The sequence below is a fragment of the Nicotiana sylvestris genome, chromosome 3 (assembly GCF_000393655.2).
Source record: "Nicotiana sylvestris chromosome 3, ASM39365v2, whole genome shotgun sequence".
In the NCBI taxonomy this organism is placed as follows: domain Eukaryota; kingdom Viridiplantae; phylum Streptophyta; class Magnoliopsida; order Solanales; family Solanaceae; genus Nicotiana; species Nicotiana sylvestris.
The window spans coordinates 119,296,191-119,368,279 of record NC_091059.1 but is presented as its reverse complement, the minus strand read 5'-3'; the positions used below and the strand labels follow the sequence as shown (position 1 = coordinate 119,368,279).

The window sequence follows — 72,089 nt, the reverse complement described above, 5'->3', positions numbered from 1 at the left end:
AAGGTCTATTTGGGCATTTCCCGACTTTTGCTCGTTGAGCAGTTTGATTTTCAGGTTCTCGACTTCCGCCCTGAGGTTAGCATTTTCTTGAGTCAAACGGATCACCTCATCATTCGACATGGGAACCGCTCGAGCTTACTGACCTTCTAGGATGGCATTCCTGGCCTTCAGTTGACGTATCTCTTCAGCTGCACTGTTTTGGGCATTGATGAGCTGAAACACAATTGAAGTGCTTCCTACACCCCTATACTTCTCAATACACTCGCACTCTTCCAAGGTTGTCTATGAGAATGTCTGCTTATATGGGTCCTTACTTTGCCGTTCCCAGCGGAACCTCAAAGTATTTGAACACTTGCGTGAGCAAGAATCCATAGGGAAGCCCGCGATTGCCATCCTTGAAATCAGCCACTTTCTGCATATGCTCAATCATTATGGCAGGCAAACTCACAGGGTTGAAACCGTCCAATTGCTCCATTAAGAATAAATCAAATTTGGAAGTGATAGATCTCCTTTCTGCTCGAGGCAGCAGGACTTTGTTCACCAGTTCAAACAACAACTGGTAGATGGAAAGCAGTGCTTTCTTATGAACCTGGTCCCCCTTCTTATTAGAGTTATCTTTCACGACTGCATTTTGGAAGTTGTATTGACAAACATCTCTTACACTAGACACCCCAATAGTAGGAACCTGCAGAATTTCCCCAAGTAATTTCACGTCAAAGACAATATCCACCCTATTTACTAAAGCACACACATGGTCAGTATCCACTGGAAAGAGACTGGCGAAGAAGCTCTTGACCTCCTCCTCATACACTTTAGGAGCGTCAATGTAGAACAGATGTGTCCATTTCTGAAACTCCACCATTTCTAGAAGCTGACGAATTCTTGCCATCTCAGAGATTGTTGGGTCAAACATGCTACCCAGCAAAACCTTTTGATGCCTTAGTCGCTCAGATCTAAGGCAGACGTCACTTCTAGATTTCTTACCAGAACTGGGTTCTTCAACTGTTTCCCATTTACGTTTCCTATGTTTTTCTCCACTAACTTTACCTTTCCCCTTGGACTTGACAAGAATATCTTCATCACTCACTGCCTCCTTTATCTTGGACTTGGAAGTAGATCCTTTTGTTATGGAGACAGACTTAACCTTTTTCGAGGACCTCCTAACAAGGGAACCAGGTTCCTCAGGGGTTCCTTCCTCCACCACAACGACAGGGATAGCTTCATCACTTATAGGGACACCATTTTTTACCAACTTTCTCCTTTTCTTTTTACTACTTTTCTTGCTCTTTTGAAGTGCAGAATCGTAGGTTGCTTTGACTTGAAGCCTGGTTGTAGGCCGCTTACTTTCAGACTCAGGAGTGGTGACAACCTTGCGCTGACTCAAGAATGCATCTAGGGTCATATTGTTCAGGTCTTCTTCATCGCTAGACCTCATTTCTGATGCTTGAATTTTCAGGGGCACAACATTGAAAGTAGGTACAGCACTATCCTGGGGTTGAGAGTCCTGACCTGGGTCCTCCGGAGAGGGATCAAGTTCCTCACGAGATGCCCCAGTAGTGTATATTGTTGTATTCCCTTCAACAGCCAGAAGGGTCCCTTCTACCCACACGCTTTGTGACTCTTTTCTCTGAGAAATAACTTCATGCAGTATGCCATCCCCGGATATGAAAAACACAGTCTTTTCTTCCTCAACGGGTGCTTCCACGACCATGGAGTCAACAGTAACGATGGCGGAGCCTTTTGTGAAGTCAGTATTTTCACCTTGTTTTCCAATTAGGGTTTTACTGGTATGGGCATCAGATGACATTGATGACGGAATAGTGGTTTCAGGAGTTTCAGAGTAGGAAGGAGGTTGAGAAACTAGGGAAGTAGTGATTGTAGCAGTGGAGGTGATAGAGGGTGACACGGACTCAGTGAAGAGGAGAGGTCCCATGGATGGGTAAGAGGTTTTCTCAGCCATTGGAAGAGGAGGTCTGATGATCCTTACTTTTTGGTGAATCTAGAATAGGTCTTATGGTTATGAAGAGCAGACGAGAGGGGTTTTTAAACGGAGAGGACAATTATAAAGTAAGAAGAATAGGTACTGGTTCTGAAACGGCGGTTGGGTGAGGAGAATCGTGACATTTCAGAGGGAGATGGAACGTTTTGAATTGAAGAGACGTGACAGCCGGATCTGAAAAGTTGATGACATGGCAGTTGTATTTTGTTCCTTTTAAGACGTGTATTAAAGGATGTACAGAACTACTAACCTTTAGTACAAGAACCTGGTTCTTGCGAAACATTTTCTTCAAGTCCTCCTTCCCCTTTTTTTGAAAAGAATTAATCCTCTTTTATCAGTCATGTGCTGCATCTACTGCTTCTATGCTCATCATGCGTGTTTACTTGTAACGGTATTAAAGTGAGTTAGGCAGGGCTAGAAAACACTTTGAACCTATTATTTCTTAATTACTCTAGCCAACTCAAAAAGGGATCAGGTACTTAGTTTGACCTCAACAGTCCCAACTTTACCCTGTTTCTTTCGAACTGTTCCCTACTTAGTGCCTTGGTAAAAATGTCTGTAATTTGATCTTCAGTGTTGCAGAACTTCGTGCGTATCAACCCTTTCTCCATATTATCTCTCAGAAAATGATGCCTCACATCAATATGTTTGGTCCTTTTATGTTGGACTGGATTCTTTGCCATGTTGAGTTCACTGATATTGTCACATAGGAGCGGCACACTCTCAGTGAGAACTCTAAAATCATCTAGTTGCTGCTTGATCCACAGAAGCTAAGCACAGCAGGATGCTGCAGCCACATATTCAGCTTCAGCTATTGAAAGAGCCACTGAATTTTGCTTCCTTGTACCCCAAGAGATAAGACATGATCCTAAGAAGTGAGCCATCCCAGAAGTACTTTTTTTGTCCACAAGATAACCTGCATAGTCTGCATCAGCATACCCAATTAGATTAAAATTGTCACCTGATGGATAATATAGCACCAGGTCCTACGTGCCTTTGAGATATCTCAGTATTCTTTTTGCAACCTTCAAGTGAGATTCCTTGGGGTTAGATTGAAACCTCGCACACAAACCCATGCTAAAAACAACATCAGGTCGACTAGCAGTGAGATAGAGAAGAGACCCAATGATGCCTCTATACATTGTTTGATTCACAGGAGATCATATTTCATCCATGTCCAGTCGGGTGGCAGTTGCAATGGGAGTGTCTATCACCTTTGATGCTTCCATGTCAAACCTCTTCAAGAGTTCCCTAATGTATTTTTGCTGACAGATGGAAGTACATTTTGGGGACTGTTTTACTTGAATACCCAAGAAGAAATTTAATTCCCTCATCATGCTCATTTCAAATTCACTCCCCATAAGTTTTGCAAATTCTTCACATAGGGAGTCAGTTGTTGCTCCAAAGATGATATCATCAATATAGACCTGAACAATGAGCAGGTTCCTTTCTCGTTTCTTTAAGAAAAGAGTGTTGTCAATCTTTCCTCTCTTAAAGCCATTTTCTAAGAGAAATTTTGACAATCTTTCATACCACGCTCGAGGATGCTACTTTAGCCCATACAGGGCTTTGCCCAATTTGAACACATACTCAGGGTGCTCATGACTTTCAAACCCAGGTGGTTGCTTTACATAGACTTCTTCCTTAAGTAGTCCATTCAAGAATGCACTTTTGACATCCATTTGGAACAGAGTGAATTCCATATGAGAAGCAAAGGCGATCAGAATTCTGATGGCTTCCATGCGAGCCACTAGAGCAAAAGTTTCATCATAGTCAATCCTTTCCTCCTGATTGTAACCTTGAACTACTAGCCTGGCCTTATTCCTTGTGCTAATTCCATGCTCATCGAGCTTGTTTCTGAATACCCACCTAGTTCCTATAATGGTTCTATCTGGGGGTCTGGGTACCAGGTGCCACACATTGTTTCTCTCAAGCTGATACAGCTCGTCTTGCATGGTTGTAATCCAATCTGTATCTTTTAGGGCTTCCTTGATTTTTTTGGGTTCTATTTAGGAGAGAAAAGCAGAGAAGGCAAGTGAATTTCTAGCTCTTGACCTGGTTTGGACTCCTGAATCTAGAGGAGTGATTATATTGTCTATGGGGTGAGAACTTTGATGTCTCTAGTTAGATGATTGGGGTTCATTCTGAGAAGAAGAAGGTATGTTTGGGTGATTTTCCTCTATCCTTCTCTCAGATGCAAGTGGAGTTCCCTGAACTGCATCAACCACTCTTTCTTCAGCTTCAGCGGTTGTAATTGAAGTGCTTGGTTCTGTAGATAATGAGGCAGCGTTGTCTTCATTTGCCTCCTTCATTTGACTCATCATATCTGCCTTTCTGTTTGTCATGTTAATGACTTCGCCAGGAACAAGTAAGGGTTCTCCATCTTGATCTTCCTCAGCGTTCTTCTCAAATGATGGGTGAGATTCATCAAAGATAACATGGATGTTTTCTTCAACATATTGAGTCCGCTTGTTATATATCTTGTAAGCCTTGCTTTGAGAAGAGTGGCCAAGAAATATCCCTTCATCACTTTTGGCATCGAACATACCAAGCTGATCTTTTCCATTATTGAGAACATAGCATTTGCATCCAAACGTTCCTAGGTAGGTCAGCTTGGGTTTTCTTCAATTTAACAGTTCATATGGTGTCTTGTTCAGAATTGATCTGATCATGCACCTGTTCACTATGTTGTAGGCAGTGTTGACAGCTTCAGCCCAAAAGTTCTTTACAAGTCCACTGTCAATCAGCATTGTTCTTGCAATTTCTTCTAGAGTTCTGTTCTTTCTTTCTACTTCACCATTTTGCTGAGGAGTTCTAGGAGCTGAGAAGTTGTGAGAGATATCATTTTCATTGCAGAAATCATCGAATTTGACATTGTCAAATTCTGTCCCATGATCTAATCTAATGCATACAACTCTAGACTCCATTTTTACTTGAATTTTCTTCACAAAGGCCACAAATACTTCAGCCATTTCATATTTTGTTCTAAGAAACAAAGTCAATGTGAATCTGGAGTAGTCATCCACGATCACAAAAATGTATCTCTTTCCTCCTCTGCTTTGCACCCTCATAGGTCCACACAGATCCATATGCAAGAGCTCAAGTGGTTTTGAGGTGCTCACATCTCTTTTTGACTTAAAGGAGGACTTTACATGTTTTCCTCTAGCACAGGCATCGCAGACGACAGAGGCAAACCATGGACCAGGTTCTTCTGAATTAGTTTGTTCAGAAGAGAGAAGCTTGCATGGCCCAGTCTTCTGTGTCATAGTTCAGCATCATCGTCAACCGCCTTCAGACAACTCAGATCACCACTCTGTAAAGATTCGAAATTAACAACATAGATGTTCTTGTATCTTTTGGCCACAGGACTATTTCACCAGTCACAAGGTTAGTGACTGTACATATTTTGGACAAGAACTCCACCTTGTTTCCCTTATCGCAAATTTAAGAGACAGTCAGGAGACTACACTTAAGTCCATTGACATAGTACACATTTTCAATAGAGCAAGTGAGTGACTTCCTAACTTTTCCAACTCCAAGATTGTACCCCTTTTTGCCATTGCCAAAGGATACACTCCCTCCTTGTAGGGATTTTAGCGAAAGAAGATTTATGGTGTTCCCAGTCATGTGTTTCGAACATTCGATATCCATGAACCATTGTTGACCACTTCCCTTCACTGTCCCCTGCACAAGAATTTTAGGAGTTATTATTTTAGGAGTTATTTTTAGGAACCCAAACAAGTTTGGGTACCTTGTAGTAACCAAGAGGATGAATAAGAGCTCTTTTAGTCCATGCAGGTAATGTGCATTTTTTATGAGTGAAACCTGGTCCCTCTTTATGATCACACTTTCAACAACCACTTTATCTTTTGGTACTGATTGATTTTTGGCCTGGACACCTTCCTAGGAGCGCCTAGTGTTCCCATATTGGGTCCGAGGCCAGTTATCAGATGCAGTGGCGCTCTTACTGTGAGGGTTGTAAGGATCCCTTTTCCTTGAAAACCCTACTCCCCGCCCTTTTTCACTATCATTAGTGAACAAGGCAGTGGTAGCCTCTACGGACCATGTCCACTTTAGAGACTTTTCAAGGTCATTCATTACTTTTTCTATATTGGCTTGGAGGAGCTCATTTTTCTCAATTTCAGCGCTCATCCTACATTTCAAGGCCTTAACCTCATCTTCAAGCCTAACATATTCTTCACTAACTATCTCCTTTCCTCTTTCAGGGTTTTCAGGTTTTGACTTAGTCAAGGGCTCTACTATTTGTTCCCTTTGGTCAACAGCTTCTGCCAAGAGATCACTCTTTTCTTTTCTAAGAGTTTCAATGGCATTCTTTCGATCAGTAATTACAGCCACTAAGTCTTTCCTAGTATGTTCAGATTCTTCTAGTTCTAAGAACAAGGAATCCATATCCTCCGCAAGACTACAAAATGCAGTAATTAAAACATCAGCTAAACACATGAGTTTTTTTTGGAGAGTAGGATTTTAGATTTTTCTGAACATCCCTGAAGTTTACCTTTTCGTTGCCATTGTCTTCATCATTGTCTGATTGCCCCATCAAAGCAAGCGTTGAGTCATATCCAGTCTCCTCGCCTTCAACTGCCATCGTAGAACTATCGTCAGTATTAGATTTATTTTGTTTTACTTATGTAGTTTCATCATAAGCTATTTTCAAAGCCTCCCATATTTTCTTGGCAGTGTCGCATGTAGAGATTCTGTCGTACTCATTAGGTTCCAAACCATAAACTAGAATTTTCTTGGCACGAGCATTCTTCTTCAATGCTTTCTTATATGCTTCAGTGTATTCTTCGATGGTCTTGATTGGAACAAACGGACCATCGCAGATAATATCCCAAAGCTCACAATCCTCAGCCATGATAAAATCATGCATTCTAGCTTTCCACCACCAATAGCATTTTCCATCAAACTTGGGTGGGTGGTATATGGATTGACCTTCTTCAAGATTTAGTGGAGCCATCATGAGGATCCTTCCTATGTGTTAACCTGATAGGAGGAACCCGCTCTGATACCAATTGATAGTTTGTATGGGTCTACCAAGTCTTAGAGTACCTGGTCCTCTACAAGTTTCTGCTGAGAGCACTTAGTAAAGCAGTAAGTAAATGAGGCAGAGGATTTTTACGTGGAAAAATCCCGCACAAGGGGATCAAAAAATCATGACCTACACCTGTAGGCTTTTAACTTTACTAACTTGTAATCTTACCTATTACAAGCCACTTTACAATACTTCCGATTGTAAAGGATTTACTCAACTAACGTGTGGTACCTTTACCACAAGCTACTTTGTGACTATCCTAGTTACAAAGGTTTTTTCTAACTTGTGGTGCTATCACCCCAAGCCACTTTGCAATTATACAATTACAAAGACTTTTCTTTATGGCTAAATCTAGTCACAACCTAAACTCAGCGAGTTTGAGGATTTACAAGAGGACTCCTAATCAGTATGCTTCTAAGTAAGCAATTTTAGGAGATATAGTAAGTACAGTAACAAGGTTACAACTCAACTAGGACATCAACAATCGATCTTTTAGGAACTGGTCTATAGTGGCGTTCAAACTTGTTCTTCAAGCTTGAGAGGATGATGAGTTTTCTATTTTTTGCAAAAAGCTTAAATGAGAAACAGAAACCTTCCAGTGATGTCTTTGTATGAAGCTTCATCGGGTACATCTTGATCACATCACTTGAGGTGATGTGAGTGCTTTGTTTGATTAGAGAGTGAGTGGGCTGACAGTGTATTGCAGTGCGGCAGAAACAGTGCCGTCAGTCACTTTAGCTCCACTTGTCCACATGACTTTGTACTGCTACATAGGAACCACAGGAGCACCAGGTCCTTGATTGGTTCCTAACTCCTGAATCTGTAGCAGTTCATCCTTAGCTGGAATCCGTTTAAGTTTGCAGCAATCCAAGTAGGTCAGGTTCCCTATCTGGTTCTTATCAGTAAGTTTGTTAGATCATCAAAATAATAGGCAAGAGTATTTAATATCTATCATAAAGCCAACATGTAGAGACCAAATTTCACCCCCAGCACCCCAACCACTCTATGAGGGACAATCTCAACACAAACAACTCCTTCTTTTAACTCTCTCTCCTGATCATGCAGGGCCCTCAGCAACCACTACCAATGACACCACTGATATACACATCCCAACCGGAATTAATGGATTACCCACTCCAATCATGGTTGGAGATGGAACTCCAAGGTTATGCTCTAATTTTCACACTACAATTTAACAATCAAGAAGTGATACTACTAGTTCAAAATCCAACTCATCTAGCTAAAATAGTAACGCAGGGGATGCGCTTTGGGATGGAAGCGTATGCACAAAGTCAGTGGTACACCACTCACACACCACTAATGGTGGACCACCATCCATCGAGCTCACACACACCTCAATGGAACTACCCGATACATCCTCCATCACAGCTGGCAACCCCCACCATGAATCTTCTCCCATTATATCCTCCACACTATTGGGCCAAATCTATGCACCTTGGTTCCAACCCATAAATTCGTTCAATCCCCTAGCTCCCTATGCAACACCTAGCAGCTCCATACGACCCTTTTCCACCCACTGGACAACCTTCCCCAAACCCCCCCCCCCTCCATCTCCAAACGAATAAGAACTTCAAGCCAGGCAGGAGCTTGCAGAGATACTAGCAGAAATGAGGGAAACAATGACGGAATTTATATGGTTAAAGGGAATCTATCTCTACACCCTCAAAGAGCAGCACGAAAAAAATTTCATTCTCAAATGCCCGCCCGAACTCGAAACATGCAGCATCAACTTTCGAGTGACGACAAATCGAGACTCGCGGAAATATGCCATGGTCATAATTCTGAAGCTGCGTCAGACTCGGACAAGGATGGAGTAGGAGGAGAGGACAAGCATGGAACAGGAGGAGAGGGTGCCACCAACTGCCACACTCCAACTTCTTGACCCAATAGAGCCGGTTATCTCTCCCCGTTTAGCTATGAACTTGTTAATTTGGAATTGTAGGGGCTCGCATAACCCGGATTTTAGGCGTCATTTTAGGTCTCTTTTCGATAATCATAGGAGAACTTTAGGTATATTATTGGAAACTCACATGCAGGACCACTCACGCCTCCGAGATGATTTCCAATTCACACACATGTCTCAAGTGGCAGCAAATGGCCTTGTTAGAGGACTAGTAGTTCTTTGGAACAACAATCTAATTACTGTGGAGGAATTACGGATGACTGATCAGGAAATTCATTGTGTTGTCCAGGTATGCCCTAATCCTTTTAAATGGCTATTCTCTTTGTTAGCAATAGTTATAACAAACGTAATATATTATGGGAAAACCTAATGCCTATCTATGACACTTATAGAGGACCTTGGTTAGTTGGGGGAATTTTAATGAGCTCCTCACATCTAATGAAAAATTTGGAGGCAGACCGTTAAGCAACAATAGAGCGGACACATTTGGACATTGCCTCAACTATTGCAACCTAATAGACTTAGGGTTTAAAGGTAGTCGATTTACTTGGACTATGTCGTCACGGTCACACCATTTTAGAAAGGCTTGATCGTATGTTAGCAAATTATGATTGAATAAATCATTATCCAGAGGCAACAGTCCAACATTTACCACACACATATTCGGATCACTGTCCACTCTTGCTTTCACTAGAAAATAGGTGCCCCAATATTCCTAGAATATTTAGATTTGAAACAATCTGGACCTCGCACCCAAAATTCTAGAATTTAGATCGTACGGCATGGAAAACAAATGCCTCTCTTCTTCAAATTACCCATAATTTTCAAAATGTTGCAATGAACTGGAATAAAAATACGTTTGACAACATCTTCAAAAATAAGTTTAAAATTCTAGCTATATTGGTAGGTATTCAAGCTTCCATACATTACCCTACTGGTTTATTCCTACAAACACTAGAGCAACAACGTACAAAAGATTATAGTAATATTCTTCAATTAGAAGAAAACTTTTGGAAGCTAAAATCGCGTATCACTTGGCTAAATAATGGTGATGCTAATATTAAATTCTTTCATATGTCAACTCTACAAAGACGTAGGAGAAATAGGATAACTTCCCTAAAAGATATGGGTGACAACTGGTACTTTAATCCTATTGATATTCATAATTCCATTCAAGCCTATTACCAAACATTGTTCACCACAGAACATTCCCATTCTGCTTATATACATCAAGATTCTAATGCACATGCACTTAGTCATGAGGATTATCAATCTTTAGTAGCACCATTACATGATTCGAAAATTATTAAATCACTTCTCTCTTTTAAGACTCTGAAGGCACCAGGACCGAATGGTTTGCATCCCTATTTTTACCAAAAATATTGGAATGAGATGGGCCCTAAAGTGAAGTCATTTTGTCATCAAGTATTTAGAAACATGTCTATCCCACAGGAGATCAATACAAACTATGTCTGCCTAATTCCTAAGGTCAAAAATGTACATGAAATTCATCAATATAGGCCAATCAGCCTGTGTAATACAGTATACAAAATTATCACAAAAATCCTCGTCAATAGGATTAAGCCCATTATCTCCAAAATCATAGGACCCACACAAACTAATTTTCAACAGGGTAAGAGAGCTTCTGATAATGATATCTTGGTTCAAGAATTCTCAGTCACTTTCGGCAAAAACGAGGTAAAATTAGTCGCATGCTTTTAAAATTAGATCTTGAAAAAGCATGTGACTGCTTAGAATGGCCATTTGTGAGGATAACATTACTCTTCTTCAATTTTCCCACTCCTATAATTAAGCTAATTATGTCATGTATTACAACATCGTCAACCTCTATTTTAATAAATGGTACATGTACACCCTAATTTTGTCCCTCTAGAGGAATCCGTCAAGGTGACCCTTTTGTCACCCTATCTATTCATCATGTGTATGAAAATGCTATCATGCATAATCTATTTATCCGTGGACTACCTTCAGTGGCAACCAATCAAGTTGTCCAAATCGGTTCCGCTTCTATCCCATCTATTCTTCGCTGACGACATCATTTTGTTAGCCAAAGTCAGCACCAAAAGTTGTCACGCCATCATAGATACCCTAAACCATTTCACCAACTACTCTGGACAAAAGATTAACTTCCAAAAATCAAAGAACCTTTTTTTGAAAAACTGCTCCCAAGCAAACAAGATTTTTATTCTGGATTCTTTTCAAATGTCAGAAGGAACTATAATTGGGAAATACTTGGGTTTCCCTATGTTTAACGGACATCCCAAACACATTGGTTTTCAATTCCTTCTCGATAACTTTAAATGTAGGTTAGCTGGATAGAAAACAAACTTTATGACCATGGCGGGTCGCACTACTCTCATCAAATCCACCTTAAATGCCCTACCAAATCATGTTATACAATATATAGCCATCCCACAATCCATTATTAATAAAATGGAATAATACCAATGCAATTTCCTATGGGTAAGTACCACAACCAGGAAAAAATTGCATCTCCTTAAATGGGAAAAAGTTACAACCTCCAAAGAATTGGGAGGGCTAGGTATTCATAAGTTATGCCCAAAGAACAATGCTTTACTTGCAACCCTCTCATGGAGACTTTTTCAATACCTCCAAAGTCTTTGGACTAAAACTCTCATTAGTAAGTATTTAACTATGTCTTCACCATTAAAACACTCGCTAATCTGGCACAATATTCTCAGGGGTTGGCAACACTACTAGCTTGGTTTACAATGGAGAATAGGGACCGGTGATCACATCAATTTCTGGCACGATCCATGGGTTAAAGGTGGCACAACACTTCGCTCTCTCCTACATGACCCTTTACCCCAAATACACCATAGATCAAAATTGCATCCCTCTACGAACAATACAAATGGGATTGGGCTAATATCCATTTTGATTTACCTTTAGACATAAGAGAACAAATTCAAAAAACCTACATCTCATGTTTCCACAAAGGTCATGATCGTACATTTTGGGCTTTAACGCCTTCCGGGCATTTTTCAGTCCAATCAGTGTACAATGCACTCACACATACTGCCTTTGAAACTCATCCCACTATAAATACTTTCAAATGGATATGGGCCTTACCTATTTATCCTAAGGTCAAAACATTCATTTGGCTCCTCAATCACAATCGACTACCATCGTGCCACTTTCTTAACTCCATCAATATTATCACAAATGCAACCTGCCATTACTGCCAAGATGGAGATGAGACTCTACAACATATCTTCCTAAAATGCCCCAATGCCAAAACATACGGGCATCAATAGGACTTTAAAACCATATAATGTCACTCACTCAGATGAACCATCCACAACAATGGCTCCATAACTTAATCAATCTGAAAATATTAAACTTACCATATGAGATTAATCTCCGTACTTTTCTACCACTGAGTATGTGGAACATTTGGCTCGTTCGTAATAGAAACCTTTACGAACAAGGCCATGCCACTGTCAGCAAAAGTCATACAATTCAACAAAGTATCGAGTATGCCTACATGGCAGCCCCACAACATACATGACCTAGGAGAATTAAACTTTCCCTTAAATGGATTCCTCCGGCACCAAATATTTACAAGTTAAATACGAATGAGGCCCATTCACTAACTTCTAATATGGATGGCATCGGAGGTGTAATTCGTAATCACCTAGGAGACCGGATTGTGGGATTTTCAGGAAATATTCCACAATCAACTTCTATTGTAGCAGAACTTCAAGCACTAATCCAGGGACTTCAACTAGCTCGTCAACTAAATCTAATACCACCGCAAGTGGAAATAGATGCAAGGGAGATAATCACTATGCTAGCTAACGATAATTTATTATACACTAACATGCTTATTGACTGTAGGTACCTCCTCCTCCAGCTACATAATCCAAGAGTACAACATGCGTACAGAGAATAAAATAGAGTAGCGGATCAACTAGCAAAAGAGGGTAGCAGGCAAGTAATCGTACGCTACAAATTTTTGCAATACCACCACTTTTTGTGATCCAACATTTTGAAGGAGATAAGCAAGGAACAACTATTACAAGATCAGTTCCATTTACAGCAACCATGGCAGTTGAAGACCATGCAGCAATACCTATTTTGTGGAGCAACCTGGAGTCAAATGCTGAAAACTATGTTGTAGCGGAGATAGTTTCTACCAACTTTGGGTGTTGTGATGATAGTTCCGTTGGGAATACCACAAACACTATAACTACTACTAGTGATACTACAACTTGTAATATGGTGCAACCCGACCACCAGCTTCTCTGTACGCTCAACTTTTAATTTAATGCATATTATTTCTTTGAACCAAAAAAAGGTAGAATTTTTCGGACGATTTATTTCATGGGCTACAAGCCTACACCCATTATACTTGTTGGAAGAATTCGTGCTTCACAATGAAAACACTTATCTATCTATCTATATTAAAAACACGAAACTCTTTAACGAAATGTCATTCGCTTTTTTTACCTTTTAAAAATAGATTTCACATTTGATAAAACAGTCATTTAATTAATTTCCTAATATTTAAAACTTTAAAATTGACTAAAAGTTTAATTATTAAATCATTTCTTATTTGAGGTAGGTAAGAAGTTCTAAATTTTAGAGCTTTAAATCAATTGATATTTTACCATACATAAATTCTTTCCTTGTTTAAAAACACTTTCTCTCTCTCTCTCTCTCTCTCTCTCTCTCTCTCTCTCTCTCTCTCTCTATATATATATATATATATAAAATTCTTTCATATTACTTTTAGTAGATGTTGATTCTATAGAAAAGAAAAAAAAAGTAAATTAACGTGCGTGTTTAACGAAATTAAAGTAACTAATAGATCATGCAACTTTGCCTAATATTTAAAAGGTCACTTATTTAGGACTTTACATAACTAATATAATTTTTCCATGTTTAGTTCTTGTAGAAGTTAAAACATATCAACCACGAAACATGAGTTAAAATACTGTTTTGCAAATTTTGTTCTTGTAAAAGTTGTAAAAATATCAACCACGAGATTTTGATATATACCAAAAAACTTTATCATGGATAAAAAGAAATGGTTAATACTTTAGAAGTTATTTCTTTCTTGCACCTAATTTATTTTTGTTAAATCTCTATATTGGACTTTAAAACCAAGTATTTTATTATCTTACATAAATTATTTTTTTATTTGAATGATGTTATATAATTGTAATTCTTTTCATGTTATTATGTGTGAACTATAGTAGTTCATATTATATTTGAATTACTTTTCTCTCCAAACAATATTTTTGTATTTAGTAAACTCTTATGTATAATATCTTTAAGATTTGCACTCAATAGTTAAAACAAATGACAGCTAATATTTTGAAAATATAAAAGAGAGGGGGAGGGGGGAGAGAGATACTAGAAAAGTAGTATTTGATAACATTCATGATTCTACAAACACAAATATCCAAAAATAAAAAATAACAAAATAAACCTTATTGAGATGATGACCTAATATCAAGAATTTGAATCAATAAAATATAAATTATTTCCTTATTGAGAACAAGAGTTTTTGAATTAACTAATTAACAAAATACTAGGCTCTCGGTGCACGTTATGCTAACGTAAGTCATACGAGAATCAGCCATTGCAAGAAAGCGAGGCCGGCCAAAACGAGACCCACTCGTGGTCGAAGAACTAATAAGCGCAACAGTAATAGCATATACATTAGCTAAAAGTAATACACAACAAATAACTACTCCGATTGGCAGTCAATTTTAACCTAGCTTGCAGAAATTGGGATCTTCAAGCACAACAACAGAATCGGCGAAATGGCTAAACCTAAGTGCAATCCAGATGAATGTGGCATCGTCATCCTGTGAAGGTACACCAGTGAACAAAGTAGTGGAAAATACAGAGGCCAGTGGGGAAATTTTAGAGACAAAGCCAAAAACCAATGTAACTGTACCAGCAGAGGAGGCTACCGGACCACAACCGGTACATGCAGAGCCACCACCACCGGAAAAATCATGGGTCAATCTGTTTACGGGTAATAGATCTTCAGAAAATTGTATGGCACTCTCTTATATCCCGCTCGAGATTATTGATGGTAATATTGTGGTGAAACTGGATAAAGATGAAATTGACAATCAAACTAAGAAGTGGCAGTGTGCCCTAATTGTCTATGTAATTGGGGTTACACCTGGTTATAAATTCGTGCAAAGATACATAGCTCAAAATTGGAGTCAAGTGACTACTCCAGATCTATTTCTTCATGAGGAAGGGTGTTACGTTGCTAAATTTCATACACTTGATGATTTGAAGGATATTCTATATGGATGTCCATACAAAATCAATGGTAGACCAATGATCCTAAAACAGTGGTCTCCTGAATTTGACCTTACAACTGAATTTTTGACTAAAATTTCATTGTGAATCACACTACCAAGTTGCCAATGAGTTGCTTGGGAAATAAGGCTCTAAGTAAAATGGCAAGTGCCATAGGAAAGCCACTCTTTGCGGATGAATGCACTACAAAGCAAATGCAGATATCCTATGTAAGAATTCTGGTGGAGGCAAACGTCACTAAAAAGCTTCATACAGAGTTGACACTATAAGATCCATCTGGAATAATATTCCAACAACAGATGGTATATGAATGGAAGCCACACTATTGTGTAAAGTGTATGAAGATTGGCCATGATTGTGAACTGACTAAATGAGAAAACAAAGAAGATCAGCCTACAGAAAGGAAAAGATAGGGTAAAGTCAGTACAAGGTGAAAAGTTAAAGGGCAGGGACAACAACTTTTAGTTGAGCAGAATAATGCATCAATCAAAGCACATGCACAGGATCAAACTACTGTGATAACAACTAACGAGCCTAGTGTGAAATCTACAACAACAAAGGACAAAGGGAAAACAAAAGAAAGCCAACATCAAGGAATGAATACAGAATGGCATGTACTGACCACTAATAGGAAAATTATACCTGGGAAAACTTTAATATCAACTCATAATGGATTCCAAATCGTGCAAAGAGAATATGAGAGAATTTAGAATCATATGCCTCCTAATAGGGGAGGTAAAGATTCTCTACAACAATAACTTGGTTGATTTGGAACATCAGGGATTTTAATAAGGGATATAAGCAAAAAGAAATAAAGCAGTACATAAAGAAAAAATACATAAAGCTATCTGGTCTGGTAGAAACAAAGGTGAAAGAAACTAAAGTAGAAAGGGCGATTAGTAGAATTAACCCTGGATGGAAAAAGATTACTAATTATGAGCATGCTGCTAATGGTAGGCTGTGGATTATATGAGATGACCAAATGTATGAAGCGCGGCCAATTGATAAACAAGATCAATTTATCCATTGCCAAGTTACAGGAAAACATAATGGAATGCAATGCTATCTCACAGTGGTGTATGGACAAAATGTAGTTAAACAAAGGAAGAACCTATGGCAACATCTTCAAAGGATAGCACAAACAACTACAGGACCATGGATAATTGGGGGAGATTTTAATGCACTACTTACTCCTCAAGACAGAATGTCTAAGGTGCATGTGACCAATACAGACATTAGAGATTTTTTAAAACTTTGCCACAACATCTGCATTACAGAGCTTCCTTAGAGAGGGGACTATTTCACATGGACTAACAAACAACAAGGAGATGCCAGAGTGTGGAGTCACATAAATTGGTTATTTGGAAATGATGTATGGATGATGAATAATGGCCATATAGTCACAGAGTATGGAGAGCCTTATATTTCAAATCATAACCCTATGATTATTAATATAAGGCAGCCTAAGACTCAAACCAAATGTCCATTCAGGTTCTTCAATGTTTGGGAAAATCATGCATCTTTCCAGTCGATGATAGCTGAAGGATGGAGAAAGAACAAAGCATCAGGGAAAATCAAGAGCGTCTGGTTCAAACTTAAAGAGCTGAAAAGTCAATTTAGGCACCGAAATGCAACAGAATTTAAAGGAGTAACAGTCAAGATAGAACAAGCTCGGATAGCACTCTCTCAAGTCCAAAGTCAAATACAAACACACTACTCTAATCCATTACTAGAACAGGAAAGGGAATGGCTACACAAACTGGAGACATGGTCACTTGTGGAAGAAGGGATTATATAGCAAAAGTCTCGAGCAACTTGGATCAATTTGGGAGATTACAATAATAAATTCTTTTCAGTTGTCATAAAGAGAGAACAAAAGAAATAACCATCTTTCACCAGCTTTCTCCTTTGCTTATTACTACTTTTTCTGCTCTTTTGAAGGGCAGAGTCGTAGGCCACCTTAGCTTGCAACCTGGTAGTAGGTCGTTTGGTGGAAGACTCAGGAGTGTACACCACCCTCCACTTAACTATGAACGCATCCAGAGCCAGGTTATCTAGGTCCTCCTCATCACTGGACCTCATCTCAGGTAGCTGTATGTCCAAAGGCACAACAGCGAATGTAGGAACAAAACTGTCCTGGGAATGAGAACCCTAGCCTGGGTCCTCCGGAGAGGGATCAAGTTCCTCATATAAGGGCCTAATAGCTTCTGCTAGTGCATTGTCTTCAACAGTTACAATGGCCCCTTCATTCCCCATACCCTGCACCGTGTTTTTCTGAGAGATGATCTCCTGCAGTACACCATCAGCAGAACCACAAGGACGGTTACAACCTTTTCTTCTTCAATCGGCACTACTGCCACCACAGAATCTATAGCAACAATGGTTAAACCCTATGTGACCTCAGGGTTTTGACCTTGTTCTCCACTTGTTCTTTGATTAGTGAGAACCTCAGAAGATGAAGAGGATGGATCAATAATTTTAGGGGTTTCTGAAATGGAGAGAGACGAAGAATCTGGATGAGGTGTGATTTTAGCGAGAAGGGTAAGAGTGGTTAAAGAGGGCTCAGTAGGGGCAGAGGACTCCATAGGTTTTTTTAGTAACAGGTATGACTGAGGCAGGGAGGTTGGAGTTTGTATCAGCCATTGGAAAGATGGAGCGAAGGTTATTTAGGAAGTTCTAATAGAGGACTTATGGTTTGTGGAGAACAAAGGGGGTTTTTATTAAGAATGGATAATTATGAAGAGAGAGATAGGTATCGGTTCTGAAACGGCGGTTGGGCGTGGAGATGTGCAACATTTCAGAGGGAGATGGAACGATTTGAAGTAAAGAGACGTGACAGCAGAGTCTGAAAAGTTGGACGACATGGCAGTTGTGTTTTGTACCCTTTTAAGACGTGTATTAAAGAATGCACAGGACTATTAACCTTTGGTATAAGAACCAGGTTCTTGACCTGTTATTTGAAAGTATCAATCCTCTTTTATCATCCATGCACTGCATCTACAGCTTCTATACTCATCATGCGTGTTTACCTGCAACGGTATTGAAGTGAGTTAGACATAGCCAGAAAACACTTTTAGCCAATTTTTCTTAAAGGTGATTTTCATAGCCAAATAATGAGGAATCAGGTTCTCAATTGGGCTTTAAAAGCCCCAACTTCGCTATGTTTCTTTCAAAATATTCCCTACTTAATGTCTTGGTGAAGATGTCTGCAATTTGATCTTTTGTACTACAGAACTTCATACATATCAACCCTTTCTCCACATTGTCCCTCAGAAAGTGATGCCTCAAATCAATATGCTTGGTCCTTTTGTGTTTAATTGGATTCTTGGCCATGTTGAGTGCACTGGTGTTATCACTTAGAAGGGGCACACTCTCAGTGTGTACCCCAAAGTCCTCCAGTTGTTGCTTGATCCATAAAGGTTGTGCACAGCAGGATGCTGCGGCTACATATTCTGCTTCAGTTGTTGAAAGAGACACTGAGTTTTGCTTCCTTGTGCCCTAAGAGATGAGACATGAACCTAGTAAGTGAGCCATTCCAGAAGTGCTTTTCATGTCCATAAGATATCCTGCATAGTCTGCATCAGCATATCCAATGAGATTAAAGTTGTCACTTGAGGGATAATAAAGGACCAGGTCATGTGTTCCTTTAAGATATCTTAGAATTCTTTTGGCTGCCTTCAAATGAGATTCCTTGGGATTTGATTGAAACCTTGCACATAACCCTACACTGAAGACAATATTAGGTCTACTAACAGTAAGATAGAGAAGAGACATAATAATGCCTCTATACATGGTTTGATTCACAGGAGGCCCAGTTTCATCCATGTCCAGTCGAGTGGTTGTAGCAATAGGAGTGCCTATCACCTTTGATGCTTCCATGTCAAACCTCTTCAAAAGCTCCTTGATGTATTTTTGCTGACAAATAAATGTACCCTTTGGGGACTATTTTACTTGAAGACCCAAGAAGAAGTTCAGTTCCCCCATCATACTCATTTCAAACTCACTTCCCATGAGTTTTGCAAATTCTTCACATAGAGAATCAGCTGTTGCCCCAAAAATGATATCATCAACATAGACCTGAACAATGAGCAGGTTCCTTTCCCATTTCTTTAGGAATAAGGTGTTGTCAATTTTCCCTCTTTTAAGCCATTTTCCAAGAGGAACTTTGACAGTCTTTCATACCAAGCTCGAGGAGCCTGTTTCAGCCTATATAATGTTTTGTCCAATTTAAACACGTATTCAGGGTGCTCATGACATTCAAACCCTGGAGGTTGATTCAGCTAGACTTCTTCCTTAAGAAGTCCATTCAAAAATGCACTTTTGACATCAATTTGGAACAAGGTGAATTCCATATGAGATGCAAAAGTGATTAGAATTCTAATAGCTTCCATGCGAGCAACCGGAGCAAACGTTTTATCATAGTCAATCCCTTCCTCCTGATTGTAGCCTTGAACCACTAGCATGGCCTTGTTCCTTGTGGTATTCTCATGTTCATCAAGCTTATTCCTGAATACCCACCTGGTTCCTATAATGATTCGATCAGAGGGTCTGGGTACCAGGTGCCAGACATTGTTCCTTTCAAACTGATGTAACTCCTCTTGCATGGTTGTAATCCGATCTGCATCTTTCAAGGCTTCCTTGATATTCTTAGGTTCTATTTAGGAGAGAAAGGCTGAGAAGGCAAGTGAATTTCTGGCTTTTAACCTGGTTTGTACTCCGGAATCTAGAGGGGTAATTATGTTGTCAAGAGGATGAGAGCTTTTGTGTCTCCAGTTAGACGTATGAGGTTCATTTAGAGAGAATATGGGTACATTTGACTGGTTTTTCTGTGTTCTTCTCTCAGGTGCTAGTGGAGTACCCTGAACTACATCAACCACTCTTTCTTCAGCTTCAGTGGTTGTAATTGAAGTACCTGGTTCCATTGAAGATGAGGCAGTATTGTCTTCACTCAGCTCTTTTACTTGACTCATCATATCTGCCTTTTCATTTGTCATATCAATGACTTTACCAGGGACTAGTAAGGGTTCTCCATCTTGATCTTCTTCAGCATTCTTCTCACAGGATGGATAAGACTCATCAAAAATAACATGAACACTTTCCTCAACACATTGAGTCCGCTTATTATATATCTTGTACGTTTTGCTTTGAGAAGAGTAGCCCAGAAATATTCCTTCATCACTCTTAGCATCGAATTTACCAAGCTGATCCTTTCCATTATTGAGAACATAGCATTTGCACCCAAATGTTCTTAGGTGAGTCAGCTTGGGTTTCCTTCCATTCAGCAGCTCATATGGAGTTTTGTTCAGGAGGGATCTGATCATGCACCTGTTCACCAAGTAGCAGGCAGTGTTGACTGCTTCAGCCCATAAGTTCTTTGCAATTCCACTATCGATTAGCATTGTTCTTGCCATCTCTTTCAGAGTTCTGTTCTTCCTTTCCACTACTACATTTTGCTGAGGAGTTCTGGGAGCTGAGAAGTTGTGGGTGATGCCATTTCATTGCAGAACTCATCAAATTTGGCATTGTCAAATTCTATTCCATGATCTGACCTAATGCATGTGACTCTTGACTCCATCTTCACCTGGATTTTCTTCACAAAGGCCACAAACACCTCAAAGGTTTCATCTTTAGTTCTAAGAAACAGAGTCCATGTGAATCTGGAGTAGTCATCCACTATCACAAAAATGTATCTTTTTCCTCCTCTACTTTGCACTCTCATAGGACCACATAGGTCCATATGCAAAAGCTCTAGTGACTTTGAGGTGCTCACATCCCTTTTAGACTTAAAAGAGGACTTCACATGTTTTCCTCTAGCACAGACATCACAGATTTTTTGCACCTTGAACTTTGACATGGGTAGACCATGGACCAGGTCCTTCTGAATTAGTTTGTTCAGAAGAGAAAAGCTTGTGTGCCCCGGTCTTCTGTTCCACAGTTTAGCATCATTATCAACAGCTTTCAGACAACTCAGATCACCACTTTGTAAGGACTCGAAATCAGCAACATAGATGTTCATGTATCTTTTGGCCACAAGTAACACTTCATCGGTTACTAGATCAGTAACTATACATATCTTGGACAAGAATTCCACCTTGTTTCCTTTATCATAGATCTGAGAGACACTCAAGAGAATGTACTTAAGGCCATTGACATAGTACACATCTTCAATAGAATGAGTGAGTGACTTTCCGACTTTTCCAAGAATGTACCCTTTTTTCCCATTGCCAAAGGATATACTCCCTCCTTGCAGGGCGTTTAGTGAAAGAAAGTCCATGGTGTTCCCAGTCATGTGCTTTGAACACCCACTATCCATAAACCATTATTGACCGCTTCCTTTCATTGTTCCCTGTACAAGAGGATCAAGAGTTAGTTTTAGGAACCCAAGCAAGTTTAGGTCACTTGTAGTAGGCAAGAGGATGAATAAGAGCTCTCTTAGTCCATGCAGGTAATGTGCGCTTTTTGTGAGTGGAACCTGGTCCCTCTTTTATTGTCACTTTTTCAGCAAACACTTTATTTTTCTGAACAGATTGAACCCTGGCCTGGCAATTTTCTTTGAAATGCCCATTTTTCCTACAGTGGGTACAAAGCAAGTTATCAGAAATAGTAATGTACTTGTTATGAGGGTTGTAAGGAGTTTTCTTCCTTTGGAACCCTATTCCTTGCCTATTCTACCATTATTAGTGTACATGCCAGAGATAGCTTTTGAGGACCAGGTCCACTTTAGGAACTTTTCAAGATCATTTTTTACTCTTTACAGATCAGTTTGGAGGTTCTTGTTTTTCTCAGTTTCAAAACACATCCTAGTTCTCACAGCTTTCAACTCATTTTCAAGCCTAATGTGTTTCTCATTGGCTGTCTCTTTTCTTTTTCCAGAATTTCCAGGTTTTGAATTAGTCTTTAATCTCTCTATTATTTCCCTTAGGTCTGCGATTACTGCCAAGAGATCATTTATTTCTTCTTTGAAGTTTTCAATAGTTCCTTATGGTCAATAACTACAGCCACTAAGTCATCTATAGTTTGTTCAGCTTCTCCTAGTTCTAAGGTCAAGGAATCCTTATCCTCTACAAGACTATGATAGGCATCAATTAATACACTAGCTAAAGACATGAGTTTCCTAGGAGATTAGGATTTCAGATTTCTCTGAACATCCCTGAAATTTACCTCCTTGTTGTCATCGTCTTCATCATTGTCTGATTGGTCCATCAAAGCAAAAGTTGAGTCATATTCATTTTCCTAGCCTTCAACTGTTATCATGGAACTATCACCAGCATCGGTTTCATCTTCAGACTCACCATTGGAATCTCCCCATGCTGCAAGAGCCTGTTTCATCACATTATCAGCAGATCTCTTTATTTTGAAGTCCTTGAAAGAAACCGGGTTCCTCTTAGCTGCTTTTTTAGGGTTATTCTTGGAGAATTCTTACTTAAAGAGAGGACAGTCTTTGATGAAGTGTCCAAGCTTTCCACACTAATGACAGAGATCATAGTTTTTTGGTTTGCTAGAGCTGCCCCTTTTTAGCATTTCTCCATTTCTTCTGACCATCTTCTGAAATATTTTGGTTAAGTAAGCCATGTCACTGTCTTCCTCACTTGAGTCATTGCTATCAGCTTTGAGTACCGGGTTCTTTTCTTTCTTTGGTTTTCTTTTTTCACTATATATCTTCCTCTTCATCTCGTAGGTCTTCAGATTTCCAACCAGCTCTTCTATGGTCAGCTCCTGCAAGTCTTTTGATTCAGTAATAGCATTCACCTTGCTTTCCCAAGGACTAGGCAAAATACTGAGGATTTTCCTCACTAGCTTGTTTCTAGGAATGGTTTCACCAAGTGAGTGTAACTCATTTATGATGGAAGTGAATCTTGTGTGCATATCTTGAATAGATTCATCGTCCTTCATCTTGAAGAGTTCATACTCGGTAGTGAGCATATCGATCTTAGACTGTTTTACTTGGGTGGTTCCGTCATGAGCTATTTGCAAAGCTTCCCATATCTCCTTAGCAGTGTCACAATCGGAGATTCTATTATATTCTTCAGGTCCTATTCCACATACCAGAATCTTCTTGGTACAAAAATTCTTCTCCACGACTTTCCTATCTGCGTCGGTGTATTCTTTACTGATTTTTTAACATTGAAAATGGAAGTTCTTCCAGTACCTTTGTTGGAACATAAAGACCATCACATATGACATCCCATAACTCAGAATACTCAACCATGATAAAATCATGCATTATTATTTTCCACCACCCATAGTATTGTCCTTTGAACCTGGGTGGTCGGTATATAGATTGACCTTCTTCAAAATTTGGTAGAGCAGCCATAAAGATCCTTCCTAGGTGTTAGCCTGATTGGAGGAACCTGCTCTGATAACAATTGTTAGTTTGTATGAATCCACCAAATAGTAGAGTACCTGGTCCTCTATGAGGTTATGTTGAGAATGCTAGTAAAACTGTAAGTAAATGAGACACAGGATTTTTACGTGGAAAAATCCCAACTCAAGGGGACAAAAACCACGACCTACACTATAGGCTTTCAACTTCACCAACTTGTAAACACATATTATAAGGCACTTTGTAATAACTCTATTACAAAGGATTCAACTCAACTAACTTGTGATACTCTCACCACAAGCCACTTTGTCACTCTCTAGTTACAAAGACTTTAACTTATGACTAAACCTAGTCACAACATAAACTCAGAGAGTTTACGGATTTTACAAGAGGGTTCCTAATCAAACGCTTCTAGCTAAGCAGTTTAAAAGATATAATAAGAACAATCACGAAGTTACAACTCAACTAAGGACAACAAAATACTAACTTTAGGAACTGGTCCGTAGTAGCGTTTAACTTTGTTCTTCAAGCTCGTGAGAATTGATTTCTCTATTTTGCAAAAGGATTGAATGAGAAACAGAAATGTTCAAGTGATGTTTTGATATAAACTCATTGTTGATACACCTTGATGACATCACTTGAAATGATGTAAGCACTTTAGTTGGTCAAGGAATAAGTGGGCACTGGAAATAGTGCAGTGCAAGCAAAAACTATGTAGGCGGTCACGTCGCTTCCAGCTGTGTTCCAATTGACTTTGTACTGCTATGAGGGAACCACAAAGGTATCAGGTCCTTGTTTGGTTTCCTATCTCTTGAAGCTATAGCAGTTCACATTTAGCTGGAATCCGTTAATCTTGCAGCATAGTCCAAGTGTGTCAGGTTCCTTATCTGGTCATTGACAGTAAGTTTGTTAGATCATCAAAACATAAGGCAAAGACATTTACAACCTATCAGCTTTTTTCTTGGAATAGTTTCACCAAGGGAGTAAAGCTCATTAATGATAAAGGTAAACTGGGTATGCATTTCTTGGACAGATTCATCATCTTGCATCCTGAAGAGCTCGTATTCAGTTGTGAGCATGTTAATTTTGGATTGCTTGACCTATGTTGTTCCTTTGTGAGCTATCTGAAGAGCTTCCCAGATTTATTTGGCTGACTGACATGTTGATATCTTAGTGTATCATCAGGACCAATACCACACACCAGAATTTTCTTTGCACGAAAGTTCTTCTCTATGGCCTTTCTATCCGTATCATTGAATTCTTTCCTTATCTTGGGAATGGCAACAAGTGGGTTGCCAAGGTTTTTGGTAGGGACAAAGGGTCCATCATATATGACATCCCATAACTCAGAATCTTTAGCCATGATGAAATCATGCATTCTAGTTTTCCACCATTCATAGTACAGTCCATTGAACCTAGGTGGTTTGTAAGTAGACTGGCCTTCTTCGAAATTTGGAGGAGCAGCCATAAGGATCCTTTCTAGATGTTAACCTGATAGAAAGAACCCACATTGATACCAATTGATAGAATATAAGGGTCCACCAAACTCTATAGAGAACCAGGTTCTCTATCAGATTCAACAGTACACACACACGGCAGTAATTAAATGGAAAGAGAAATTTTACATGGAAAATTCTCAGCTCAACGGGATTAAAAACCACGATCTACCCTTGTAGGATTTCAACTTTACGACTGAGCAACTTTTAGATTACAACCTATGCAACCTAGGAATTAACCTCTTAATCTCTCACTAACTTGTAATACTCTATTACAAGCCACTTTATAATAACTCTATTACAGAGGCTTTACAACATGACTAACTCTAGCCAAGACTCAAACACATTTGTTTAAGGTTTACAAAGGGATTCCTATAGAATGCTTCTAAACAAGCTAGATAGGAATTACAATCGAAGAACTATTACAAAGTTACAACTCAACTAAGGACATACAATGACTCGATGTGGAAACTAGTTCGTAGTTGCTTTGTTCTTTATTCTTGAAGCACTTGAAAATTCCTTGTTGGATGGTCACGTGAATGAGCTTCTGAAAAGTTCAAGTGATTGTGTTTTACCTCCCTTTATTGTATATATACATATGTCACATCACTTATAATGATGTAAGCAAGGTAGGAAAAAAGTCTTCCCTGGAAAGTTGACTGCAACACTATTCCTGCACTGTAGCATGTGCAGGCAGCAACTTTCCAACTGGAGAGTTGACTTCGTACAGTCTCCTTGGGAACTGGAAGGGACCTGTTCCCTCAGCTGTTTCTTCCACTCTGAAGGGTTGAATCATAACGCAAGTTGGATCCCAACCTAGAACCTTGTGATCTTAAGGTCTTGTAAATGTGTAATAGGTTCCTTATCTGGTTTTGGGTAGTAAATTTGTTAGATCATCAAAACATAAAGCAAAGTACGTATGACCAAAGTACTTGTAACCTATCATTAAACAAGTACTTCAAATGCTAGTACTAGAATGAACAGGAGATGTCCTCTTCAAGAGAACCGTAAATATAAGAGGGCCCTCTCTTATGAAACCCTCACAGTAAAGGGTTGATTCCGGAAGAATTTATCCCCAGAATCAGAACGTTATCGGGGAAAAATGCACCTGAAGCCTTATATAATTCAACGCAAATATAAAAACCTACGCAATACTTAAATCAAAAAGCACTTCTATATACAACAAACGTGCCAATCAGCACAAGTACAAAAATATGGAAAGGAAAAGCAAAGTGGAAAGAAAGCAAAAAACTAAACTACTATATCCCCGGAATCTGGGAGAAGAGATGCATCTGCACCCCGGGAGTAGTAGGCGGATTTGTCGTCGACTCAAGATCTTGGCCTTCACCATCATCCCCTTTAGGTTCTTCTTCAGTTCTCGAGAACTCAGAAATGGAACCAGAAGAGTCAGTAGCATCAGGATGGACTGGGAGACCTCTTCGAGCAGTTGACTCCAACTCACGAGCCTTGGCAATTTTGGCATCAAAGTCAATGACGCCGGCTTTAGCCTCTTCCAAGATTTTGCTCCTCATACTATACATAGAGTATATTTTTCCAATAATGTGGGAAGCCGCTCGGTGCTAAAGTTCTTCCTTAAGATAGTCAACCTTGGTTGAAAGGTTATTCTGCTCAGATCTAGCGGCCTGGAGGCCAACATCAAGGACACAGATAGTGGAGTTAAAACTTTGTTATGATCTATGACCCTTTTATGCCTCTCTTCTAACTGGGCATGCTTTTACACAACAACAACAACTTCTTCGGCTCTGGAGTTCAACACTGCCTCCAAATTATTTAGTCTTTTAGTAGAGGTAGCCTCATGATTGGCAGCAACAAGAATGGCATTTTGGACCTCAACCCACTTTGCCTTAGCTTCTTCAAACTGTACCCTCAACAGGGCGGCGTCTTGGCTAAGGGTCACTACCTCTTGCTCGCTTTGCTGCAACCAAGCCTCTAACTCAATGGTCTCAGTAGCTTGTGCTTCTAGTTCCGAGAGGCGGATAGCAATTTAATCCCACTCGACCAATAATTGATCCCGCTCGGAGGTGAGTTTCTCTTTGTCAAGGATCAACCTCTAAAGGCCCTTGGAAGAAAGGAAGTTAGCTTGCAAAACAGAAATACAAATTAAAAATCTTACTATAACAAAGATAGAAGGAACAAAGATCGTATTGCCACTGCTTTATGCATGGCATTGTTCATCAAACACTTTTCCGAGAGAGACTGTGCTTTATTCCTACCCTTCTCTGAAGCCAGAGGCTTCAGATAATTAGCAAGTTTCATCGATCGGGATAGCAGATGGCATCTGTTAAAAACTGAGAGGGAAACACTCCTCCTCTTTTGAGGATAATCAGATGGGGACGAATAGTTATGTCCCAAATTCCCTTGAACTGGGGACTAGGGAAGAAGAACATCCTCCTCTCGTACGGCTGCAGCCGATGGAGATGATGTAGCAATTGCTAGTGATGAAAGCAAAATTGACGAATAAGGAAATGAAGTTGATGGCATTGTACTCCAAAAGGAAGCACTTGCATCGGAGGCAGACCCGATGACACTCGTTCGGGTAAAATCCATCTACAGCAACCCTGCTACATCAGCAGGATCAGCCAAAACGTGCTCATCGGGGAAGGTAACAGAGCCCTGTGGAAGACGTGAATTCAACAAGAGAGAAAAGTTAGCCAGTTTTCCTATACAGAAGGTAAAAATAAGATAAGTTCAACCTACCATGGTTTTTGTCCTTCCACCCGTATTTAAGGGCCAGTTCTTTTCACTGGCATGTACGAGTACGGTTCCAAAATTTAGGAAAAGAAAAAGTTGTGGCCAGGATAATGTCCCTGGTGGAAATTACAACAAACCACTACATCTATCTACGGCCGTTATCATCGTCCATGTTGTAGAGCAAAGCATGGTGACCCGGTTTGCTGAAGTTTATCATTCCCCCACGGAAGATCTTTGAGGAATAAAAGTTCATTAGTCGAGCCAGGGAGAACTGCTCTCCCCCGTCACTTGGCATAGACGCTAAAGAAAGGCAACCATCTGCCACATAGAAGGGCTCACCTGTGCCAAGAAGACTTGGTAATGGAAGCAAAACTCCAAGATAACGGAATCATGCCTCCCTCTTAATGAGAACGGGACCAAAGTGAAGGGATACGTGTAAATGTAGGTAAAACCCTTCTTGGAGAAGGTTACCCGCTTCGCTAGGTCAGGAGCGATGATGTTCAAATCTTGACAACCACAGTCTTCCTTCATAGCAGGGTTGCTGGAATGACGGATGAAAGAATGATATACGCCTACAACCCATGTGCGAGAATTAGAAGTAGGGTACTTCTCTTTGAAGTCCTTAATTGTAGTAAGCCTTCTGGGGATAATGGTGCTCACCGTAGGAGGAGCAACATCATTAGTATTGTCTTTGTTCTTTGAAGAACTGGAATTTTTGGAAGAAGAGGCCATAATTATCAGAAGGAAGCAAGAGTTTTTCTCTAAAGAAGAAGATTAAAGGAAGCTGAAAACAAGTGTAAGTTGAATAATGAGAGTATGAGAGATTTTGAGAAATTATAAAGTATAAAAGAAGAATATAGAAACGTATAAGTAAAAGAATAGAGGGCTAAAATCGTGGTCATGATTACCTCGAGAACCGACGAAAGTATTGCTGAATTGTGGGATGACGTGTGTTCGAGGCATTAAATTCGAGAGACGTGCATCTAATCAAGCGTCAAAAACTTTTCAGAGGGATTCAGTAAATTTTTTGCCAATAAAGGTACCTTTACCAACTTCCTGATGACACAAGGATGTGCTACCGGAAAGCAGGGGGACTATCTGTATACGATAAAATCGGTTCATATTAAATGCTCATATAATAGAATAACACATGTAACTAGAAACAGATGGAAAGCAAGATAGGTGGAAGTCAAGACCGGGGGCAGTAGTCCCGGTTGGCACCGGGAAGCCCCCGAAGGGAATGTTGCTCACAAAGACAGGTAAATTCCTATCACTCGATAGCATTTAATAAAGAATATTCTGCAGTATTAACTACATAATCCGTTATAGAGAATATGGCATTCATAGCCTTCCGTTACACATTCTTCAATGGTCCCCATAATTATCATTTAAGAGGGATTTGCTCCTAGGACCTTGTTTCCTATGTGCCACGATAAATAAGGATTCCAACAACCATTTTTGGTGGACGAATTTTTTGACAAGAGTTATATTATATATTGTTCAAAGCTCAATAGCACTTGATTTCTTTACTTCTTAATATTGCTATTACTTCCTTCGAAAGCTCTGCTCCCGGAGCCAAGCTCCTTACTGCCTTATCTCGATTTCAACGCTAAGTCTTACGTTCTTATTTAATTTATTTGTCATTTTGAGATCAAATCGATTCATTTGTCTATAATTTACGTATAAATTTAACTGTACCATTTTACGGGTAAACACCAGTTGCATTCCCGAACAATAATTTCAATCTTTTAAAATAAAAAAATTGTGGTATTTTTGATGAAGAATAAAGATTGAGAAGGAGTTGAAGAAACAAATATGTTATTTGTCACGTAAGGGAAATAGGCGGAATCCATTTATTAAATACACAGGATATTTAGCTAAGATCAGTCTCACTGAGTGTCATGTCATGCAAATTTTTGAATAGGAAGGCCACTAGGTCTACCTCTTTAGTCTTTTGGCCCACTCAGACAATTCATAGTAAAAATTGTGTGAGATAGCCATTTTTTTAAGTGGTATTTACTTTTTATCCATCATTTTTAATGATGAGCAAAAGTAGTCACTAGTCTATTAAAATTAATATGAAAAGACGGTGTTACCCTTTTCTTCTATCTCTTTTCCTTTCCAAACGGAAATGTAGTGTTTATACCGGCGACTGTGTTTCTTCTCATTCTCAAGTGGATTCAGTTGGAAGTTCTAATGTTAAAATGATTCATGTTCCAGACTAGTCTATACCCGATATGATTCTTTTATCTTTTTCTTGAGCTTGGCACAAATGTTTATTAACAGTCGCTTTCATTTGGGGCAAGTACTTCTATAAGATTCATTTTTCGGGATGAGAAAATAAATAAATGAAAGAGACTGTGTCCTTAGTTATTGAAATAGTTAAAGACATGTAGTTCTTAACTTAGACTTACAAGCTCATAAATTAAGAACATCTAGTACTGAACTTACAGTAACAAGCTCATAAGTTAAGGACACTTGGTCCTGAACTTAGAGTTGGAAGTTCAAAAATTAAGGACACTTGGTCCTTAACTTAGAGTTACAAGCACAGAAATTAAGGATATGTAGTCATTAACTTAGAGTTACAAGCACAAAAATTAAGGACAGGTAGTCCTGAACTTCGAGTTCCAAGTTCAAAAGTTAAGGACATGTAGTCCTGAACTTACAGTAACAAGATCATAAGTTAAGGGCACTTGGTCTTGAACTTAGAGTTGGAAGTTCAAAATTGAGGACACTTGGTCCTTAACTTAGGTTACAAGCACAGAAATTAAGGATATGTAGTCCTTAACATAGAGTTACAAGCACAAAAATTAAGGACGGGTAGTCCTGAACTTCGAGTTCCAAGTTCAAAAGTAAAGGACATGTAGTCCTGAACTTAGAATTACAAGTTCAAAAGTTAAGGACAGATAGTCCTAAACTTAGACTTATAAATTAAGGACAGCTAGTCCTGAACTAACAGTAACAAGCTCATAAGTTAAGGACACTTGGTCTTGAACTTTATGAGCAGAAGGATATTTTCGTCTGGACATATATAAGTTTATTAAAGCAGTGACTAAAGACTAAAGATATTTTAAACAGTGGCTTAAAAGTAAATACATGTCTTATTACTGACTAATTGTGCTTCCCCAATTCATAAACAAGTTTGAGGGATGAAGTTTGTAGTTTGACCCGGGATGTTTAACAAATAAAACTAGGAGACGGACAAAAAGGTTAAAAAATACTCCATACTCCATAATATCCATTTATGTGTCAGCATGACATGACACGTAAAAGAAATTCAATGAAAAAATATGCCGCTGACTTTCTAATAAGGACGCGGAGATTGGAGAAGAAACGCGCACGCAATCAATAGACAGAGCATTCCAATAACTTTTTTTGTTAGACTTTCTGTTTTACAGCATAAGAAAATATAAAGCTGACTTTCTTAATAAAAATTTGATTATGCGGCTCTATTCGCTAAGAGATGACGCCACTCATTCTTTTAGAGTATTTAATTTAATAGGGATATAATTTTTATGCACTTAATTTCTATCATTTATATACTTTGATATAGACACGAATAACTTTTCATTAGATATATATATTTATAAAGGGTCAATTATATCAGCATCCTCTAGGGTGCGAAAAACTCAACTAAGCTCGTTTTCTAGTTTAAACAAATATCAAATGTGAAATTTTTGTCAGTTGTACCTTTTTGTATAAGTTATTTTGTAAATGACTTTTTATTTTTCTTGCAAGTGATGGACTTTTTAGATAACGGTCTAAAGATTTCTTTTTAGCAAATTGAAAATCTTTTGAGAAATAGATATGGCCTAAAATTTTGTACGTTATTGTAAATATTAGACTGTACATGCATTAGATCGCAGTCTAATGTTTAGCGAGCAAACTTAAAATTATATGAGCAAACATTAGATCCGAGTCTAATATTGTCCGGAAGAAATAATTTTCCGAGAACTATATTTACATACTTCTTAAAATAGGGACAATATTCAAATAATGGCTAGAAAGGGACAATTGCGTAAATCAGCCATATCAAAATCATGCTAGTTTACCCTCCAAGCCTTACTCTGCGATGAAAAGTGCCATGGAGACATTATAACCTTTTATACTTGGCCCATCACAGTAGAAAAAGGAATGTTTAATGAGAAAACTACACGTCGCTCCAAAATATATATATATATATATATATATAACGAATATAGTTATTTTTGGCCGACTAGCCAAACATACAACTTGCCCAAGTTTAATGAAGACACGAAAGCCTTGTAAATGTTGCCCGTATGGAATAGAAGCTTTTCAACAACATATGGGCCAAACCGGGCCTCATCAATTAATAGTGATGTGTCATGATTCATTAGTCAAGTGTTAAAAGCGAGAATAACTTCCCCCTCCCCCCCCCCCTCCCCCCAATTTTATTTTTTTTTAATATGGGAGATTTGCTTTTATACATAAGAGATTCATTTTTATACATAAGAGATCTAAAAAAGACAGTTTCTTAATTTTAATATTGTTAAAAGTCATGAAAGCCTATTTCCTCTTCAATTAACCTCCCAAGGCAAACTCGAGTTATGCATGATTGAAATTGCATGTCAGATCGAAAGCAGGAAATATATAAATGAGATAGTTATAATTTCTTTCAACAAGCAGAAGTACCAAGTTGAGTATTACAAATGTTGCTTTTGCTCCTAATACGTTTTGTCAAATAACGTAGTCCGGCTTGCTCTTGCTGTTATATGTTCTTCATTTTATTTTTCTTTTAGGTTATCTCTCTTGTGTAGATTCTTTTGGGTTTAAGTATGCCTAGCGAATACTAAAAAAAAGGAATGTTACGCGTCTATTACTTCTTTAGGAGAACGCATTTATTTCTTTAGTAGATCTGTCTTGTAGGCTTTTAACCCACAAACTTAGAGCTAGATGACCTTCAAATCCAATTGGAAGGCATTAGGTCTACCTCTTTAGTTTTTAGGCCAACTAAAAAAGCTCGCAAACAAGTTTGGGGGATGGGCTAGTAGTTTATTAATCCGGGTTGTTTGAAGAATTAACCTAAGTAGTCGTTTAACCGCTTAAATTAAAAATAGCCGGTAATTGTATATTATATGTATAATAATATGTGTATAATTTATGTATATCGGTCCAAAAAGTAAATAGTGAATCCGAGCGGCTATTTGCGTAAAGATTCTGGTATGTTTAGAGCTAACAATTTGCATATAAAACTAGGAAACGTTAACGGAGAAAGAAGGTGTGGGAAAATAATACTCCATACACGAACAAAAAAATCAATGAAAAAATAAGAAGAAAATTAACAATACAAATAAAAGAGTAGTATAACACTTGTTTAGAGCCCCGCAGTGAATGGCACACCAGTAGAAGGCAGCCATGCCCTTCCAGCAATAAGGCTAGCAACAGTATATTTCGAAGCAACATTCCCACTCTTTATCACATGATAACCAGGCCACTTTACCCTATACCTTGTCGAAGACGCTGGTCCAATATTACCATATTCCGCATAGTACAAAGTGCTCAACGCAAAATTAGAATCTAACCAAGTTAACCAACCTGCTCGATTTACCAAACTGTCAATATAAGTCTTCATTATAACCGTTCTTGAATATTGCTGCCACGGACGTCCCAAATATGTCTGAAACGACCGAACCACGGGCCGAAGATCAGGTGCTGCCATTATCCGAGAGTTATGAATTGAAATTGCAGTGTTCTGAAAAGGGTCGTTTCTGCCTTGTGCTGTGATCACGTTCACTTGACCCCATAAGGGTCTTCGGACGTAAATCATGCAATTTTGGAAAACAACTGCGGCGTTGCCGAAGATGAAGTCTATGGTGCCGTAGATATAACATGATTTGTAGAACTGTCGTTGGGATTGGACAAAGAGGGTATCTTGGTATCCTTCGAAACCACAGCCGTAGAACACTGAAAGATCAGATGCGGATCGGAGAGCTACTGCTTGGCCATTTTGTGGCCCTGCTGTGTTTCTGAATGTCATGCCTCGAGCAATGAATCCAATTCCGTCCACCCCTAAAGCATCATAATATGAAACGAAAAAAGTGAATAACTAACGTGTGGATTAAATTTGTCTACACCAACAACGTATGAAAATATACATTATTTAGTGTTAATCTACCTTACTTCACAGGTTAGTAGTTCACTTTTTATGAAATTATTTTACATAGTCAATTTATAGAAGCTAAATTAACGCTTATTGGTTATTATAAGTTCAACATTAAACACTGCAGAAAGCATGTCTGACAACTTGTAAAAGAGTGTGACTAACTTGTTATAAAAAGTTAAACTAGACTGCTAATATAAAAATTCATTACAATGTTAATGAATATAAGTAGGTCATAAAAAACACATTATGGTTAGCGTAACCCCAAATTAAGTGTACAGTTCGTGTTAGCTTACGAAAGTTAAGCATTAACTCTTGGGTATTATTTGGCACAAAAGCATCTAGGAGATGTTTTTGTTCCAGATCATTACATTAAGCTATTGAGCGGGATCACTTGATCAAATCAGTTTCTTTGGATGAGACAGTCATTTAGAGGTTAGACATGCAAAACTACGCATTAAATCAAATAGCTAATACAATTGCGATGCAGAACTACATATCTTGATAAGACTTGTTTCATATATTGATACAGAATATTGCGAGAAAATATCCATAATCCGTAACCTTTCAAAAATAAATAGTAAGTACATTATAATATACCAAATACTTATTAGTTTAGTTGTGAATATGCCAACCCCGTTTCTCAATCTCAGCGAACATGTTCATAGCAGACGGAACTTTATTTTTTATTTCGACAACTAAATTCTGACATCAAAAAATATAGGAGTATTTTAGTAGTTTGAAAATGCAGATTGTTCCCTCGGGAACAAGCATAAGAATTGTTGCACGTGAAAGGAATTGAATGCAACAAAATGATCCGCCAAATTAGCTTTGACATGTAGCTTCATTTTTTTCCATTTTTATCTTTATTATCAATTTAACACAAAGTAGATTATGATCCAGCCTGTATATATTACGGAGGTTGTTCATTTCCGATATTTGGCAAAATTATGCAAATTTGGAGTTAACTAGCATTCTCTAACTTTTATGGCGGGCATCAACCGTTACACCAAAGGAAAAGGGAACCTACATCTTCTCAGCAAAATCATCTCCTAAAAGCTATACTACTTAAAATTTATCAATGTACAAAGGAAATATTCTAAGAAAATATCAATGGATAATCCATATATTGTCAGATAAAACAACCTTATTAAGCAAGTATTTAATGCTTATTGCATTCCTTAATCTCAGCACATGTTCACAGCAGGAGAATACTTTTTGTAAAAAATAAAACCTGACATGAAAGCTAAATTTTAATAGTTTGAAAATCAGATTGTTCCCTCGCGAACAAGCCCTAAGAATAATTGCACGTGACAGTTATTGAATGCAACAAAATAACCCGCCAAAATAGCTTTGACTTTTAATTAGCTTAAATTTATTTTGACATTAAGACACAGTTTAAGAAAAAGTAGATTTTGATCCAGCCGTCATTATGGAGTTGGTTCACACTCGATGTTTGAAATTTTGTGGCAATTGGGAGTACTTAACTCGCATTCTATTTATTTACGAGTTCCAAAATTCTGTACGTTAGGCCTCAACCATAACACAAAAAGTAAAGAAACCTACAGCTTCAAAAGCAAATCCCTTGACACATTTCCTAAAAGTATGTTCCTTCTAAAAGGAAATCCTCCTAATTATTTCTCCTATTGAGGTGCGCCCCTCTTCGAACTTTACGTGAATGCCAGATATTTTGTGAATCAAGCTGCCCTAATTTCTCCTTTGTTTTTTGTAGTTTTACTTAACGTTAATGAACCAGAAGTAGATGATATCTAGCTTTAATAGTTGCTATCTTTTGTAAGAGATTGTTACACAAATAGCTGCCAGATTTAATGTTTATTTTTTCTAACCGCTATACTTAGATTATACATGAATTATATATACATCCGCCGGCTTTTTTTAGTTTAAGAGATTAAGTAGGCGAGTTAATTCTTCCTTTTGTAATTATGCATTAATCTATTTCAATGCTTGAAATCTTAAAGATCCAAACGGGAAGTAAACTCAAAATTCAAAGGAAACAGAGAGAGAGAGAGAGAGAGAGTCATTACCAAGAGTTGCAGTACTGTAAGTTGTGTAACCTGCAGCAACACTGCGGCTGCCCGTGATTACAGTGTATCTCAAGCCAGCACCAACTAACATAATCTTTCCCATAGTAGGACCTATCAATATATTCTCCCTATAAACACCCCTTTTTATATATATCACAATCCTCTGATTTCCAACTCTTCTTGAAGTTGCATAATTAATTGCAGCCTGAATAGACCGAAAATGACCCGATCTATCCTTAGCCACCACATAATTAGCCCTCGTAGCCATCAAATCTATCGACGAGGAATGTAATAACACTCTTTCACTAGCCGTGAGCCAATTTGGAAATCCACCAACTTGTGTTGTATTTTCCCAGTCCACGAACTCCCCATTCATAGCCAAACAGTTACTAATCAGCTGCGAAACATTAGTAGACAAATTCGGCTGTAAGATATTGGATACGTTAAGATCATTTGATCCCGATAAACATGTTTCAATGTTTGTCATTGAGGCACTAAGCCAAGTTTGAGCATCAAAATCTGAACTTGAATTTGATTTAATGCCGTCAAGACTACGGTTTAATTGGAGAACTGTATCATCCATTAGCTTGTCACAATCCATCCATACTAACTGCTTACGTTTTCCCCTGCAATGTTGGCTTACATTTTTTGCATGGGCCTGTACTTGAATTACGTGATCTAAAGCAACTTGGACTGTCATAGTTCGAAATTCGGATTTGTTCTGGGGTTTGAAAGAATCTCCGGACATGAAGTATTTACATGGCTCGGGGTGAGGAGTTTTGCTACACCACCAGTTAATGTCATTACTTGTTTCTTCATCAATTGATAAAGATTGATGTAGGGACAAAGATAGAGAAAAGAACAAAAGGAGTAAAGAATTGAACTTATAAATTGTCATTGTGTAATTTGTGTAATGGTTTGTGTTAGGGTGACGAGAGGAACTAGCTAAGAAAACATTTAAGGCTGATAAGTGTAGTGACTTCTTATACTAGTATAGATAGAAATTAATGGTAGGAACTGGAAGAGAAGTGCAATGTCAAATGACAGTTGGATTCTGAAATATTGGGGTGGCAAAATCACAGTTATAAGATATGAAACCACAAATAAGAAAATTAAATCAATGTTCATATTCAAATTAAAATGCCGGTGTGTCCTTCCTTAATTTTGAGATCCTTGTTTAGTGGATCACTGGAAATGCACTCAATATTTAAATAGAGAAAGACTAATGATCCCACTGGTTTTACGCTGAATTCATGAGTTTTATTAATGTCACAATTATGTGAGCACAATCTCTCGAGTAAAGTATGAATTCTTCTGAGCCATGCAGGTTGACCTTGTTTAGTTGCTTAACGTGATTACATATGCGCCATTTACAAATTTCAACTAAGATTCAAATTACAAGATTTCATATTGGCGCAAAACAAGATTCATTATGTCAAAAAAAATTCCCCACTTGATGTTGATTGCTGGAGGATAGTGACAACAAAATGGATAAATATTTTAAAGTAACCGTCCAACCCTGATTAAAAATGGGTTAGACAATTGATTAATTTAAAGCGGATCAAATATGAATCAATCTATGTCATCCGTTGTAATAACATCAATATATGCTCACTAGTTCTTAATTTTGTCGATCCAAAGGACATTTCTAACCAAGATTATGGTCCAATGATTTGCCAATTAAATTCGTGGTTAAGATTCAAATCCACCTACACAAGTAGAATAATGGTGATAGTATACTATTTCCTTTCCTAGGATTGCTTTGCGGCCATTGTTTTCATCTTCAGCAATATTTAAAATTGATCGGGCGAGTATGTACTTTTACTAAATTTATTTTCTTACATTTATATCTCTACACCGTTATTCAAGAAGCATGTACTCATATTATCAGTCTCTCAATTTATTTATTTTTCGAAAAAAAATATGGGCAGATCGGATATTCTATCCATTTTTGTCTAACACCCGCCCAATTGTCAGCGCTAGCTACTGGAGGGTATGTTTAAATATTTAAGCGTTAACAAAGTTAGAGTGGAGAGAAAGAAAGCCATTAATATAACATGCATGTCTTGAGGTCCGTACATGTGATGCTTAACTTGATGCTCAAGCAGGGTAATTAATGTGCAATTTAAGGAATAGAAGCTTAGTATTCTCCCTAATCCCTTAAGCAGATGCCTAAACAGCTATTTATCGTGAGATGCCCATGTGCTCGCAAGTTCTTCGGGCGCAGTGTTCCTTTTATTCGGCGTGAAAATTCTAAGTAAGATGAAGAAAATCTAATCAACTTGCGGAGTTTTTACAGATCTAATTTCACTGGGTGCGCAATGAGAGCCCCTTTATTAGAAACCTTGTTGCTTTTAAATATTGAGTTAAGGTTAACTTTATGCAATTGTTCAGTTAAACATCTTTGCCATTAGATTACACGAATCACGAGTAAGCTGAAATCATTTGTAAAATAATTATGCGAAATAAACATTAATTTCATGCGGAAAGTATGAGCATCTGACTCACGCCTAACCCAAAACTTCAATAGGTAAAGTTATGGCACAGAACATCATAAATCCAGAATCCCGTGGACTGAATCTTTTGTGTGTGTTCTCTTTAGGCGATTGAAGATAATCGAGTAGAGTTAAAAAAAAAAAATTTAGGTCTTTTTTAGGAGATTAAAGATTGAATTGAGATTCTTTTTCCCTTTTAGGAGATTGAAGATTGAGTAGAGATTAGGTTCAAAAAGCGAAGGAGTATGCCTGAAACCCAGAGCGATAGATGACGAGAGAAAGTTTAACTTTGATACCATATGAAAGAATACGAACATCTAATTTAAAACTTTCAGGAAATGAGTGTAGTGGCACTTGACATTATAAATCACTTTGGAGACCCGTAAGTAATCGATGAAGAACAAGTGTATTTCCTAACAAAGTAAAGCATCAATATCGTATAACATCATGCCTACATTGTTTACAAGTTAAATTGTGACAATAGAACTGTATGGGTCAAAATCTGACCACAAGTGGATTATCACATAAAGGAATGGTAAGGGGTCGACCAAGCCATGATCGTACCTACAAGGCGAAATAGCGATGAGTATCTCGGCCACTGCGGAGATCGAGCCATCAAAAAGCTCGCACGGCCAAACATATGTCGTAATACTTGAGGGGAGCGATGAAAAGTATAATCAAGAAAGAGGGAATTCTGGTTAAAGACCGTTGGATAAAGGAAAATATTTATAATATATATAGGAGGGAATAAGGCAAGAAAAAGGAGACCCCGACTCCCGAAGGAGAGAGAGGGATGGAAGAACAGGAGAAACTCTCCAACAATAAAGAAGCAGAAATTCAGATCTTGGCTGCAAATCTTTGTAATCATCATTGCTGAATCAATAAAGATAGATCTCATAGCTATCAGTGGTATTCCTTTCATTTCCTTCTTAGCTCATACATTACAGAACCATAGGTCAAAATTGTAAGTTTATCATTCGTGTTTGATGTCTTTTAGTAATCTCAAAAAGAGCTATAAGCTCGGTTATATTCGATTCTCGTATTCAATATGCTTAGATCTAGAGTTAATTATTCTTGGCTAAGATTTATCCTCCATTTTCTTCATTAATTAGTTTAGTGAAAAACTTACCACTTTTTGGTCGAATAATTTGGCGCCATCTGTGGGGATTTCTTAGCCAAATTTTTAGCTTCCTTTAGATCTAAAACTAGCCAAGTATCATTTCCAGGCTGTCATAGCCTTACCATCTCTGTACAAACGCCAAAAAGTGATGGATAAGCTATTGAGATAACCAAACCAATCTACGTCAGATCTCTACATGAAATCGAAATCATGTCTGATGTCTATGCAGAACCCACGCCTCATCTATAGCGATGGGTTTGACACATCATATGCATGTTCAAAGTAGGATCACAGTCACTACACACCTAGCATGACCGCAGTCCTATTTAACGTGTTTACTCCATGTACCGGCCTATACTTCCACCTCTTAGGAACGGGCGATAGCATACTAAGTGATTCTCTGAAATAACGGGCGTATCCTGCCTTATTTTCATACCTACATGTGTTGTGTGGTTTATGAACAATTATGACATATTTCCCTTGTAGTTTTCACATATCGGGTAGGATCGGATTGGGGCTTGGGCTCGAGATCCCAATGGGCGAAGTAAGTCAAGCCCATGAGAAGCCTAGATACGACTAACGACGAAGTCAAGCATGGCTACCATATCTGAAACCACCATTCGAGCACGGGGAGAAGCAAGTAACCCTACATCGTCTCTCCTCCTTCACCGACTTTCCAAGTCAAGGTAACAGGCAATTTTATTTGGATTTAACTTATCATACTTTCTTTTGGCTCAGAACAGGAACATGAACATTCTTATAGGTACATGAACAAGGAACGAACACCACCAGACACACTGGGAAAATGTTCTGTGCCATACCATCTCGCAAGCAACGACCGAGCAAAGCCCTCTGTGCCATACTAAATCATAAATAACAAAAACAACCCAGAACAGGTCGACATTATTAAGAAATAATCTCCGGAACCAAGGACTGAGCGACGGGTCCATGAAATGTATATTCTCCCCAACCGACAAAGCATGGGCTCGAAAAGCTTAGTGCCTAGAAACCCAAACAAAAGTTCACCATCCGTCTCACCAACTGCCTTTCCGGACCGAGCAACGAAGGGACCGGATAAATCGGGACTCCACCAACACATACAAACTATGCAACGACGCACAGTACTCTCCAATGAAAGCAGAACTAAGCAAACTGGGACTCACCCCGGTGCGGGCACAAACAATGCGGTAACGAGTAATGACGTCCAATAAAAGCAATACAACGGACAAATCTCACAATCCCTCCAAACCCGCACATCGCCAAATGGGTTACGATTTGATCTCGCTCGAATTAACACTTTTATGGCCATCGTCCATCGCCAAATGGGTTGCGATTCGATCTTGCTCGAATTAACACCTTTACTGCCATCGACAATCGCCAACCGGGTTACGATTCGATCTCGCTCGAATTAACACCTTTACGGCCGTCGGCCATCGCCAAGTGAAGGTAAAAATTCGCCCACCCGAATCGACAGATTGAAGTTCGACTTCGCCCGATTATATAAGTCAGAAATTGACTTCGCCCAAGATGGCCACTCCAAGTTCGACCTCACTCGAATATATATGGAAAAATTGACTTCGCCCAAGATAGAGACTTCAAGTTTGACCTTGTTCGAATATATAAGTCAGAAATTGACTTCTCCCAAGATGGTGACTCCAAGTTCGACCTCGCTCCAATATATATGGAAAAATTGACTTCGCCCAAATTGGTAAGTCTGAATTCGACCTCGTTCGAATCAAGGTTGATTCCGCCCAAGTTGGCAAATCAGAAGTCAACCTCGCCCGAACTTGCAGACCCGGTAACTTCATTCGAACTCACACAACGAGATTCGACCTCGCTCGGATCAAGAAAACTGGATCCGCTCGCATTCAATTTCCCAATTAAAAGATTAGGGACTCATTACGGAGAAATCCGAAGATCTTCTCCCCAGAAAATAAAACAAAAAAAATGGGAGAGAAGGAGAAAAAAAGTCAAAAGATACACAAACAAAGGCGAAGCAACTATTTTATTCAAATATACGTGCACAACAGCCGCGACTTACAAAAAAGCCAAAAATGCCTCAAAAAAATGATGAAAACAAACAACAAAAAGAAGAAAAAAAACTAAGTACAAGAGCTGCAACAAAGTTTCACGAGGCGTCATCTCCACCGCCGTTCTCCCCAGCATCATCATCATCAGAAGGCAACCCATCTCAATATCAACGCCATCACCAGCCTCCGGTGTCGTAGGGTCGTAACCGTAGGCAGTACAAGCCTCGCATGCCTTCGCCCGAGCATCTTCAAAGGCGGCTTCAGAAACACTCCCCGCCTCCCACAAACCCTTGTATATATCTCGTTGGGCCTCGGATGGACCCATAGCTCATACAAACGGCGGGGAACAATGGCAGAGGCAGACTTAGCTTGAGCCAACAGTTTCGCCTTCTCGGCCTCAACAGTTGCGACCCGTTCTCCCAGGCTCGAAACTTCCTAGTAAATTTCACCAATACGTTCCTCAAGCCGCACTTCCCTCATCGTGGTTGCGCCCTCTCAGATTCCTGCTCAGACCTGAGGACACGGATAGTGTCTTCTAGCGTCGCCGCCCTCGCCAAAGCCGACGCTCGAGCACCCTTATCTCTCTCCAACTCGGCTACTTTCTTTTTCAGCTCAGCCACCTTCTCCACCCATTCTGCACTGAGAGTGTCGACTCTAGCAGCATTTTTCTCAAGCTCAGCTCGTAAAGATATAATCTTCGCCTGAAGGTCTTCGCACTCCGCTGCAACCCCTTTGCCCACCTCAAGCTCCTCTTCTTTGGCACAAAGCAGCTCCTCAAGCTCACTGCATCTGCAGATAGACCGCATCAGATCCTCATTTCTTTTCTCCAACTCCTCCATGGCGGACTGGGTACGAGTACCCGCTCTGAGCTGCTCGCGCATCTCACGGCACCTGTTACGATACCGCCAATACTTCTCATCCATTTTCAGAAAAATCTCGGCCCGCGTCTCAGCCCTACGAGCGCTCTCGATCTCCAGCATGTAAGCATAAAAAAAAAGGAGAAAGAGTCAATAAAGACAAGAGTCGTGAAACAAGAAAACAAAAAGGAACTCACCCTCAGGACCATTGCGGCCATACCGTGTGACAACCCAGAATCGCTAACTTCCTGAAGAGATTCGCTTTCAGCGGGAGCATAGAAGATCAAAATGTGGAACCAAATCCATCGTATCCTGTAATAGGTTGAGGTCCGATGGGATTTCGAGTATGCGAGAAGGGCCTTCCACCCTTACCTCGATCCTGGTGAAGCCCTTCTCAAATGTCCTCATGTCCTCAGGGTCAATGTCGGACTCAGCTTCGTAATCCTCAACCATGATGACTTTCCCCTTCTCATCTGCCGAAAAAGGGGCGCGGTTCTGTCGGGATAACGATGGTCTGCAAAAAAAACTACGGCGGGATCGGAACTTCTTCCCTCCACTGCAATAGCCTCTTGAATGCTCGCAATGGGAGTCGCATCTGCCTCCTAGCTGGCCCCGCTGCCAGTTTCGGGTACCATCGAAACAAGGTCACCCCTCGAGGGTGTTTCGGCTATAGAAGTGTCTTCCAACACTACTCTTCGCCTCTTTGACAGGGCCTCTCCACTACCGACACGAGAAGATTCACCCATTGAACGGATGGTAGGGACTGGAGTCTCCAGTTGAGAAGCAACCTCCAAACGGACGGCTTCGGCCGCGGGTGCGGCCTGACGAATGGCCAGACTCTTTGCGCCCTCGCTTGTAGTAACTCTTGGTGCGGGCCGGGCGGAGGATACCGATTGACGGAATGCGAGCGGAGGAGCCCTCGTCCTTCTTATCCCTCTCCGACCTGCCAATAAGGAGGGATTTGATCATATAACGACAAGGTTAACGAAATTGTGAAGCAGAGAGCAAAGCAAAACCATAACGAGTCGACTCATCGGTAAGATACTTGTGCCCGTACTTCTTATAAAAAGGCGCTCACTCACAAATCCCCATCGTGTGGGGGAGAATTGCGCTCACCCACTCACATATATTGGAAACTAGGGGGAGAGGCATTCTCTCGGCTACAAAAGCAAAAACAAATCATTAGTGAAGTCGCCAAAAGGAAGACGACCGACAACCATGTTAAAAAAAATTGCATAAAGTAAATAGGGGAAAACTCACGAGCGAAATTCCACGTCTCAGGAAACCCTGTTGGGTTCGGCACGATGTGTTCTATTCAGACATAGAAGTAGCTCTTCCAAAAGCGACAATTGGCCTTATCGTCCATCTTCACAACCAAACTCTTGGTTCCTCGATGACGCATATGAATCATCGTACCCCGTAGAAAATGGGGACGAAGAGGTGAAGTATGTGCCTAAGAGAAATTCCCCAACCGGCCAGCTCCACATACTTGATGAGCATGAGGAAGAGCTTGTACGCATATGGAGAGAGTTGAGCCGGGCAAAATTCATGGAAGCGGTAGAAATCCACCACTAGGGAAAGAAAGGGAAGCGTGTACCCGGTAACAAAGGGATACGCATAAAATGCGTAGTAGCCCGAGCGGTGTAAATGCACTATATCCTGACCCGCCGACACCATTTCGATGTGATCGGGGATTCCCCACTTGGCCTTGAGCGCAGTAATCGCCGCAGCATCCATAGTGGAAGGAATGGGCGTCAGTTCATCTCCGGCGGGGCTATTAAAATCAGTGCTCGTCTTTCCCAGGCGGGGAACCACCTCATCCACTATCGGAAACCCTTCATCTTCCACCACCTCCACCCCCTCTTCGAGTGAGGATACGTCACTTTCCGGCACCGGAGCACCTACAGCTTTGTCAGAATGGGAAGAAGAACTAGCCATTTGTTCTCTTATATCAAAAGAAACGAAAATGATGAAGGAAAAAGACAATGGTCAAAGTGAATCCTAGCAAAAGCAGAAATATGAAAGACTAGAGAAGGAGGAGAAAGTTTGCAAAGTTCTTTCTTAAACAATTAAAAAGCGAAACATTCAAATGAGAGGCACCCCCTTTTTATAGGGATATAAATGCCCTGGGCGGGAAAACCAAGAGCCGCCAATTAGAAAACGGAAAGGGCACAGAAAACGACACAACGCCTAGGAAACGTGCACCATAATGACGCATGAGAAGTATTTATGACATCCTAAATCGACGTGGTGATCCAATTTTGAACTGACGTAACAGTCCGACACGATTCTTGAAGCGTCATGTCGCTACCTCGTCATGAGGATCTCGTTCCTCACATAAAGCATTCAGATTCCTCCCAATTTTTGAATCAACAGAGTCTGTCCATCGAGCTCGCCAAGAGGCAACCCCAACGGGCGGAGGGACTAGCTGTATGAGTCAAAATCTGAATACAAGTGGATTATCACATAAAGGAATGGTAAGGGGTCGACTAAGCCATGGTCGTACCCACAAGGCGTAATAGCGATGAGTATCTCGGCCACTGCCGAGATCGAGCCATCAGAAAGCTCGCACGGCCAAATATATGTCGTAATACTTAAGGGGAGCGATGAAAAGTATAATCAAGAGAGAGGGAATTCTGGTTAAAGACCGTTGGATAAAGGAGAATATTTGTAATATATATATAGGAGGGAATAAGGCAAGAAGAAGGGGGGCCCGACTCCTGGAGGAGAGAGAGGGATGGAAGAACAGGAGAAACTCTCCAATAATAAAGAAGCAGAAGTTCAGATCTTGGCTGCAAATCTTTATAATCATCATCGTTGAATCAATAAAGATAGATCTCATAGCTATCAATGGCATTCCTTCCTTTTCTTCTTAGCTCATACATTACAGAATCATACGTAAAAAATGTAAGCTTATTATTCGTGTTTGATGTTTTTTAGTAGTCTCAAAAAGAGTTATAAGCTCGGGTATATTCGATTCTCGTATTCAATATGCTTAGATCTGGAGTGAATTATTTTTAGCTAAGATTTATCCTCTATTTTCTTCATTAATTAGTTTAGCAAAAAGCTTAGCACTTTTTGGTTGAACAAGAACAACGTTACATGTGCAAAATTATGCACATGGCACTGCTCGAGTTTTTTGTGTGCATCTAATCCTCGACCCAGGAAGATAGAGGCTAATTTGCAAGTTTAATCTTTTTAATTACTATAACTGTATCTTGACCTTTTATATTTCGATCGGCATAGGTTGTCCCATTGGTCTAGTAGAACGTTGTATACCTCTAACAAAAAAACAGCTTCATTTAGCGTTTTGTTAGATGTAACACGAAACAGCAAATTGATGGTGCAGTGTTAATTACTTGTCTTGATTCCTCGGGCAACCCAATGACTTTGGTTTCAATGAAATGGTGACGATGATAAACCAGACTTTCTTATATATTCTGCAACTACCGAGAGAATATAGGCTCAGGACTATATTGAGTGCGCATGTGATGTGCTCCGAGAAGCATGCTTGTTAATCGATAAATCCTCATTATTTAGTTTTTTATCAAACCAATGACATAGTAATTAATTTTAAATTCATAATTTAGTAAACACCATTTAAGTTTTACACGCCGGCAATGTCAAATAAATTTATATAATCAGACTATTTCAAATTCAATTGCGATTAAGTTCTTGCGCTAAATAAGTGTTAGAAACTTGGGAAAGATGGTAATCAGTTAGAACTAGTAACATTACAGACTTACAGTTACATATCAAAGTTTTTATACTGCCAAAGTATTCAACTTAAATTATTTAGTTAATACACATATAAATAATAATTATTCAATACAGTTCAAATCTAAGAGACCTTATAAATTTCATACTTTCATCATAGATAAAACTCTTGTAACTACGTGGATCCGTCTTCTTTTTAAAAAAAATTTCACTTGATGTCCGATATCCTAACAAATATGAATTCATATCCAAGGTTCGATCCCGAGACCTTTGATCAATGATGAAAAAATATTTATCACTCCGCCATAATCTTTCACGAATTTGCCGTTTTTCATTACGATATTAGACGCTCAGTATTGTTGAGATTTGCCTTTTTCCAGGTTCGGCAAAATCAATTAGTCGCATATGGCCGTACCCCGAAATATTTCGTGTGATCACATCACTGGTACTTGTTTATATTGTAATTTTTGCTCGGCCAAGTAATTATATAAAATTAAAGCGTGTAATGGCCAGAGAATTATCAGCTATCATTTGAAAATATATGTTTTGTTAATAGTTCAAGTTGAACTATTATTTCCTACTTGTCACGTGTAAGTGTTGTACGAATTAATGCAGTGGTCCAAATTTTTAATACTTCTTGATTTTCTTGGCATTTAGGCCTATTTAAAATGCAAGATCTCCTCTAGAGAGCCCTACTTCTCGAATCCTGGACTTTTGCTGTGGGCTGACTGATGTGGGCTTTGGGCTAACAGCTGTCTTCCTCAACCACTTAGGATTCAAAATTAGCCCATTAAACTTTCAACTCATGAAAAGCCTGTGATCTTTTATGGAATTTTTACCTCCTACAGCAAAGATTAACACCTTATTTATTTTAAATAAATACCACTTAAAAAAAATTATATTCTATAGATACCTTTTAATGTTTGTAACAAAATATTTAATTTTGGTTACCTCCTATCCCTAAGCCACTAAATACGTTATTCAGTTACACTATTTTCTTTCTCTCTCTTCTTTGATACATGTCATTCTCTTCCCCGTAAAAAACCAAAAAAAACGTATAAAAAGAGAGACATACGACAAGAATGGCAACGGCAAAGATACCAATGGTAGCAAGAAAGATCTTTTGATCACGGTTACAACAATCCCTAAGTTCCCAATTTGGATTCATCCTTTTTTTTCTGCCATCCCCAATTGCTTAAACCCTACAAAGCTTCAACCTTTTCTGCTCCTACAAACAAACTAAACCTCAATTCAAAATTAGTTAGGATCGGCTATTCAAGATTTTTGATTCCACCAAACAGTTGAAAATTCAGCTTTTCAAACAGAGACTTTGTTTAATGAATTTATTCAACAACCCAGTTGGCAATTGCACGTAACCGTTCACCACTGTAATAGTGACCGAAGAAGGTTAAAACGACGGCGTTTTGTCGTTTATTTTTGGAGATTGGTAGGTGGAGTTGTTAACTGTAAATGGATTTTCTCAATCAATCATCTCTTCTTCTTAACTAAGCAAACACGGCAGAATCTTGTCGTTTACTCTATCAACGTATCACGCTATATTTTAATATATTTTCAACGTATCACACTATATTTTCATGTATTTCATTGTATTCATTGTCTTTTTTTTCCATTGTAATTCAATGTATCTCGCTGTATTCCATGTATTTCATTGTATTCGCTGTCTTTTTTTTCATTGTATTTCAATATATCCCGTTGTATTCACTGTCTTACTATATGCCATGGATGTATTCATATGTTTTTTTAATTAATATAATTTATGTATTCAGATGTATTATATAATTTCTCTGAAGCTTGCTATATGTTTTGGGGTATTTTTCGGTTGAGAATCTTTTTTATAACTGAAAATACAAAATTTGTGTGTTATAATTGAGTTTGTTGAGTTATATTAGGAGTCTATTATGTTAATTGATTCACTTTCCGTTTAAAAACAGTGTAATCCCCCGTTTCACGCCGTGAATATGGTCGAATACAATAATCTGTCCAATTGTAATCCCATGTTTCACGCCATGAATACAGTCGAATACACTCGAATACAACAACTAATTAGCTGGACTTCCCTGATTCACGCCTATTTTTGCTACTGTATTCATGAATTCAGTAGCTTAAATACATCTAATACATCTTATAACAACAGAAAACGTATCTACAATCCGTAATATAGCAAATGGTATCTATAAATAACTAATTACCACTAAAAGATAGTGCTTTATGAAAATTTCTCTTTTATCCATTCCATTGGCTTTCCTAAGTCTTGCTAATTTGTCTGTCCGAAATACCATAATCTTGTACATGTTCCAAAATAATCTCACAATTAGAAACCAAGGTAATGTTATTTTGACAAAAATAACCAAACAAATAGTTGCATGAATTGGCAAGTAGAAACAAAAAGGTTCGACGTTCTTTACCCTTAAAACGAGTAACAATTAATTTTATATGCGATTAAAGAACATGTGATTTAACTTAACACAAATGAATTATGAACAATAAATAATTGAATTAAAAGAAATCAGACGATCAAACCAAATACAATTGATTAACAAGACTAGCTTTGCAATGGACTTTAGGAAATCGGTTCCGATTTAGCCCTCGGAACGAGCTCGGTTGCAACTCAATAAGCATGCAACTGAAGAACACTTTTAACAGTAGCTAAAGAACATAAATTAACTTTATTACTTTGATATGCATGCCAACGGTGGTTTTAAAATGAAAAGGTTCTCCCCTTAAATAGTAAGAGAGTTTCAATCGTAGTACAAGTCTAAATAAGGTAAAAATCTACTTCCAGTAAACATTGATCTGCAGTTGATATCATGCGAGATTTGTGTCGTAACATCCGGTTGAGGGTGGATATTATGGCTCCCCGCTTATCATGCCTAACCGTCTTTTCCCCTAGTTTCGACCCTTCACTCTACTCGAACCCGATGCTTGACCGCGTCCGGTCCTGGGTGCACCATTCGTCCTCCCCGGGCTCTGAGACGTGGAACCCCCCGACTTTACTCGAAGTCATGTCAGATCATACTTCCCTCTCATTTTTTACCGAAAAATTGGGGGTAACTTTATCCCTGATTTTACTCGTACAAAGATAGCCCCCTCACTTTTCAGAGAGCAGATTTATCGAAACGACGAGAAGTGACGAACTGACCTAGTTCCTTCCAACAATGAAATGTCCCTTTAATCGCATTGTTCTAACTTTGGATACGTGTCAGCCGCTGATTGATCGTCCATAAATGCAAAACATCATGCATTAAATACTCCCCTCTTATAAAAGCTTCGGTTTCCTTTTTTCACTTTTTTACTTTCCAGTTTTGATCTTCTTGAGTTACCCTCGAAATTCTTACTTGGTCATCATTCCTTCAGACTTTCATGTATTGTTCTTCACATCTTTATTTTTTCATCTTCAATCTTTAAACCTTCATATTTCCAGATAGCGATGACAAAAGCTTCAAAATCCGTACCTCAACACATTGCCCCTTCAATTTCTAACCCGCCCGCAAATGTCGAACTGATCCTCCTGGAGGCAGCCCCAGAACCTCCTCTTAAGAATTTTATCCCCGGAGGATGCTCTATAGACAATGAATTTAAGTTCGAAAAAGCCTCCAAGTAAGGATATCGAGGTGAGGAGGTATGGAGGTATATATGTTCCATCACCGAAGACACGCTCCCGACGGTTCGAGAGGATTGCAAGTGGGAGGGCAAGGAATTAGTTGTCCCTGGCCCCGATGAGGACATCACCAAGCATGTGGAGGGGTATTTAAGTATTTACACATACCCCTTCACGTTTGGCCCGATAGATACAATAGTCCTCGATTTCTGCAAAAGGTACAAGGTCTGCCTCGGATAGAATCTTCTGAGAGGGATTAATCAAGCTTGTCCGATGGGCAAAGAAGGCTCCATTCTTGAGCATAGACAAAGACAGGGATTGAGGATGGCATAGGAGATTCATTCGGGTGAAGACCGAGGATCTCATCCCCCTCGAGTTCCTATCATTCTTTAAGAAGTGGAACCTAACACGTTAGTTCATCTCTACTCAAGTTATAGCTCTTTGAATTTATTTATTTTTCCTCATCGCCTGGCTTTTTCGTTGTGTTGCGGTCGCCTGAGTCCCCAATGTTATCCCCCGTTTCAAGGAGTGGGTCGAGGGGATCTGTAAATAGTTGACATACTCCGAGCTCGAGTGGCACAAACTTTCAAAAGGCAAATGGGAGGCTTGTTCCCATGGTGAGTATTCCCCTTCTACTGATTTGAGTTTCTCTTTCGTTCCACTGTTGCTTTGGCTAAGTCCCTTTCTTCCTACCACAAGTTTTCCAAGACCACCGAGCTTCGATCGATAGATGAGGACGAGGCCTCGTCTCCATCTGCAAAACCCTTCGCTTTGGGATAGCCTGCCGCCGAAACTGCTATAAAGAAGGAGGAGAAAAAGAGAAGAAATAGGGGGTCTTCTGGCTCCTTAGATTCTACATTCAAGGCCAAGAAAAAGAGGGTCATGGTCAAGATCCGAAACAGTAACACGAAGAGTACTCGGTCTAGGGTACCTAACCCTAATTCTCTCTACCGGCTCAGGGATTACCCTGAAGATGACGAAATGGAGTTTGTCGCCCATGAGCCAACTATCGTTGTAGAAGAGCAGGAAGCATCGGAGGGAGGCGACCATATTGCCTGACCCTCTTCAGTCCTGGAGCCCGAGGGAAAGCGCGTGGCTATTGCTTCTCGAGAAGCTACTCTGATTCTGAGAGAAGCCGCTGATGTCATTGACATTCCAGAGTCACCGTCTCACATGGAGTCCCTTTTTGACAAGGCCTTGGCCATTAAAGAAAAGCCGAGCAAGGCATCACGGGCCGCAGATGAGGTCTTAACTTGTTTTCTGAAGGCTTGGACGTCGGTGTGCTGGAGGACTTCTCCAGTTTTGGCCACCTAGAGATCCCAAGAAAGGAGGTGTTGCCGAGTCAGGTGGGCCGAGCTCAAGCCTAAAGCTTGTGAAGCAGTTCCCTGGCCCGAGCGCAGATCCCGACCGTAAGAGGGCATTTATGTTTATGATACCGGTGGATACTAGGGTGCTATCTAGGCTGATTAGTGTAGCCAGCTACCTTTGTTGCTTGGTAACCAAAGAGAACCAAGTGAATATGAATTATGTGGACGTGCCGAGCCTTTTTAACGAGCCACAACAGGCGCTGAACAAGGTATGTTTCCCTTTCCTTATATCCTTATAGGGTTCATTTAGCCTTAACATACTTTAATAGTTTTAACATTTTTATTTCTAAGGCCTCGGTGCTCCATCATGAGAGCTTCCACCGATCTCGGATGGAAGTGGGTCATCTCGAGTTCGAGCTCAAGGAGTAGGTCCGGCAGAAGGACATGTATAAAGCTCTTAGTAAGCAAAAAGATGAGGCCCTCAAGGACCTCCCCGTCCTCCAAGCTGAGCTGGAAAGAGCTCAAAAGGAGGCCTCGATAGTGAAACGGGAACATGCCATTCTGGTAAAAAAGGTAAGGGCGTTTAAGATTAACAAAGAAAGGCCAAACGCAACTGCTAACGCCACAACCTCGCAGGTCCAAAAGAAAATAAAACTGATCCACCAGCTTAGGGCCGAAATGAACAAGGTCAAAGCCTCGGCCGAGGAGTTGAGGAGAAAAATGGATCTCATGGCCTCGGAACGGGATTCCACCAAAGAGGATTTGGCATCGGCCAAGGATCAGCTCCAGGTGATAAAGGATAAAGCTAACGAATGGTCTCGGCTGAATGATGAGCTCCGAGCACAACTGGACTCATCCATCATGGAATGGGATTCCCTTAGTTGGGAGTACACCACTTTAAAGTCCAAGTTACAGGCGGCCTCGAACAAGTTATACGAAGTTCTGGATATGCTCCCCCAGTATAAGAACGACATGGAGGTGGTTGTGACCCTTGTAATAACAAAGGTCGAGTATATGAAATGGCTATCCCGGAGGGATACCTTTGAGGAGATTTATTCCCGAAGGTTCGATCTAGCGGCCGAGATCGAAGAGGTGAAGAGGCTGAGGCCAAAGAGAGATACGTGCCCGAGGGCTCGGGCAGCAAGTTGGGCTTCGGCGAAGATTAGGTGGAAAATGCCATAGTTTATTTTTTGTTTTCCCTTGTATATTTTATTATTTTTATTTTGGGGCCGCTTTATAGTGCCTCTGTAAATACCTTTTGGTATATATATATATATATATGTTACACCCCATGTTTTCATGCGTGAGAGTACGTCGTAAGTCAATTGATATAAGCTCAGAAATAATATTATATTTGAAAGCATATAAAGTAAGTTAATCGTGTTACCTTGGAGTTTAAAAATATTTAATATCATGAGTAACGAGTACCAAGAGGGTTGGAAAGCTTAGAAGCTAAACCAATTGACGAAAATAAGTTTCATCGAAAGTCGACACGTTTGGAATGTTATAACATGTACTTAGGGTGAGACTATGATTTTTAAAATAATAAGGAGGTGATTTTATGAGTTATTTTAGTCATATGGTAAATGTATGTTAGGTTTTGAAGTCAAGCGAGTTGTGGAATAAAAGTTGGCAAAGGTCATCACAAGTTATATTCATAAATGTGCTGAAAATTAGGTCCAATGTAGTTGAGCTTTTCTCAAAATATACTTGGAATTATGGGGTGATCGACCTAGAAAATTGAATATCTATATTCGCATTTTCGTGAGACTGCGCAAGCAACTCCCATGGGACCCACAAAGTCGGTGTAAAACTTCAGTTTGTATTTAAGTCAATTATATCTCATTTTAACTCATTTTTCTCATTCACAACAGTTACTAAACCCTCCTAAATGCTCTCCAAGGGTTCCTCCATGATTCTAGGTTGAAAACCTAAGAAAAAAATATGAATCTAATGCTAGAAATCCCGTGGTGCTCGCTAGATCGTAGTTCTTCATCTTGTGGCTGTTTTGGAGGGTTCTTCAAAGGTAAGTAACCTCAGATTTAGTATTTTTATTTATGATTAAGCTAAGAATCAGTACATACTTCATATATATTAGAGTTTCAATGTGAAATACAAGTGTTTACATACCAACTTGAACACAAAAGTTGATTCAAGAAGAGAATACAACTCCTACAGTGTTGTGGTGTGATTGAGGGTTATTGTGAGCTATACCAGCTGGGAATTTCAAGTTGTATCTACTTCTTAAGGTAATTAAATCATGTTCTTGGTTGTACTTAAGGTCAATCATCTGTTGGTTGAGTTGTTTGAGTGAAAATCCGCAAGATAGTAATTGACATGGCTTAAGGAATCATTATCTTTTTTTGTGGGCTGTGTTGAGGCTATATATATGGTTTGTTGTGGATGGAAATTGTTATAAATAGTTTTATTATGTTGTGGTTGCTGTTGTTAAGCTTATCTATGTGTTAATTCAGTGGATTGAAAAAGATAACATGAAAAATAAGATGTTGACGATAAAAGTTAAGGTGCTAGGAGTATGGACTATATTTGAAGATTTTGGTTATGATGTTTTGGGCTGAAAATGGTATGGTAAGAATAAGTATAATGTTATATATGTTGTAGATAGATTCATGGAAAATGAATTGGATTCAAACCATATTTTGTTAATCGTAAATCGAGCTTGCCGTTCAAAATAGTTGTTGAACTAATTAGAGAGCTTATTGTGAATTATACTATTGTTGTTTGGGCTGTTTGGTGACTTTTGGTAGCATATGGGATGTAGTACAAACAGGGCAGGTGTTGTCCGTTTTCTTGTAGAATATTGGTTTTCAAATATGAGAGTTACAACACTTATATGATGACGTCGAAGTCGGTTTACTCATTATGGACGTAAGAAGATCATATTAAGCTTGCTTGATGATTGAATAGAAGATTTCAAAGTTATATTAAGGGACTCTCTTCTTTCTTTTGGCATGATCTAAAGTGAAATGAATACGCTATTTCATAACAGATCTACTCCTAGTAACTAAGGTTACCCATGTTGTTCTTTCCTTATAAAGTTATTCTAAGCAAGTATGTATGATCCTTGAATCCTACTGAGGTTCATATTGATGGTAGGGATGTACATAATGTTAATCGAAGGTGCAACGACTTATGTCACTCCAAAAGATTTAGAACGTGATTCCATGAGTCTGGAATGCATTATATATAGTATCTATTTTACTCTACCGAGTCGCACTATAGTTGGAGGGTACAACACCTATTGTGCAACCACTGATCAGTTGGGTTTACCGAGCTCTACATGGCTGGGTACGATCCTACCGAGCCTTATGATGGCCGGGTACATTTTTACCGAGTCCTCTTTGAGCCCAGGTATGATATGATGATGATGATGCCCACAAAGGTGTATGTTTTAAAAGTTTATGTATATATATGTATTATGCATTTCATGTTAGTAGCCCCTAGAGGCACTCAGATATTACAAGTTATATCTCATTTATCTCTCTTTACATTACTGTTCTTGTTTATGCTTTCCTACCTTACATACTCGGTGCATTATTCATATTGACGTCCCTTTTGCTTGGGGACGCTGTGTTTCATGCCCGCAGGTTCCGATAGACAGGTTGACATTCCTCCTAGTAGTCTATCAGCTTAGTGGAAGGTGTTGGTGCACTTCGTTGCTCCGGAGTTACCTATTTGGTCAGTATGATTTGGACATGTACTAATTGGTATGGCGGGGCCCTGTCCCGGCTTTTATGATATTTATGTACTATTAGAGGCTTGTAGATGGATGTCATGTACATGGATACTTGTATGGCTTTGTCGGCCTATGTTTTGAGTATACAAATGATCATGTCGGTCTTATAGTCCTGTATGTCACATGCATAAGTTTCTATATTATGTCGGGTCATCCTATGTCTAGAATTCCCTTATGGTTTATTCTTGTTATCTCATGACAGCCTTTTTGTCTCATTTACCCATGATAGTATGATAAGAAAGATATATCACGTTGGTACTCGATCCAGTAAGGCACCAGATGCTCGTCGTGGCCCTTCGTGTGGGTCGTGACAATATATAAATATATATATATATATATATATATATATATATATATAATTTCCCTTCGGCTATATTGTGTCCTTTATTTTTCAGTATTTGCTTTATGTTCGAGACTTATAACTTGTGTTTAAAATATGCCATCGATGTCTTAGCATAGAATTTGACATAACTTAGACTGTTCGTTCCCTCAAAGCCCGAATGAGACCTGGGTTAAGTAACAACTCCGAGTTGCTTTGACTTTGGAGGATCAGATGAAAAACTAAGTCTTTATTAGAATACTTGAATTTTTTAACCGGACACATTTATTCTTTGCCAAAAGTGGCTCTTTTTATGGTCGGGTCTAAAGTAATCTTTCATAGGTTTAAAAAACGTGTAAGGACCTTACTTTCTATGTACGGACTCGAACGTCTCCAAGCCGTTTAAGTTGGTTGTAGCCTTTCGTGCTTAGGCCCTACCTAGTAGGCTCAGTGCCTCCAGGATTTGGTAGCCTGAATTGTCCGATCTTATTGTCGGGTAGCAGTACCCGGTTCGGAAAGGCCCATGGGCTTAAAGGTTTTGAACCCAATATTTACTCCAAGTAACTTAACGATAATATCCCGGTTCAGGGAGGCCCGTAGGCTTAAAGGTTTTGAACCCAATATTTACTCTAAGTAACTTAATGATAATATCGATGGTGCAAATGTGAACTGATGAAACATATAAGGCAAACTTCTTTCATTACTTTGAATGTAGAATACATAACCGAAGGTACAAAAAAACTTTTTGCCATGGCGAGAATGAGCTACACGGGCACGGTTCATTTGACCGTTTGACCCTTACAATTAATTCTAATATTCATTCGTTGGCTTTCAATATCGAATAAGAAAAAATGCCTTCTGAATTTTTGAACTCAGGATCTTGACTTAGGGTGTGATGGCCCCCTAGTATTTGAGACTGAACTTGTGAGGCTCGAATACTATTGGTCTAATACGGGTGATCTGCAGTCCCGGCGTCAGGCCAGTCTTCAAAACTAGGATAGTATGTTTTACTATTGCCTTGTTAAAAATCTTGCCACAAAACCCACATCGGGAAAAAATCAGTCCAAGGGAAAAAGAGTGCAACATGTGCATTCAGAGCTAATCCTCAGGTTTGACCTCGACTGAGTACATGCACGGGGTTAGTTCAAAGCATAATAAACCACAAAGGAAATTGCGTTCATACCTGAGAATTAGTACAGTTTTAAGTGTGTCACATTCCAGTTGTTGTGGAGTTGTACACCATTCCCGGACTCGAGCTTGTATGAGCCTTTACTGGTTATACCGGTGACTATGTATGGTCCTTCCCAATTCGGGCCTAGTTTTCCATCATTTGGGTTCTTGGTATGTAGTTTAACTTTCCTCAATACCAATTCCCCGACTTGGAAGTGTCAAAGGTTTGCCCTTCGATTGTAGTATCTCTTCATTCGTTGCTTTTGGGCCGCTAATCGGATTAGGATGGCTTCTCGCCTTTTATATGCTAAATTTAAGCTCGTGGCCATAGCCTTATCGTTTGACGTCTACGTAGCGTACTGGAACCTTAGGCTCGGTTCTCCTACCTCTACCGGAATTAGCGTTTCTGCACTGTAGACTAAAGAGAACAGTGTTTCACCGGTGCTGGGTTTTGAAAATACCGGTCGAAGTAGGAGAATCGAGTCTCAAATTTCAATATGCGACCGAAGAATCAAACGACGAGGCCATGAATACGATCTTGGAACTGTTAGACGAAAGGCGCGAGGTTGCCCTCGTCCAGATGGCTTCCCAAAAGCAACAGATTGAAAGGTATTACAATCGAAGAGCCAACCTTCGACACTTCAATATCGGGGACTTGGTACTAAGGACGGTGACCTTGAGCACTCGGAACCCGAACAAAGGTAAGTTGGGGACAAATTGGGAAGGTCCATATCGAATTATCAAGATCACCAGCAAAGGATCGTACAAACTCGAAGCAATGAATGGTGAGCGACTACCGAACAACTGGAACATGACATTCATAAACCGTTACTAGTGCTGAGGTACCAACACATTCATTTCTTTTCTTTACATATTAGACTAACACTTGCAGGTAACGATCAAGGAATGATACAACTTTTAGGCCTGAAAGCACGCGTTGCACTCTTTTTCCCTTGGACCGGTTTTGTCCAAAATGGGGTTTTCGACAAGGTTTTTAACGAGGCAACAATGGATCATGCTAACATAGAATTGAAGATCGACTATAAACCGGAGTCAAGGACCACATCAGTAGTATCCGAGACCTCTCTATGATCAGCCTCAAATATTAGGGGCCATCACCCTCGGATGATGATTTTGGCAAGGAAAGAAACTTTATGCTCGAACAACCTAGACTTGGTGGATAGGATTTATTGTAAGGGCCAAACGGTCAAATGAACCGTGCCCACATAGACCACCCAAGCCCTAACACGAAGCTTGTACACATTTTTATCCTTGTATATTACTCACAAAAATGAAAGAAAGTTTCTACTTTAGGGATAAATATTTTGTCCCTTAAAAATTTCTCCATTCAGTCCACTAAAGACATCAAGCCCAAGGACCACCTCTGTCCAGATCCAAGAGATCGCCCTCATTCGGGAACTATCATCCAAGGCAGGCTCGGGCGACCCGAGATATTGAAGCCTGGGGGCACAAAGCCTATTAGGCAGTGCCCGAACATTACAGGCTACAACCATCCGCATTCGGGGACTGTTGTCCTGGGCAAGCCCGGATGACTCGGGGTAATAAGCCCATTGGGCGATACCTGAACGTAAAAGGCTATGACTGTCTTAGAATAGCTCAAAGATGTCTGAGACCCGTAGACAAAACATGAGGCCACCAAAATTTATAAACTGATTCAAAAAGCTACCCTATGCAGAATTGCAAAAATATTCTAAGTACTTTGGGGAAAGCTTCTCGTCATACCGAGATCCCACGAGTCTTAAGCAAAATAATATCAAGAACGAGCCTTTTTCGAACCTACGAATAAGACCTAATTATTACGTGCTAAGGCATTCAAAATCTTTGCAATCGATCGTTGTTCGAGCCTTTTAGCATTTTCGATCTCGGACGATAAATCAAAACCCTGGGCATGAACCTCCTCGAGGGCTTTCCTTCGGGACTGCCACTTCACATATTCAACGATGTCTTTCAGGCGGTCCTGGGCTACCTTAGCATCAGCTTTGTACTGGGCCACCATCTCATCGGCATCGGCCCTAGTTATTTCAGCCACTGACTTGGCTGTTTTAAGCTCCTTGGTGAGGGTATCCCGATTGGTAACAACCAAGCCCAACTGAGATTGGAGGTCCTCGATTTTTTAGGATCGGGCCTCAGCCTTCTCTCTCACTGCTCGAAGTTGAGCCTCCGCCGAGACCAGTTGCGCCCGGGAAGTCTCCTTTTCCGAGGCCAAATGATCTATCTTGCCCTTCCACTTTTCGGCCTCGACCTTGATTACATCCATCTCAGCTCGGAGTTGGTTGATATGATCAATCTTCTGTTGGACCTGCGAGTTTTGACCGTTAGTCACCGTGTCTAGCTCGTCACCACTAACTTCAAAATTTTTTACTTTTTGCACCAGGTCGGAGAGTTCTTTCTGAGCACGTCTAACTCAGCTCGAAGGCTCTTGACTTCTCCTTCACGTTGCTCACTGAGAAACTTATACATGTCTCTCTTCTCAGCAACATCTTCAAGGGGGCTTTTCCGCCGGTTCATCAACAACGGTGTCGGGGACGGTCTCCTCGACCTCAATAGTCGGTCGCGGAGAAGAATGGGCATCGTTTTGAGGAACAGATTTTGAGGTTTTTGCCATTGTTATGGAGGAAAAGATGGGGAAAGATTGAAAGTTGAAGGATCAGATTTATTGTCTTGAGTAGGAGATTTTTGCAAAGTACTGAAGAACCTTGAGTAACGGAGGTAAAAATACTAGAGAGTATTGAAATCCTAAGGGTACGAGGGTAGAAGATTTGGTGTAAAGTGAAAAATGAACAAAGGAGGGGATATTTATAGAGGTCTCACGACGTTTCGGGTCCAGGAAAGGCTAATTGACAACTGACACGCATTTAAGGCCATTATGATATGACTGACGAGATATTTAAGGTTTTTTGTCGTTTCTGACACTTCGTATCGAAGAAGGAATTGTGGAACTCGTGTCGTTTCTCGCCAACTTACTCTCCAAGAAACGGGACTATCTATATAACGGTGGAACCATGCTCATGTACACCCCGGTCTCTGATAAGATAAGCCAAGATCGAGACATGATTACATGGGACCAAAATTGAGGGAAGGGCCTCATCGAGTCAGAGTCTAGAGGCATGACGCCCACCCTCGGGAATATCGGAGTCTTGGTCCGGGATCGGTCCTAGCCCTGAACGACCTCGAAGAACATTATCGGGCAATCAAGTACGACCAACAGAAGGTCGCAATATTCGCGACCAGTAGGATATCACGACGGGGATCTCGGCACGTATCGATGAAGAACTGACAATCAGTTAATTAGAAGATTTTTTTACCTTTTATAGAGTTGTACCTAGAGTAGGATTCCCCTACTATATAAAGGGAGTCTGGTAATTCATGACAGACATTGCTATAGGCATTCCCAAGCAATATACTATTATTTTCACTGTTATTGAAAGCTCTTTTTCTTGTTCACTAATACTGGCCGTCGTGAGCCCGGATCGAGGGTAGATAAAAGCCTGGAATCCTCCACCTCACATGGTTTGAATTTATATCATTATTTAATATGTCTAATTCAATTTACCGTTTTGTATCGAATTAATCAGCGTATCCTTAAAATCACTTTCAAATTTAATTATTATCCGATTTTGAGGGTAAACAAATATGAAAGATCATTTTATAAAACTAGAGGTCATTTATCAAGCCCTCCCCTTTTCATAATCTATGTTTGGAAAGCAATGCTGCAATTTTTTTTTCCAGGATACATGAAGTTGCTAGGGATAAGGAGTTGGATAAATTAATTAACTCTAATATGGGTACTGAAGAATTAATGCATTACTTAAACGCCGCCGTACGGCAAATGAAAATGAAGCAGCCACGAAAAAGTCAAATATTAAATTAGTAAATATTTTCTGTACTCTAAACGATCGATAGTGAGAGATATGAAGAATGAGGACAAGTACGGCAACCTAACAAATACTACTGTAATCAATAAGTTCGTGTGCGGAGCTAGAAGGTTAGCTTCCGATTTGCCGAACCAAATAGTTTCAGTCTAAAATCTGTATACTAAAAATTCACAAAATATGTGCATAAATTAAATTCGGAACTCAGTTACTAATGCTTGATGACACTATCCCGGAATTTAAATTTCCAAAAAGTCCAAGTCCTAACTCAAAAAGTGTTATTATGTGTGGTTGTGTGCTAGAATTGGTTGTTAAGACTCAAGGGTAACGAAGAACCAGTGCCTAATACGCTTGTTCTTTTGCTTGCTCCAATTGGTGTGCTTGGGGAAAGACGAAAGCTGCTTAGATAGGAAGGAAATTGAAGGTCAACCAATAACTAGAGTCAGCGCCTCATGTAACTTGTTCTGAAAATTAACGAGGCGGCCGGCTATTATATTTGGGTTTTACATCTCTTTCTGCTTTCGGCCACAATTTCCAAGAAACAAATTTCTTTCTGAATCATATACTCTAGTCAAACCTTGTTCAATTTTATTTTAAAACAAATCTTAACTAACACTGCAATCCTTCATCCCGTTATTACTTAGTTTAAATTGTACACAGCGAGCATACACGAGGATAACGAGCAATCAGATCCAATTGTAGTCAATAGTATTACTTTAAACTGAAGGTGTGTTGTGATATCCTTGTTCATGACCTAATTAATACTAATATATATGACAAGTTGCTACCAAAACTTCCCGCCCACAGTATGCATGCACATACAAAAAAAGAAACTTCATACTTCCGTAATACTTATAGATAAGATACTCCATAACGTAAAAAATTCATATCTGTTTGCCAAACAAAATTTACGTGAAGAAGGAAGGATGCGTGAGTTGCGTAGCTAGCAATAGTAGTAAAAAGTTTTGCAAACGTATGTAATACCGATATTTGGTGTACAATATGATGCAGATGTGAATAATATCTATTATAGTAGTACGTATTAATTAAGGGGGTCAAAAAGTTGTAGTCTCAATTTGCTGAACATGTTGTGCCATCCCAGATGACTTCAATTAGAGATCAATATTTTAAGTTTGCGCCGGAAGAATGAATATGAACTTCCAAGGCTTGCTTTTCCTATCTTTATGGAAAAGCAATATTCTAGGTACTGAAGATGTGCATTGGGGAAAAGTGTATATATATTATCAAATTAAATTCTCTGGCAAAATAAACAATAAACATCGTACCTAGAACAAGACCATTAAGAAATATGATTGGTTGCAGAAAATCTACTTGCCAAGTGCTGAGAATAATAGCAACAATTGTCTGCTTGACAGCCACGGTTGTAGCAAAGGTTCCTAATCCTAATTATGCTGATGCCTTAACAAAGAGTATTCTCTTCTTCGAGGGACAAAGGTCTGGTAAATTACACTCTAACCAGCGCGCGACTTGGAGAAAAGATTCTGCTCTTCATGATGGAGCTGACAAGGGTGTAAGTATACATAATATTCCCTCCATCCCAATTTGTTTGATACAGTTCAAAAAATTTCGAGAGTCAAACTTCTTAATTTTGACCGCGAATTAGAGCATAGAAAAATTTTCTTAAATAAAATTTACATATTTGAAAACTACATACAACGATATATGTCTCGACAACATATCCATTCATGCTCTTAATCTTGTTATTACAAATAAAAATTGCCCCAATTTTAAAGAAACAAGATTTTTTTAGGTGGATTTGGTAGGTGGGTACTATGATGCTGGTGACAATATCAAGTTCCATTTTCCAATGGCTTTTACTACGACCATGTTAGCTTGGAGTGTCGAGCAGTTCAAAAATACAATGGGATCAGACTTACAACACGCCATGGAGGCAATCAGGTGGTCCACGGACTATTTCTTAAAGGCCACAAACATTCCCAACGTAGTATTTGCACAAGTAGGAAACGCAGAGGCTGATCATAACTGCTGGGAAAGGCCTGAAGATATGGACACGCCGCGTACTACTTTTGCAGTTACAGCACAAGCTCCGGGTTCTGAAGTTTCTGCTGAGATTGCTGCTGCTCTTGCTGCTGCCTCCGTCGTGTTTAAGCCTTCTTATCCCGCATATTCCAAATTGCTTGCTAACAGAGCCGTCCAGGTAACATTATGTTGCTTACCATCAAAAATTTTGAAACAAATTTAATTTGTCTAATATTTGGAACCAGAAGGAGTATTAATTACTACATCTGTCTCATATTATCTGTCATGATTCTCTTGTACGCGCCATTTAAGAAAAATTAATTAGAATGTGATTTTGACTACTTCACCCTTTTTCATGTCTTAATATTTAATCTTTCGTCATTGGTATTTGAATAAAGTTATCCATAATTGAGGTGTTTGTAGTCTTCAATGATAATTATTACTAAGGGTAAAAAAGAAAAAAGATAATCAATTTTGTCTTAAACTTTTAAAGTGACAAACAATTTGTGATAACTATAGTTAGTAACCAGGACTGATAATACGAGACGGAGGGAGTAATAGGATAACCATATAGAGGGTGTTGCAATTTCCGGTATAACTATCAAATAGTTGAGGTGATAATAATTATATTGTTTTTGCGCGGAATTCAGGTTTTTGAATTTGCGGATAAATACAGGGGATCTTATAATGACAGCATAGGACCTTGGGTGTGCCCATTCTACTGTAATTACAACGGATACAATGTAAGTATGAAGGCTAAATAAACTTCAAATGGTATTGACATAATTCAACAAGTTGTTAATCCTACAAGGATGAAAAAATTGAAACAGGATGAATTGCTTTGGGCTGCAGCATGGCTACTCAAAGCTACAAGGAAGCCTATATATTGGAACTACGTTAAGCAAAATATAATAAACTTCAAATCGGACATCGAAAGTGGATTATCAGAATTTGGATGGGATGCCAAGCATGCCGGTATCAATGTGCTTATCTCCAAGGTTAATTAATTTATTCACAAGTTAGATATTCCACCAAATCAGGCTCTTATTTATTCTGCATACATAATTAATTTTCTCTGTCTTTGATTCAATCTGACATCTTTCACATTTCTGGATATTATTGCAGTTTGTTCTCGATAACCCTTCAAATGCAAACCCCTTCCTTCCTTATGCTGATACATTTGTCTGCAGTGTATTACCTGAATCTCCTACCAATACAGTTAGATACACTCCAGGTATATTAATTTCCCTTTTCTCGTATTCCTAAAAAAGCAAAAAATATAATTTGTTAATGATGCGCATATAATTGTTGTCATCCTCAAATATTATGCAGGTGGACTCATGTACAAAGCGGGGATTTGTAATATGCAAAATCCAACAGCTCTATCGTTTCTACTTCTAACCTATGCGCGCTACATGAAGAGCAGAGTAATTCGCTGTGGCAACGTTGATGTAACTCAAAAGATGCTAATACGTTTTGCAAGAAGCCAGGTATTGTATATACTGTCTGTTGCATATTACAATGACGCTGAAAATGTGATAAATTTGAAAAAAATTAAACTGATCGAGGTATATAAAATGGATGCAGGTGAATTATATTCTTGGGAGAAATCCAATGAACATGTCATACATGGTTGGATATGGAACAAAATTTCCTCAAAGAATACACCATAGAGGGTCTTCATTGCCATCTATTGATCAATATCCAGAGAAGATAGGATGTAAAGAAGGGACACCATATTTCCTAAGTGAAAGCTCAAATCCCAACTTGCATATAGGGGCAGTAGTTGGAGGACCTGATATCAAAGATTATTTTGCTGATTCAAGACTTAGTTCTTCCCAGTCAGAACCAGCTACATATGTAAATGCACCACTTGTTGGCCTCTTGGCTTATTTTAAAGCACATCCCTAGTCATGAATACTTGTGAAATTAACTAACTTTAATTTTGAAGTAGATCATTGAATCTTCTTTCGCCAAAATTGTATTCATTTGGAATTTCAGGCAGAAAGAAAGGTTAGAACTTAGAACCAAAGATTGGCTGATGATCTTCTGTACAAAGTTCTTTCACTCTTGATTTTTGTATTTCACTTGTGTATTTTAGTAGTACAAGGAATTAAAAATCAACTCCTGATTGAAATTTGTACAGCTTTGTGTGTTTGTTTTTGTTTGAACAAAAAGTTTAAAACTCCTTTGCCAACTTCAATTATCAATAATAAGGAAGCTAAATCTTAGCCAAGCATAATTAACTTCGGATCCAAACGTAAACAACGGGAAATAACAAAAAGTAAGAATGTATCAGATTTATTGATGTCATAATCTTATGTCAAACACGAGAACTGGGCTTACATCTGAAGCAAAAAAGAATCGCAAGTGAGAGAGCAAAGAGGAAAAGCAAAGCCCCCTTTTCTCCGTCAGAGATTTCTCTCTTTATTAGTGCTTATACCCATCTATATATAGCTCCTAGAACTTCTATTCAGTGGTCTTTGACCAACATACTTTCTTGCGACTGTCCTTTTCGTTATAACTCGAGTACAATATTGACTTGACATACGATGTCGATGATTTGACCCCGAGGTCGGTTGTGGTGTTCTTTGCTATTTCGCCACCTGGGCGAGATCCCAGCTTGGTCGACCACTAGGGTAAGATTTTTACCTATACAGTTAGTCCCTCCATCCGTCGAGGTCGTCTCTTAGCGGGCTCGACGGGCGGAATCTATCGATTCGAAAGTTGGGAGAAATCTGAATGTTTACGCCTTGAGAGAGATTTTTAGATCGAGACAATGTCGTAACGCTTCAATGATACTTTTGTATTGTCGCATCCGTTCGGAGTTGAACCGTTGTGCTGATTCGAAACGTCGTTTGTAGTTACTGTCATTATGATACACATTCCCTATGGATTGAACCGTTTTTCATGCCCTATCAGTTTTGATTGGCGACTCTCGGGTTTCCCGCTCGGGGCATTTATGTTCCTATAAATAGGGGAAAACACCATTTTATTGGCACACTTTTTCGATCTATCAAAGGAGTTTTGCGAGTCTTTACCTTCTCCGATACTTCAGATTTTTAATTCTCTCTCCTGTTAGTCGGAAATTGACATCACCGACTTCCCTCTTACTTCCCTTTGTTTATTCGCTCTGTTCAATCGAGATAAATGGCTGGTACTTCTACCCGCGCTGATAGTCTTGCCGAAGTTCCGACCGAAAAATGATGCTCTTGCTCCTGGAGGAGTGGAGGTGGTGGAGGATGAGGGGGTTCCAACAGCGGCCGAAATATTGCCCCGTCCGGGGAAGCCATGGACCGATTTTAACAGCCCCGTCGGAGAGGAACCGAAGCTTGTTCCCTCTATTATAGATGAAGCGGCTATTGCGGAGCTTAAGACAAAATGGGGTCCAGATTCCGCCTCATGTTGAGATGTTGCCGGCGGTGGGAGATGATATTGTACATTTTGACCTCCTAGGATATTGTGCGTTCTACGCATATCCTTTTATTGTCGGGTATAGGCTTCCTCTTCCTTCCTTGGTGGTAGACTTCTGCTATTTCTACGAGGTATGCCCGGCTCAACTTTCGTCGTACTTATACAGATTGTTCCTCATGCTACTCAAGTTCACGGAGCTTGCCGGTCAGGAGATCACTCTAGGGCATATGCTCAATATTTTTTCCCCTCAACTTACTCCAGGCACGATGATCCACATGCGCCATCGAGGAACGAAGAGTCTAGTGGTGAAGATGGATGATAGAGCCAATCGTCGTTTCTACGAAAACTATTTTTATATATGGGCCGAGCACCTTGTGACAGACTTTGTAGGGTTCCCTGAGAGGTGGAACTTCGCACGTAAGTTTTTGTATCTCCTGTCGGAATGATAGTCGACCACTTTTCTTTGGGCAGTATTAAATCGTTTTTACTTTTGCAGCCGAAAGACTACCCCATATGCCTGTTGATGATATCTACGAATGGGTGAATGCCATTCTTTCTCATACGACGGTAGTTCACGAATGGACGTCCTTCTTTGAGAAATACGGACGTAAGCCCCTTACTGGTAAGTCAACTTGCCACAAATTTTCTATTTTTCATCTTGCAATTTGACCTCGTTGCCTACACGACCATTACCGTTATCAGGGAGAGTGCGAAGGGCGAGGGCTCCTCCGCTCGCATTCCGTCAGCCGACGTCTTCTGCTCGTCTTGCACCAAGGTCTGCTGCCCGACCTACAGCGCGGGTTACTCAAGTTGAACCTACAATCGGAGCTGTATGTATGGAAATTGTTCCTCAATCTCTGGACTCCGACTCCTACTGCTCGCTCAACGAGTGAGTCTTCCCGTGCTAAAGATAGGGAAGGTCCATCGAAGAGACAGTGGATTCCAAAATGGCTCCCTCAACCGCAGTATATTCAGAAGGCGACCTTCCCTTGACGATGTTTGAAATGGGTGGTGATGCTAACTCGGTCGCAGAGGTAAACCTGACGATCGTGACCAACACAACGACAGAGGATTCAGCTACTATGATTGATCAACATGCTACTGTGACGGGAGGTCGAGGTCTCGACGTCGTTGTTGCCACTTTGGGTGGGCCTTCGTCTTCTGGATTGAGTAGTGCTTCTTCTTCAGTCGCAGATAGGGGAAAGGTCATCGTGGTCGATGACTATGAGTCAGAATCCGATCTTGATCCTGATAATGTTAGAATGTTCGAGGAGGGCCTTACCCGCTCGGTGGTAAGAGCGGGAGGTTCGTCTCGTATACTTGAGATTCCGTCGAAGATTAACCTTCTACAGGACACGAAAGACTTGGTACCGCAATTTGACTTTTTGTGCTCTGACGCAGAGTGTGAGGCTCTTCGGGACATCCGTGACATCGACTTGATGCATGAAGTGGCCGCTATGGGCCTGAGGGTAAGTTTCTCCTCTTCTATCTTTCGTGTTCATTTTTGTTTTTGGCGACCTTGGCCCTTACCGCCTCTTTTCCTCTTTTTGGGCTTTCAGTCATACATGATGGAGATTGAAAGTGCTCGCAGGGCCGACACTCGGGCCAAAATTTTTCTGTTGATGTTGGAGAAGTATCGGCGCTACCGCAACAAGTGCCGTGAGATGCATGGACGGCTTAGGGCGAACACCGACAGTCAATCTCTTGGGGAGGAACTGGAGAAGAGGGATCAAGAGCTGATGCAGTCTATTCGCAAGAATAGCGAGCTTGAGGAGCTACTTCATATAAAGAACGATGAACTTGAGTTGGGAAAGGGGGTCGCCGTAGAGTGTGAGCATCTTCAGGCAAATGTGCTATCGTTGTTGTCCGAGTTGGATTAAATGCCATCAGAGTTGAGGCTTTGAGTGCAGAGTGGATGGGAAAATTAACTGAGCTGGAGAGGAAGGTCTTCGAGTTGGAGAGTTCCGAGAGTGCTTGGGTGTCAGCTTAAGCGGGGGCTCCAGCGTTGGAGGACACTATCTGCATCCTTCAGTTCGAACAGAAGTCTGAGAGGGCAACATCTACGCTCAGAGAGGCGAGGCTTGAAGAGCGCATTGGCGAAATTGACCGGGAAGCTTCAACCTTGGGAGATCAGGTCGTTGTTCTTGAGGCCAAAAAGGTGCAATTGTTGGCCTAAGTCGAATCTGCCTCCGCCACTGTTCCTCTCCATTTGCACGAGCTCTAGGTCCATGTCGAAGCCCAGCGGGACATATACAAGAGTTTGTGAGAAGCATGCAATGTTTCTGAGGCCGCTTATGAAGGAGCTCGGGCAAAGGCACGAGAGGCTCGTGTTAACTGTGGCTACGATCTTGTGACACCGGAGGCCTGCGAGGATGTTGATGCTGAGGAGGAATTTCCTGGAGATGGTGATGGGGAGGACGACAATGATGACGCCGAGTGAAAAGTTGTTACCTCAGTCTATTTTTTTGCTTGTTATTTTGTTTTTTGTATTTTCTGTACTGGACCGATTTTAACCGTGTATAATCTGCAGCCATTTGCGCAAATGTCTAAATAAAAAGGGTTTTCGTCATTGTACATCCGTTGTGTTCCTCTCCCTTCCCCTTGCTTTACACATCTTTGGCGTAGACTTTCGGATTTTTGAAAGGTGAACTCCTAACTTTTTAGGGAAGCCAATTTTAACCGGACCGAGTAGGATTTCGTCGTGTGAGTCTGAATGGAGTGTCATCGAATTCGCCAATTTGGGCGAGATCGACTTTTGACTTTTCGCTTTAAGCATATTCATATTTGAACCAAATGAGGTTATATTCGGATTCGTTGTTGTGGATGAAGTCAGTCTTGACTTGAGTCATTCGAGTGGGATCAAACTGTTGTTGATTTGGGCGAAGTCATTCTTTTCATATATATTCGAGCGAGGTCGAACTTGGAGTTTGTAGCGAAATTAATTTTTTAGTAAGTAAAAAAATGTACGATGACGATTTATGGCTACAAAGGCGTTATTGAGGGTAAGACTGGGATGTTAGTCCGTATAATTCGAGCGGGGTCAAACTTTCCCTAATGCGATGGCCTTTTGCCATAGGGGTGTTATTTCGAGCTAAATAGCGAAATATTAACCTGTTATAATTCGAACGAGGTCGAACATTTCCCTTTCATTTTTGCGATAGCCCTTGGTCGTAGGGGTGCTATTTCGAGCTATGTCAAAATACTAACCCGTCATGATTCGAACGAGGTCGAACTCTTCTTCTATTTTTTGATGGCCCTTGGCCGTATAAGTGTCATTTCGAGCTAATATCGGAATGCTAACCCTTTATGATTCGAACGAGGTCGAACTCTTCTCTTTGGCGATAGCCCTTGGCTGTGGCGGTACTATTTTGAGCTATTGTCGAAATGTTAACCCGTTATGATTCGAACGAGGTTTAACTCTTCTCTTTGGCGATGGCCCTTGGCCGTAAGAGTGTTATTTCGAGCTAATGTCAAAATGTTAACCCGTTATGATTCGAACGAGGTCGAACTCTTCTTTTTGGCATGGACCTTGGCCGCAGGGGTGTTATTTTGAGCTAATGTCGAAATGTTAACTCGTTATGATTCGAACGAGGTCAAACTCTTCTCTTTGGCGATGGACCTTGTTCGTAGGGGTGCTATTTCGAGCTAATGTCTAAATGTCAACCCGTTATGATTCGAACGAGGTCGAACTCTTCTTTTTGGCGATGGCCCTTCGCCGTACGGGTGTTATTTCAAGCTAATGTCAAAATGTCAACACGTTATGATTCGAACGAGGTCGAACTCTTCTTTTTGGCGATGGCCCTTGGCCGTAGGGGTGTTATTTCGAGTTGATGTCAAAATGTTAACCCGTTGTAATTTGAGTAAGGTCGAATATTAAATGATTCGAGCGAGGTCGAACATTTTATTTGGCGATGAATTTTGGCCGTAGGGGTGTTATTTCGAGCTGATGTCGAAATGTTAACCCGTTGTGTCATTGTCAGATTTTGGCGAATCATAGGCTACCATACTGTCTGTCGACATCGGAGCGGATCTTGGCGTACTCGATTTTGCCCCTTTTTTTTGGAGAGTTTCGGGGGTCCCCAAGGGGAGTCCCAATTTTGCTTAACCTCTGTGCTTCCTGGGTGAGTCCCACTTCACTTAATTTTTGCGTTTCCTGGGTGAGTTCTAGTTTTCTTAATTTTGTTTGCATTGGAGAGTATGATGTCAGAGAGTATAAAACGTTGTTATTTTGCTAACTGGGGGGGGGGTATCGTATGCATTCGTTTCATGTATATATTGGAATTTCCCTGTATCTAGTCCCTTCATTGTTTGGCCTGGAGAGCTCGTCGGTAGGCGGGGCGATGAATTTTCCTTTGAACTTGGAGACGTCCCTCTCATCGCCTCGTTAAAAACCTCCCCAAGAAAACCCAATTGGGCCAAAACCCGGGTGAGGGAAAAGAAGTACGACTTAAGGGGCGTCATTTTCCAGAAGTTGAACTGTTTGAGATGGGCGATATTCCAGTTATTTTGTAGTAGTCTTCCTTCCATTGTTTCTAGTTGGAATGCTCCTTTGCTCCCTTGCCCGTGCGGCTCTTGTGTTCCTATTTAATCAAACAATAAAGGGTAAACCAAAATGAGATTTTCCTTACCTCGATTCAATGAGTCGGTAAACGAGGGTAGCCTTATAGCGTTGCTCGCTCTGCCTGGCGTTTAAGTGGTTGATAGAATGGTGGTTTTTAGATTCGGCGGCTGTATTTAGCTCTCATTTCTTTTTAAAGGTGCCCTAACTCTACGTGGGTTGGGTTCGCCTTAACTGCTGCGGTATGAAAATCGAGTCCCAATTCGATCTCGTCTGATTCGTACCCATAAAAAGGGAGACATGTCGTACCTTGTTCATGGATCATCCGATGTGTGGGGGGATGTGAGAGTAGGACAGGATGTGCCCATTATTTTATAGGATTGCGCAGCAGGTGTCGTCTTCTCGTGTGGGTTTTGCGTGGATATTGGTTGCAACTTCAGCTTTTATGTAGCAGCCTGATCTGGATTAGCATGTGAGGTTTACTTACCACTCTTTCGGGTGGGTGATTATATTTCACTGGTTTTAGATCTGAAGGAAACTAGAAAATTTGGCTAAAAAATCCCCATATACGGCGCCAAATTATTTGAACAAAAAGTTTAAAACTCCTTTGCCAACTTCAATTATCAATAATAAGGAAGGTAAATCTTAGCGAAGAATAATTAACTTCGGATCCAAATGTACACAGCGGGAAATAACGAAAAGTAAGAATGTATCAGATTTATTGATGTCATAATATTATGTCAAATACGAGAATTGGGCTTACATCTCAAGCAAAAAAGAATTGTAAGTGAGAGAGCAAAGAGGAAAAGCAGAGCCCCCTTTTCTCCGTTAGATATCTTTCTCTTTATTAGTGCTTATACCCATTCATATATAGCCCCTAGAACTTCTATTCAGTGGCCTTTGACCAACATGCTTTCCTGTGACTGTCCTTTTCATTATTACTCGAGTACAGTATTGACTTGACATACGCTGTCGATGATTTGACCCTAAGATCGGTTGTGGTGTTCTTTGCTATTTCGCCGTCTGGGCGAGATCCCAGCTTGGTTGACCACTAGGGTCAGACTTTTATCTATACAGTTTTCTCTGTTGCAATATATGATTTTTGTGACTTATTGACCCTATCTACTAGCACCTGAATTTACTAGAGGATATACAAAGGCAAAATTTGAAGAAAATGTACAATAATTAATTCATACTTGAATAAAGCTTACGTACTTGACCGTTTCTATGTTTGTCCCATCACTATTTCTTTAGCATATATGTAACCCATATTATTAGATATATGAGTTACAATTATTATTAATGTTATTGTAATAAATTATTATTATTATTATTATTATTATTATTATTATTATTATTATTATTATTATTATTATTATTATTGTTGTTGGTGTTGTTGTTGTTGTTGTTGCAATAAAACAAGGCATTGCGACATATGAGGCACCAAGATAAGCAAAATTTTGAGGCAAAAATATACATTAGATCATAAATTTAGGACCTCCGGTCAAGAATTCTATACAAATAAAAATACAATATTAACCTAAGAGATAGGAATAATGGAGTAATTTAAAGACCTTATTGAAGCTGAAAACTATACAACAACAACAAATCTAGTATAATTTCACAAGTGAAGTCTGGGGAGGATCGAGACCTACCTTGTGAGGATACAGAAACTATTTCCGATAGACTCTCGGCTCAAGAAAAGATGGAAAAAAAAGCAATAGCAACAAGCGTAAATAACAGCACGATAATAGATTAATCGAAGCGAATGAAAGAAGAACATGGATAAGAATAAGAAACATAAACAATACAAGAGCAATACTAAT

The 72,089-nt window shown here is 39.7% G+C and overlaps 4 protein-coding genes across 4 annotated transcripts; 2 read left to right on the top strand and 2 right to left on the bottom strand.

Annotated features, from left to right (window-relative positions):
* Positions 1-18,807: 18,807 nt before the first annotated feature.
* Positions 18,808-19,188, bottom strand: LOC138887932 (secreted RxLR effector protein 161-like). The gene has a single exon (XM_070169724.1). The coding sequence runs from the start codon at positions 19,186-19,188 to the stop codon at positions 18,808-18,810; it is 381 nt and encodes a 126-aa protein (XP_070025825.1).
* A 13,891-nt stretch (positions 19,189-33,079) lies between these two features.
* LOC104223992 (probable pectinesterase/pectinesterase inhibitor 59) lies at positions 33,080-37,036 on the bottom strand. Its single transcript, XM_070168588.1, has 2 exons — positions 36,007-37,036; positions 33,080-33,870 (listed from the first exon to the last, which is right to left on the bottom strand). The coding sequence occupies exons 1-2, from the start codon at positions 36,902-36,904 to the stop codon at positions 33,176-33,178; spliced, it is 1,593 nt and encodes a 530-aa protein (XP_070024689.1). The 5' UTR covers positions 36,905-37,036; the 3' UTR covers positions 33,080-33,175.
* A 14,559-nt stretch (positions 37,037-51,595) lies between these two features.
* Positions 51,596-52,333, top strand: LOC138887931 (tropomyosin-like). Its single transcript, XM_070169723.1, has one exon. The coding sequence runs from the start codon at positions 51,596-51,598 to the stop codon at positions 52,331-52,333; it is 738 nt and encodes a 245-aa protein (XP_070025824.1).
* Positions 52,334-61,352: 9,019 nt separating this feature from the next.
* On the top strand, positions 61,353-64,422 carry LOC104223993 (endoglucanase 8-like). The gene is made up of 7 exons (XM_009775540.2): positions 61,353-61,821; positions 62,062-62,469; positions 62,942-63,034; positions 63,122-63,289; positions 63,417-63,525; positions 63,624-63,781; positions 63,879-64,422. The coding sequence occupies exons 1-7, from the start codon at positions 61,600-61,602 to the stop codon at positions 64,200-64,202; spliced, it is 1,482 nt and encodes a 493-aa protein (XP_009773842.1). The 5' UTR covers positions 61,353-61,599; the 3' UTR covers positions 64,203-64,422.
* Positions 64,423-72,089: the final 7,667 nt, after the last annotated feature.

Bases quoted from the DNA above. Each gene is read 5' to 3' on its own strand.
- LOC138887932 (XM_070169724.1), bottom strand. From the start codon at position 19,188: ATGGAAGCATCAAAGGTGATAGGCACTCCTATTGCTACAACCACTCGA.
- LOC104223992 (XM_070168588.1), bottom strand. From the start codon at position 36,904: ATGACAATTTATAAGTTCAATTCTTTACTCCTTTTGTTCTTTTCTCTA. The intron at 33,871-36,006 runs GTAATGACTCTC...ATGATGCTTTAG, and splicing joins TTACAGTACTGCAACTCTTG to GGGTGGACGGAATTGGATTC.
- LOC138887931 (XM_070169723.1), top strand. From the start codon at position 51,596: ATGTATAAAGCTCTTAGTAAGCAAAAAGATGAGGCCCTCAAGGACCTC.
- LOC104223993 (XM_009775540.2), top strand. From the start codon at position 61,600: ATGATTGGTTGCAGAAAATCTACTTGCCAAGTGCTGAGAATAATAGCA. The intron at 63,526-63,623 runs GTATATTAATTT...AATATTATGCAG, and splicing joins TACAGTTAGATACACTCCAG to GTGGACTCATGTACAAAGCG. The intron at 63,782-63,878 runs GTATTGTATATA...AAATGGATGCAG, and splicing joins TACGTTTTGCAAGAAGCCAG to GTGAATTATATTCTTGGGAG.